Below are 72,089 nucleotides of genomic sequence, written 5' to 3'. Positions count from 1 at the left end.
AATCAGGCAGAAACCCTGTCAGATTCACTACTGCTGTCTATACCATACAGCATGCATACTGGGTCACATTCAATGCCCAGCTTTCTCCCAGGAGTTTATCACATGGGAGGAATTTCTCTTAATTTCGAATGAAAAGAAAGTGGGGCCAGAACGCATTTATGTGAATTCACTAGTTCAGCGAATTTACGGGAATTCGAATTGTGTTAGAACTGACTTCCCATTGACCAAAAATAACTTGCCATTGCCCAAAATTGCATGTGATCACCTCTCACTCAATAATGTGAAACCCATGATTGTGCTCAGACTGACTTCCCATTGCCTGAAATTGCGTGTGGTAGTCTATCACGCAATAATGTTAAACCCCATGATTGCGTTCGGATTGCCATTGGATTATACTTCCAATTTCCCTTGTCTGATAAACTCCCCAGAGTGGAGCCTGGCTTCTGGAATTGGTAAGCATTACTCACTGCAGAGTCTGATATACAAAGGGGTAACTTCTCGGCTTTATGTTACCAAAGCCCTGGCGCTGCTTCCTATTGAGCTAAATCAATTTCCCCATTAAATATAATGTGTGGGTGCCCTCTTGGGATGCCCGGCAATTTAACCAATGTAATGTAATTGGCCCTTACACACTTTATAGAGTGTGGGAATTTGAAAGCACATATCCATTCTAATTGTTTGAAGAAGCATCAGGATCCTGAGGGTTCGGGGTGCTGGGAATCAAATTAAAAATAGTTAAAAGGCTAACCATGAAAAATAAGAACAAAAATTTTAAACAACACAGCACATGAAATCTCTTTTGTCTCCAAGCAGTCAGCCTCCAAAGTTCTGTTAAAACAGAAAGGTTTTCTGCCTACGGAAGGATAGTATGGAGGGTGATAGTCTAACCTCGAGGAAGGAGTTCTAGAGCCCAGAAGCAGTTCCTAAGAAGGTCCTTTCCCATGTTCCCACCAGATGTATCTGTGAGGATGGTGGGACAGAGAGAAGACTACTTCAAAAAGTCGATTCACCTACAGTGAATGTTTTCAGATAGAACTTGAATGACCATGTCTTGGTGGATCTGAGAGTTCATGTATGACAGGGGTTTGAATGATATGGCCCATAGGATTTTCCCTAACCGATGCCTCTATGATTTTAGGAGGAAGAACAAAGCATTCTGGAGCAGGGCTTGCAAATGTTGGTTGAGAAGGGCCACAGAGAAGATGGCCCAGAGGTCCCTTTCCCCTAGTCTATGTAACACATTGCTTTGAGCTGCCAGCCAGAAGGATAAATAATATTCCCCCTGGATTCTAAGAGTGAAAGGCTCATTGATGGCATTGCCCTCCATCATCTCTTCCTCCCATTTCTTCTGACTGGATAATGTCAACTATCTTGAGGAGCACAAAGAGCAAGGGAAAATATAAGAGGATTCATCCTGCCTAGATTCAAAGAAGAGAATAGTGGGTGAGCTCAGCCAATGGCCAATGGCTGTTTTATGATGACATTAAGTATTTAAGACAGGCTGAGTTGATTGATTATTAGTCCTGCATCTTTGGACTCAAAAAAGTATTGTTTCCTCTTATACCAAACAGGCATGCAGCCCTTGAATCAAAAACATTTCACGCTGAAAAAACGGTTGTATGTGACTCATCCACAAAAGCACTGTGCAAGAGGGTGGAGGAGAAGAGGGAAGGAGAATAAGAAGTGACAGCATGTCTGAGAAAATAAATCTTCAGAATCAGCACAGGAAACATTATTCAGAAATGCGATGCAATTTGTGTGCTTAAATGTAGGACGCAGTGGCCAGGGCTTCTGCTTTTACATAGGACAACACCCAATTTGAAGTCTGGTTCAAAGATAAAGAACTCTAAGCAGAGAAAGCAGGAGGGCTGAATTTGCCCATTGACTGCAGGACATGGACAACAAGTGCAGGTCATTTATATGCAGTCCAGTGGAAGACAAATATTGTCTCCATCTTTGGAAAGAGAGAAAAAGAAGACTCGGGGGCTGTGCAGACTGCTCCTAAGGGGTGGCCTGCGCCCGCCTCAAATTTTGCTGGATCGGTGCCATGGCAACCACACGTTGTGCCTGTGATCTGGCCTTTGCATAATGCAAAAATGAGCCCACCTTGTTGATGCAAACGTGAGCATGCAGAATAAACTTGGAAGCCTTGTGTGAAGATAATCAAGTGGCAAACTGCTGGAGCATGCCAGGAAAACAGTAGCCAGATAAAAGGCACACTGACGCCTGGCTTATCTCCGAAGAGGCACTTTGTTTATTTGTTGCAAAGACACATGCGAGAACAATCACCAACACCATCCACCAACTACAAACCCCAAAAACTGTACAAACGGACATCTGGGCTTATATACACATTTGCTATGTGGCCACCTTGTCCAGCCTCTTCCTGTACTAGTTCCTGTGCATCTTGGAATATCTTCCCCCTTGCAAAGATGACACAGTATGTTTACATCTTGCTACATGCTTCTGGCACACACTGTGACCTTGGACATCACCTGGTTTGAGTCCCAGTTGCAGCCAATTCCAGGCTTCTGCAAAGTGAATAACCATTTCCATTATGTTACATGTGAACATTTTCATACACTCTATACTTTAACACTTGAAACAACCTTACATGGAGACGCTATCATTGTGTAGACTGCACAGATGGTAGTAGATCAGAACATAACAAGAACATCCCAAGACAAGATACACCTCGTCTTCTCAAAGGGCCTTTTCTGTCTTGGTCTGTCTCTAGTTTACTTCTTAGGGCTGCAACTTCCAGAATCCCCAATCCAGCATGGGCACTGGCCATACTGGTGTAGGGAAGGGAATGTTTCCAAGGCCTTCCCTATTGCCAATTGAAGGAAACAATTCTGTGCCAGATGAACAGATGGTCTGCTGACTAGAGCTAAAATTGAATTTCTTAGATTACTACTTGAGGGAAACAATAGAGTTTATATGAGCTATCTAGCTTTATAACTTCATGACCTACTTTTTGGAAAGATTTTTTGATGAAGATTCTTAAGAAATACAGTTGGCTACTCTGTCAAATAAACTTCAAACCTCTCTCCTGGGGGCTCTTTGAATGTTTGGTGGACATTTCTTCTTAAGGATATTTTCTTTTGAAACACGTTTCAAACTTTGAATCCTTGGAGACAATGTGATTTGTTGCTGGATTTCCTTTCCCTGAGGATATTTCCCACTCTATGATAAAAATGTCTATTTTTGTGTTTGACATAGATTTATTATGGTGAATTGTTTCCTAAACCACTTGAACATCCAAGGTTAAAAAACAACAACAACCCACAGCAATTTAACAGCCCAGATCCAAAGTGGGAGCTTGTGGAGCTAAGACAGGATGGATGTCATATGGTCAGATACAAAGGGTGCAGTCACCAATGCTAGCCTTAGCATTAGGTAGAGTGAGGCAATTGCTTCAGGCATCAGATGTATTAGAGCAGCAGTGGTGGCTTCACAGCTGTTCCTATTTAGCATTTTTCTTCTGCTGAAGGACAAAGCTCTGTGCTGCCAGTCTGTTCAGCACCTTCTATTTTATCTTCTTGTAAAGAGGGAGCTTGCCCATTGGTACTATTTCAGTAGATTCAACTTGCATTCAAACCAGCTTGGAATGAGAAAGGGATGCTGTAACATTACACAAACCTGTAAAAATGGGTTGTATTTCTCTGTTATTTTGTTATTGTTAACTGCCCTTGGGTTGATCTTGACTCATGGTTGCCCTGTGGATGAGACATCTCCAGTACTCTCTTTGCTTCACTACTGACCCCAATTCTTGAGATTCATGCTCATGGCCTCCCTGATGGACTCCTTCCACCTAGCGTGTGGTCTTTCTCTCTTTCTCTTTCCTTCCATCTTTCCTAGCATTATGGTCTTCTCTAATGATCCGTGTTTTCTCATGACGTGGCCAAAGTATGACGGTCTCAGTTTAATCATCTTGGCTTCCGGGGAGCTCTCAGGCCTAATTTTTTCTATGACCCATTTGTTTGTCTTTTTGTCTGTCCTCGGTATCCTCAGCATTCTTCTCCAGCACCACACATCTATTATAATAGTAAATAAATATGATTAGGAGTGGAGTATAAAGACTGAGGTCCTTATCCCACCATAATGATAATGTCTTAGTGGTACATTGGTGCCACTAGTGCCTCTGCCTCGCTGAATGACGATGGACTCTGCTGTCCAAAACTGTTGTGGAAATATTTCTTTTTATGTTAAAAAATCTATTAATGGCTGCCTTTCATGTAACTCTTCTTTGTGAATTGCAGTGCAAAAGTTAAGGTTCATTGTAATGGTGATTTTGGGGGTGGTCAGGGTGAGTGGCCATGCTATGACTGGGGGAAATATGATTAGGGCAGAAGGATGAGAAAGAGGGTGGACATTTTCTTTTATTTGTTTATTTATTGTCAAATGACCACTAGGGGCTTGTCAGAAGCTGAAACTTTACTACCTCCTCCATGCCTCCATTCCCAGTCCCGTTCTTTTTCTAGATATCTCTGAGTATTCCTTGCCTAAGGACACCCTCTGGAATTCATGGAGTCGCCATAAGTTGACAGAAGACACAAAGGCACATATGCACACACACAACATGTTAAGGTTCTCAATCTCACTGCTATTCCATTACTGCCTTCATGCAATAGTTCCCTTTCATTGCATTTTCTCAGGCAGTCACATGGTATGAATGGGCCTGATTCTGTTCCTATCTCCCTCTTCCCTCTTGCAGCAATCATGACTGACAACACTTTCTTAAAGGTGGTTGTTGTGTGCTCAGCAGTGAACTTTGGGAGGCAGTAGGTAGCTGCAATTGCTCATTCCCAACCTTCCTCCTGGAAGGTGGAGTTTGGTGGTGCATAAAACAGATTACATTACCATGGATCTCCAAAGCACTATTGTAAGGAAAAGTGTGATAAGAAACGAGGCCCCGCTGGTATGCTTCCATTCTAAAATTAGTGTGATTGTGGTGGGACAGCAGGCTGGTGGGATAAAGTCTTTAAGATGACCCCTTATTCTTAGATCCACCACTCCCATGATGATCAGTTATTTCATCTTGTTTGGCTTGTGCTTCATTTTGTTTGCCCACATTTAGGCCTTCTTTGATCTTAGGTCTGCACCAAAGCTATAATGAGACAGAAAATATCTTGGGTTTTTGAAGTAGATAACTGAAAATGCATGGGAAGGTGGAGAGGTCACACCCATCGCTCTCTCTTTGTCTTCTACACAAGGAGAGTCACTTTCTGAAGTAGAGATCCTCCTTTATCTGTGGATTGTTTGGGTCTTTGCTATGTGTCAAATGGCCATGATGGTTGGAAGATCTGAGGAGTTGCAGTTTTACAAAAATAACTTTTTAAAACTTTGGGTGCAGAACATGTACCCTGAGCATGGGGGCAGGAGGAGTTGAAGCCCACCCATGACTAGGCTGGGGCGAGGGGGAGGGCTCAGCTCCCTCCACATATAACCAGGTAAAATTGGACCATCAAGACTCTTAAATATTCCTTTCAGGAATTATCAATGGGAAATGCATTAAATCAGTGCTACTCAGATTGGTGATTCATGAACCGGTGCTGGTTCCTGAGACATCTCCTGCCAGTCTTTGCTGAGCTTCTAGGAGTAAAGAAACAGTCAATGCGCATAAAAATGGTACCAGTCTCTGGCATCTTGTGGGGAAGAACTGCCAGTCTCCTGCATAAAATGGTTTAAGAAGCACTGCCCTGACACTCTATCTGGCAGAAAAATAGACAGATCCCATCATGTTTCCAAGAGGGACCCACAAAGAAACAGGAAGAAAACGTAATGCATTCTACTTTGAATGCTAGCCAGTTCTGATGTTTTTGATCTGATTAATAATAATAATAATAATAATAATAATAATAATAATTTTTATTTATACCCCACCTTTCCATAAATATGATCAAGGCGGCTTACAAAAGATTAAAAACATCACAGTACAGAGTTAAAAACATCCCTACAAAGGAACAGGAATCAATACAATTACATATATCAGGGGCAGGAGATGGGAAGGTCGAATTACAATAGTCCAAGGTCATAAACAAAGGGGCAGAGAAAAAGAATAATTATCTAAGGTGGGAAAGCTAGCCGAAATAAATACGTTTTAAAATTATTTTTAAAAGAAACTAATGACGCGGAAGAGCGGAGCTCTACAGAGAGCCTGTTCCAAAGGGAGGGTGCGACGATGGCAAAAGCCCTCTTTGAGGTCTTCACAAAATGTGACTTAGGGACCTCTAACAGTTTCGTTCCAGATGTTCTGAGTGTGCGGGGCGGATTGTATGGGGAGAGGCGGTCCTCCAAGTACCCTGGGCCCAAGCCATTTAGGGCTTTATAGGTCAATACCAACACCTTGTATTGAGCTCGGAAGCGAATAGGCAGCCAGTGGAGGTCTTTCAAGATAGGTGTTATATGGTCCGACCTGGAGCTACCAGCAACCAATCTTGCTGCCATGTTCTGCACCAATTGCAGCTTCCGGGTTTGGTACAAGGGTTGCCCCATGTAGAGCACGTTGCAGAAATCCAATCGAGAGGTTTTCAAAGCATGTACAACAGTTTCAAGGTCCCTACGGTCCAGGTAGGGACGCAGCTGGCGTATCAGCCGGAGCTGATGACAAGCACTCCTGACCGTCGCATCCACCTGAGATGTCAGCTGGAGCGACGAGTCAAGGAGTACTCCCAAGCTACACACCGAGTCCTTCAAGGGGAGCGTGACCCCGTCCAGGACCGGGTGACAGATCTCACCACCTGGAACCGGGGAACCCATCACCAGTACTTCCATTTTCCCTGGATTCACACTGAGTTTGTTCTCCCTCATCCAGATTGATGCTGCAGGACCTCTTTTCCAGAACTACACTGTACAAACCCACTTAGAAACCCATTCACCCCCCCTTTTCCCCCTAAAAGTATGAATTTAAAGAAAATCGGAGAAGGCAAATTATAGTCAAGGCAAGCATCCATCCATCCACAGTCTCTGTGCACCACCTTATTTTGACCATCATTGCAGGGTAGTAGGAATGTGAAGGAACCAGGCCACTTAATTACTGAGTTTAGCAATCTGATACGGTAAGTGTGGATTTTGGATCTCTTTCATGTGGTGATCAAAAGCCTTGCTCTCCAGACCTCCCTGTCTGTATAATACAAAATGTTCAGAGAATGCTTAGAAGTTTTGTGCTGTGTCCAGTAGGTGGCAGCTACAGACCAGAAGAAGGGAAAGTTTTCTACCAAGATTTTTTTTTTTTTTTTTTTGCTAATAGCAGGTTTTGTAATGCTGTTATTAGACTAATACTTAATGTGGAATAGATGAGTATGGTTTGTACTTATTAAAAGAAAGTATGAATAAGATAGTATGTAGAGAGATTTTGTAGCCCTCTTGAAACTAACTGAAAGAAAGAAGTTGGCAGCATGAGCTTTTTGGCCAAAAGCATCTGTGGAAGTAGACTGAAGTCTATGAAAGTTCATGTCTCAAAGGGGCTACAAAATCTCTCTGGTTCTACAGACTAACATGGCTATATCTATGAATCAAATATTTAGAAATGGGGCAGGAGGAATCACCAGTTACAATCTGAGCCTCTCTTATTCAAAATGTTTGGGACCAGAAATGTTTTGGACTTTGGATTTTTTAAATTTTTAATTTTTTTTTTGGATTTTTGAATATTTTCATATACATAATGAGATATCTTGAAGATGAGACCCAAGTCTGAACACAAAATTCATTTATGCTTTGTATACACCTTATAAACATAGCCTGAAATTAATGTCATGCATGATATCTTAAAAAATTTTATGCATGAAACAAAGTCTGTGTACACTGAACAATCAGAAAGCAAATGTGTCACTATCTCAGCTACCTAAGTGCATACTCTTGGATTCTGGAGTATTTGGAATTTCGGACAAGGGAGACTCAACTTATACTGAGTGGACATAAGTACAGTGTGTTGGTTATTATCTTTAAAGCCCTATATGGCTTGGGCCTGAGTTACTTGCGGGAATGCCTCTCCCTGTATAATCTGCCCCGCACACTCAGAACATCCGGGAAGTATTTATTAGAACCTCAAACAACTAGATTAGTAACAACTTCCCAAAAAACTTTTACAGCTGCTGCTACAAAATTGTGGAATAGCCTCCTGGAGGAGATCTGTCTTATGACCTTGTTGGATGCTTTCAAGAGGGCAATTAAGACAGATCTCTTCCGGCAGTCATACTCACCTGGCCTTATATAAGAGATACTGCTCCACTCCTCTGACGATGATTGTTTTGTAATCTTATTACTGTTGCTATTAATGATAGAGTTGGTTTTCCAGCTAAATTTTTTTATTGTTGTTATGTTTTATTAATTGTTTTGGATGTATTTTAGGCTGTGATCCCACTTCGATCCAACTGGTAGAGGCGGGAAACATAAATAAACTATTTATTATTATTATTATTATTATTATTATTATTATTATTATTATTAAAAGCTTTAGGTTCAGCGCTTCCATTAGGAAAAAGAGAGGCAGGCAGTTGCTTCAGGTGGCCAATGTTGGGGCAGGAGATGCAGTGGCAGCCCCCAACCATTCCTCCTGACTGCTCCTCAGCCTCTCCTGAGCCCCTAAACCAACTCTGCTCAGAGCTAGTCTTAGACACTTTTTTGCCCAAGGCAGAAGAAACAAAATACATCCAAGCTAAGTTGCAAAGTCCTCAAAAGAGACCCAGTTATTTAGCAGCAGGAGGTTGAAAACCTTTTGGCTATATATGGCAGTAAAATATAGTAATAATAACTTCAAAGTAAATAAGAGAATTTGCTGCTCTTTTATAATATTCAGAGTTTGCTGCTTGAGATGCCCATCTCACTTTGCCTTATGGTAAGGCTGGCCCCGCTATACTGGTGGTTTCCATGTCAATGGGGAAGTGAATCCATACCAGGTTTTCATCTGGGCTTTAAAGGAGTTCAGCAACCCTATTCCTAAATAAGATCTGCATCTCAGATAGCTCACTTAAAGGCTTCATTTAAAATCAGGAATGGTTTCACAACGCCACTGATAGCAGAGCCACGGCCAACCACTCATCTTTGGTGGAAGACTGTATCTTGTTATCAGGGTTCAACTGACATTGCAGACAGCTTCTGTATGAGCAGCTGAGGGGAGGAGACATTTTGGACTTTGTTTCAAGCAGCAAAAAATGAGACACTAGAAAAATCTGTGGCACAGATATTTCTGTCCTTTTATGCTGAAAGGAGGAAGGGCTCAAGAGAGGGGAACTTTCTTCCTTGTGATGGTTGACCAAAAAAGCGAATTCAACCCACTCCATCTTGAAAGACAGATAAGATGTAGGCATTGATCGCACTGGGACCTGGTTGAAGGACGGGACATAAACCGCCCTCTTATGGCTGCCAAGAATAATTGTTAATAGTTTGGCAACTTCTTCATTGGTGTTTTCCAGAGAACATCTGCTTCCTTGTCTATCATCTCATTTGCCTCTGTCCTCTCTCCTTACCAATTAAGTAATGTGTCATACGTTACCAGACATACATAAGAAATGGTGCTCAGATCATAGAATCTTTGAATTATCTAGTTGAGATTTCCAGGATTATGTGGTCCTGTGTATATGTGGAGGTGTTGGGGGTTGCAAAGGAAGCTTTCATAGGCCCCATCCCTGATCTAACCAAGCCCCTTGCCAGTGCAGAAAATCCACAGCCAAAGCATCCCACATAGATGACCATCCAGGCTTTGCATAGAAGTCTCCAACCAAGTACACTCCATCTTCTTAGAAAGTAAAACAGGTCTTTATTTCTGGAAGCTCTTCCTAATGTTTAGTCCAACCTCCTTTCTTATCAATTGAATCTGTTGGTTCAAGTCCTACCCTCTGAAGCAGCAGAAACCAAGTTGTTCCATCATCTACATCAGGAATGGATAACTGTCAGAGGTCAGAGGGCAAGCTGCCCCAACAAGAGACGATGGAAGGCTGCATCTCCTGGAAATTTCCCTCTTAAATACCCCCACAACATTTCCATAGGGAATGGGGAGCAATTCTGCCATGCTTTTCACCATCTCTGGATCATTGTAGGCCTAAGAGAGGCCATTGCAAGAGGAACATACCCTGCAACTGTTCTGATTTGTCAGGACAGTCCCAATTAACCATGTGTTGTCCCACTTATCAACTGCATCTAAAATGTCACCATCTCTCTCTCATTCCACTTTTCCCTTTCTTCTGCAGCTGACTTCATTTAGTACAAACTGAGTTCAAAGTGCAAAAATAGTTTGCACTCCACTTAGCAATGGGGGAATAGGAGAAGCAGCAGTGGAATATTGCCATTCCCAATAGGCTCATGCAAAAGCAAACTATTGCAGTCTCTCTTAGCTTGTATGTTCTTCCTAATTAATGATGTTTACCATCTCTACCATGCTCTGGTGTTGTTTGGTGACATGTATCCCAGCTTTTATTTGTGAAGTGTTGCAGGGTATGCTTGCCAAGAAAACCCTGTGATAGGTTTTCCAAAAGTTGGAAATGATTTGAAGGCACACAACAACAACAATAAGCAGAAAGTGACTTGTTGGCTGTAGTTTCCTCAGCCTTGTTCTAAATCATAACCATAAATACTTGATTGATACTCACAGTTTTGAGAATTGCACATGTAAGTGTTGTGCTGTGGATGTTCAAATGTATGGTTGGCTATGGTTCCCCAGTCCAGGGCTATAGATTGACAATCCTGAGTATACTATTAGGAAAGATCAGAATTTAGATACAGGCTTTGAACTAATTTCTGTACGAAAGGTATAGTTAGAGCACTCCTATTTTTCTTTCCAAAGCACCACTTTTTAAAGAGACAGATTTAAAACTATTTGGGAGATTCAATCAATGTAACATTTATATACAATTAGTGAAAGTACCCTGCACAACACAGGTTGAAATAACATTCAGTTTGAAACACCAAAGAATTCAAGCAAAATTACACAGCTGTCAGAGCTGAAAACATCATGCCTACCCTGTCTAAGTAAATGAGTAAAATCATGCATGATAACACCTCTAGTTACACTTCTGATCATGATATGTCCCTATAGTTGTGTGTGGGAGGGGGTTGGCCACCCTTAAACTGAGGGGAGGATTAGGCTCACAGCAACAGAGGGAACAGCTCTATAACACTGTCTGTTGGAGTGCTCTCAACAGCTTCCAGTTATGGTCTCTTTCACACTACACAATAGCATTTTGATACCAACATTTACTTGCAAAGATTGCATCCCTGGAAATCCTGGGATTTGTAGTTTGATGAAGCATGAGAGCATCCTAACAGAGAATTTTAATTCATGAAACCATAAATCTCAGTATCAAAGTGTATTGTGAAAGAGATTATATCAAATGTAAACCTATCAGTTGATTAGAGAAGTTTGCCACCTAGTGACTTAATGTGGTACATCAGGCTTGAAACATACAGACAATTAAAGTTCATGGTCATGTTTAAGAAACCACATAGCCTCCTGGTGCCCACCCCTAGGATCCCCTTACAACGTATGTCAAACTTCAGAGCTCTGGTTTTGATGCTTCTGGAGCTATGGCTCTGACAGACACACAGACGTCAACTAGGTACTTGGCAGTATTACACATTCTTTACATCATAGCTTATCAAATCCCAGAGTATTATTTTAGCCCACAATGCATTTTTATTTATTGACCTCAAGGTGAGTGGACATGGGTGAGTTAGTTCAGGTGTTCTTGGGTAGTACTGATTTCTACCCCTTTAGTAGGTTTCACCAATTATATAATGTTCAAACAACTTTCCCATAATTATTTAAGAAGGCACTAAAGACAGATCTCTTCCGGTGGGCTTACCCACCCGATCTTCTATGAAGAAACTAAAGAAAATCCTACTTTTGGCTGTAATACTGCATGTTAGATGATGTTTTTATTGTCTTGAATTGTACTTTTAAATGATGCTATTTTATTGTAATTTAGATGTTATTGTGGTTTTATGCTTAATATTTGCACACAGAGGGGTAACCGTATTAGATCACAATCCTAAATGACAAAAGGGCTAAGGGGATAGCTAAACTATCCTTAGTCCAGATGATGTTGCACTGAATCTAAACCTTTTCCAGCCTGGAGAAGTTAGAAATTATGTAGGACCACTCTTTTCCTGGTCTATTTATGCTGCTCTTGTGGCTGTGATTCTACGCTGGAGGAAGTTTGAAATCTAGTGTAACAGCAACTTCCTTGCCCCATCCCTTCTTCTGTTGCTTTTTTATTTTATTTAACTCTTCTGCATGCAGAGCTAAGCCAGCAGAGCAGTTATGCCTGCAAATTGCTCTGTTTTCAGGTCACTGAGATTTGTGCATAACCCCAGACACATATTTGATTCAGGACTGCACTGTTAATCTCTAGTCCGCTTCATCAGATGTATGAAGTTATGTCAGATAATTATTATACAGTAACTGGCAGTATTTTCTGCATGCATTTCATTTTCCTCTTGCCTCACTATATGGAATTACCCCCCTCTCTCAGCCACCATATGCCCTGTATATATAAATTTAGAATTCTGGATAACACTTTAGACTTCTGAAGTTCAGGTCTCTTTATCCACCTAGTCTAGTATTATTTACTTTGATTAGCTGCAGTTTCCCAGGTCCTCAGGCAGAAAAGAATCTTTGCCATGATCACCTGCAACATGGTACTTTTTGGATAGACAGATGACAGGGATTGAACCTGGGGCTTTCTGCATTCAGTAGGTGTGCTTGGTCATTTAATGCAACAATTAAAAGAACATACAAAGCACCAGGCTGGGCCCTAGCTAGCTAGCATTCTGTTGGCTCAGTGGTCAACCAGACACCTTTGGGAAGACCATAGGGAAAATATGAACACAAAAGAACACTCCAACTCATGTTTCCCAGTAACTGGTTCTCAGTACTCTAAAGCCTCCATCATCAGTAATAACCCTAATGACTGGAAGCCATTGAGAGCATTATCTTCCACTTAGATCATGATGAGGTTCTGTGCCCCTAGCTCTTTGTATCAATTTGTATGTTCACAATAAATTGTTCTGCCAAAATTGCTATTAAAATGCCAGTGAACTGGCAGGACCTGTAACTGAGCAAGAAGAATGAGAATGGTAAAGTGGAGGAAGCCACTGAACTATTCAAGTCTCATTGCCCATATTTTGAGAGAACTTGAGAATTTCTTAAAGCTCTTCAGAGCACCAGTGAGTTACTAGTCCACATAAATTCATTCATGAGCCAGGGTTTAAAACAATGCTGCTGGGCAATTCTGTGAGACAGAGAAGGTTGTTTATCTGTGTTACTTCTGGAGTCATTTTGTCACGAAGCCAGAAATATCTGACAACAGCTTCAGGTGTAGAGGTCAGATACAAGCTATGTTTCTTCATTATCATTGTGTTGGAAAACAGGGCTGTGGTTTGGCATTTCCTTTGTGGCTTTGTGTACACCAGCTGGGACCTCAGTTGCTTTGCCATTTCGTCTCCTTCCCACTGACTTCTTGTGAGCTGTGAAGGGAAAAATAAACACAGGCATTAGCATTCTGGGATAATAGTGCCATGGCACTCCATTCTTGGAACCTCAGATACTTACTGGCATACAGTTGGGCAGCTATGAATATGTAAACTAGACTTATGCCTTTGCAACTCTTTGGTATATGTGTTTATGATCATAGCACTATTGCCATGATCACTAATGGCCCCGCAAAACTATTAACTATAGAGTGTTCCATCCAGTAAGGTAGAATTGGTCCTCAGCTTGCTTCACTTGCTGCAAGGTGAATGCAAGAGTAGTTTGCACTAAGTAAACTTAACAAGGAGTAGAGGAGCAGAGTCTTGCCCTTCCTGTAGGCTCAGGCAAAACCAAGCTGCTGCAGCCTTTCCTACCTTGTGTGTTCTTCTTCATTAATAACTTTAGCCATCTTGACCACACTCTGATGTTGCTATTTGTTAATGTTAGACAAAAGTTGGGTATGGGAAGATACAACAGAAACATCTAAAGTTATACACAAGAAAGTAGGTAGGAAGAAACTTTTCACACGTGTAATACTAAAACCTGAGGTCATCCACAGAAGCAGTAGGATGGGAGATTGAAGACAGATAAAAAGAACTGCCTCACACATTGCATCATTAAATTGTGGAACTCACAGCCACAATATATTTGTATGGCTCCAGGGTAACCAGATCCTAATTGCAAAGGAGGACAAGGCACAGCAAAATGTTATGACATTCAGGAAAAATGTAGGATATTACCAAATAATAGCTAAAAACATTAATATAAATGTAAAGTCATGCTTCTTAGTCATGCCCAAAATGGAGAACATTTTGAAATTCCTCCGGAACAAAAGGTTGAAATATAGGGCATGTTCTGGAAAAGGTGGACTCTGGTCTCCCTGGATGGCTCTCAATCAAGTTGGATGGCTTTAAAGGGGGATTGTGTCCTGTGATGAAGTCATTGGGCAGACTTGGGTTCCTGACAGTCAATCCTGGTTCTGGATGACTGTGAAGGCAGAATGAGAGACTGGGAAGTCAGTTGAGTTGAGTTAAGTCCAGTGGAGGTCTGTTCAGGGGAGTTCAGTGCAGTTAAGCTGAGTGCAGTGGAGAGTGTCAGTTGAGGGGGAAGGTTAAGAGAGTTTAAAAGAGTTGAAAGGAGGTGAAGGGAACTGAGTTGAGAGAAGGATACTGATGAGCTTATCGCTCGTACATTTAACCCACCTGTATCCTAATGGGGTGCAGCCAGGATGTGGGATGAAGGCGGGAATTATTGCCACCAATTCCGCTGGGCGAGTACAGCCCGGTTGCACCCTGGCTCCCAGGCGCACTTTGGAAGCCGCTTTTCAAAGCCAGGAGCTTTCTGACATTGAACAGCAGCTTCTGAGGTGCGCCTGGGAACTGGGGTGCACTCGGCTGGCAGAACTGGCAGTGAATTGTGTGCAATAATTCCCTCCTACATCCTGTGTTCTGGCTGCATCCCATTAAAAACAAGCTTCATTTATATACTGCTTCTTACTGCCTAAGCAGGGTCTAAGCAGTTTACAACTGTAAGCTAAAAGCACCTCAGAAAGATGCAAGCCTGAGTCAAGCTTGAGTCCTTTTGCTGGTCTTGAACTAGCAACCTTGTGAGTTTGAGTGAGTGGCTGCAGTACAGGCATTTAACCACTGCACCACTAGGGCAGGGTACAGTTGGGTTAAATTATAGAATCCTAGAGTTGGAAGAGACCACAAGGACCATCCAGTCCAACCCCCTTCTGACATGCAGGAACTTACAATCAAAGCTTCCCCAACAGATGTCCATCTAGCCTTTGTTTAAAGACTTCCAAAGAAGGAGATTCCACTACTATCTGAGGGTGTGTTCTACTGCTCTTACTGTCAGGGAGTTCCTCCTAATGTTGAGCTGGAATCTCTTTTCCTAGAGTTTGCACCCATTGTTCTGTGTTCTAGTCTCTGGGGTAGCAGAAAACAAGCTTGTTCCATCTTGAATGTGGTACCCCTTCAAATACTTAAACAGCGCTATTGTATCACCCTTTAACTGTCTCTTCTCCAGGCTAAACATACCCAGCTCCCTAAGTCTGTGTGATAAGCTCCTGAGTGGGAGAGAAAGAGTATTGGAGATTGTAAAGAGGAAACTGTGAAAGGCTTGCAACTGTAATATTTCTGTAACATACTAACTGGGAACTGTTCTACCTAAGTGACATTCTTGCTACATATTGTTCAATAAAGTCAATGTTTATTTGTTACAGCAGAAGCCTCTGCCTATGTGAATTCTAAACCATATAGGCACATAAAAACATACTACAGAAAATATTAACCTTATAAGAGGAAGACACTTGGGACCCTAGCTCTTATACATTTAGTGAAAGTATATAAGGGGTGGATGCTGGGCAGGTGTCATTGACAAGGGGCCTCCTAATAAGGAAGAGGTAAAAGATAACTGAAGGCATGGACAGAAGGTTGAACGTCATGTGTACATTCATGGATGATGGGCCCATCAATAGCTAGGAGTGAAGAAGGCTATATGATACCTCAGGTATCAAAGGCAGTATGACTATATATCATGATGGTTTGTATCAGTGGGGGACTAAGAAGATTGCTCAGGCCTTCTCTGAGTAATCTACTTAGTCCCCCACTGATACAGACCATCATACAGAATACCCAAGATACCCGTCTCTCTCTGTCTCTGACTGTTTTTAACAATTTAAATGGCATTTTATTTGTTTTATGTTGTTATGTTAGAATTAATATGATGTTGTTTTAGGAGGGAGGGAATAATGGGATTTAATTTTATATTGTATGTATTTTATCACTGTTGTAAGCTGCCTTGATCCTGTTGGAGAGACAGGATATTATTGTTGTTGTTGTTGTTGTTGGGAAATGTGACATAGAGAGTGCAGCTGTAACCATGTCTCAGCTTGTAGACTTTCCATAGGCACTTGATTGACCATAGTTCGAACAGAATGCTGGATTGGATAGACTTCTAGTCTGATTTAGCATGACTGTTCTTATCAGGAGTCAAAAAAGTCCCCAACAGTAACTTTTCCAAGCTCTGTTGACATGAACAGGAGCTGGTTAAAGAAGCCATCCTCTTAAGCATTAGCAACAGTATTTTCCATCACACACGTATTGCAGTTGGTCAACATGGCCTCTCGTTTATTTTTTTTGGCTACACAAATAGAGCCAGGCGTAGTGCTTTGGAGACAGAGAAGTGTTTAAACTGTTAACAAGCAAGGGTGCTTTTAATGCCCAACCTTATCAATTTCCTGCTTAGTCACACCTGTAGGAAATACCAGTACAACTCATTCCATTGTTAGGGGATTGCCACCTCTACAGGGCCTAACTTAAAAAATAAACACTGCGTGTGTGAAAATGCTTTCCCTGCAAGTGAATAGCACTAGCAGAGAGTATTTGGACTGTTCTGTCAGTCAACATTTCTTAGGCAAGGCTAAGCAAACATGGAGTTGTGTATCTACTACACCTACTCACCTTAAGTGTTGTGAAGTCCCTCCTCTTCCCAAATGGTTGGCTCTGGCTAACCATTTGCAGAATGCCCAACCAGACCTAAGGTGCAGGTACGTGCCTTATCGTGTCCAAACTATATCACTCTGGACAAACATTTACGCAGTGGAATTGAGTTCGCAGGAGCGAGTATGTCTGAATCGTGCAAGGTAAAATAGACCTAATCCCACTCATTGTTTCTTTTTCAAATGAACCAACTCCTTGTCAATTTGTCAAAGTTTGGCAGACAGGAAGAAGGGTTAATAAAGTACCATAAGAGCTTTTTAAAAAGTATCAAAAGAGCTAAGCAGAAAATATTTGGAAAGCAATTTTTACTAATCAAGTTGATGGCCAGCTTAGATCATCTGCATTCACCGATATTAATAGTTGGGGCCCCTGTCACCAGGCAAATGGGTACTAGAATTTTTATCAGCATCATGTCGAATGTTAACAGCTGTCCAGTGGCATAAGATGGTTTATTTTGTGTTTGATAGGCCTTACTAGACAATTTATGATCTAGCCTGGCCATTCAAGGATATACTTGCAGCTAGGAACAGATCTGAGAAGTAAACTTTCCATTTAGCGAATGGCTTATACAGGCTGAGTCTCCCTTATCCAAAATGCTTGGGACCAGACATATTTTGGAATACAGTACCTGTATTTGCATATATGTACATAATGAGTTGTCTTGCAGATGGGACTGAAGCCTAAACACAACATTCATTTAAGTTTTATATATGCCTGGAAGAAATTTTATAGATAATCTTTTAAATATTTTTTTTGCATGAAACAAAGTTGTGTGTGTTGAACCATCAAAGAGCAAAGGTGTCAATACCCATATAAATGTTTGGGTTTTGGAATATTTCAGATTTTGGAATTCTGGATAGAAGAGGCTCAAACCTGTACTATTCTAATATATATTAGGATAAAAGAAGGGTCACACCTGTGCAGTTCAATTTCCTTTGTTTGATTCTTCCCAACAGAACTACAGAAGAACATCATCATCAAGTGGTCTTGCCCTCGGGGAAGGAGTGTGCTCTGGCCCAGGGGACTCATTAACTAGCCAGAGGAGTTTGCAGGATTAACTCTGGGATACTCAATCTAGTATTTACTAAACTTCAATTCCACCACTTGCAGTAAGACAATGATTTCCTCTAATGATAGAATTCAAAGATATAGTTGTGTTAGTCTGTAGAATCGGTATGTAGAGAAATCCTGTAACATCTTTGAGATTAACTAAAGAAAGAAATTGGTAGCATGAGCTTTTGTCTACTTCCTCAGATGCATTTGGTGGAGTGGTAAACCAGGGACAGACATATATGCCCTTGGTGTCTTGCTCAGCTGAGATATCTGTCAATAGAGCAATCTGTAGGCAGAACCGCATCTGATAAAGCAGAGTAGAGATTCACAGTACAGTCCGAACTCAAAGATGTGTTAAGAGATTATTGTTAAGGATTATGGGATTATGCATAAACCAGCATGGTAAAGTGGTCTGAGCACTGGACTACAACTCTGGAGAGCAGGATTTGAGTCCCTGCTTGACCTTGGCGATCCACTGGGTGACCTAGGAAAAGTCACACTCCTTCAGCCAGATCACCTTTTAGTTTGGGCACTCAGCCCCTAAAAGGTTTGCCATCACTGTACTAGGGCCTGGAATTCAATCCATAAGTACTGGGGGAGCAACATCTTTAAAAACAAAACAAAACTGCAACCTTCCATTGGGTTTTATTAGGATTTACAGGCATCCAGGCTCAGTAAGCAGGCACAATATTTCCTAATTCATTTCAAATATTTTCTGGTTACAAAAGTCTGCTCTCCTGAACTTTGAGCTTATACCTTTTGTCCATGATTCTGGTCCCCTTTTCCTCTTCCTTTGTGACCTCTGGTTGTCTTCAGTTATGCAGCAGTGTTCTTCTTTAATGGAAGCTCCTTGGAGGCTTTCATCTTCACAAGCACCTGTCATCTATGCAAATTAGGGAAAGTTCGTTCAGACAGGATTCTGAAAATAGGCAAGATAAGTGCCCTGTAATGTTTGCATACATCCCAACCTCAGTAAAATCAGTGCTCACCTTCTACACTCAAATCAGTTTTTATTAGACAAATCACATCTGCTCAGAAAATGTTATTTTCATCTTTCTGTATTCTCCATGCAAAAAGAAGAGGTACTTTCAGGATGTCATGAGCCAGTTGTAGCATCAGCATTGCCGATGGGCCATATACAGCTCCTGGACTCCACTTCTGTGGTTCCCGAAGTCCACACCCGTCCCTCAAAGCCCTTAAATGCCCCCCACTTTTTAATTTAAAAAAATGGTGAGAGTCATGGGCTAACAACCCCCCCCCCCAAAAAAAAAAACCCAAGCAGAAAGCCCTCCAAATTTGTGAAAATGAGCAAAATAACCATGGCCAAAGTATCCCAAAACCCTGTATGATCTCCAAAATACAGGATCTCCCAAAGCCCTATGTGATCACTAAAATACTACTACTTCCCTCTTAAGTTTCTCTCAAATTGATAGTGGGAAGTGGTGTAACTCAGAATTTATCCCCAAACCCTGTATGATCTCCAAAATACTACTACTTTCCTCTTTTATATGTCATTACTATTATCTTTGAAATTCACTACTTATACACTGGACATCAAAACCAATAGGCAAATAATGATATTGTCAAGAAATATAAAAACACATGCAACATAGGCCCACTTCTAGACCCCTGATGATCTGTATTTGGTTTCCTCTTCTTTTGGCACTGGAAGGAATTATTCAGAAAAGGAAACAGACCTCACTTTCTGATATGTCGGACTCTGATTCCTCCTTCACTGACTCATAGTCTCCATCAACTAAAGAAAACAAAGGCAGGCAATACATAAGATGAATGCAGAACATTAGCTTGCACCACAATTGTCCTTGAGAATTCAGGAGCTAGTCCACTGTGCAAAAAACAAAGCCAGACCCACTGGACCCATGCAGTGGTTCCTAACCTTTGGTTCTCCAGATGTTTTGGACTTCAGCTCCCATAATTCATCACTGTTGGCCAAATTTGGGAGCTGAAGTTCAAAACAAATGGAGGACCAGTGTTGGGGACCACTGCATTAGAGGATCCACAGGTATCTTGAACGGCTTTGAGCAGAATGTCTCTAACATCAACCTCACATGATGGTTTTGATTCTGTGGCAAATTATATGCTCTCGTATATCAGTTGCTGGGGAACAAGATAAACAGGGTGAAGTTCCTCTTGTGTTCTGCTGAGGAGCTTTCCATAGACCACTTTCCATTGACCACTGTATGAACAGAATGCTGGACCAGCCCTTTGGTCTGATCTTTTCTGTCAACTTGCAGTCAGGGTCAACTTCCTTGATTAAATCAGTCAGTTGAAGAATTTGGAAAAGGTACTTTTAAAGACTTCATTGTTGTTGTTAGCTGCCCTCCTGTTGATCTCAACTCATGGCAACCCTGTGTGTGAAACATTTCCAACCCCCCAGTTTTCCACTGTTCTGCTTAGTTCTTGTAGATTCAAGGCCAATGACTTCCCTAACTGATGGCCCATCTGGCCTGCGGTCCTCCTCTCCTTCTGCCTTTCTTAGCATTATTGTCTTTTCTAATGAGTTGTGCTTTCTGATGATGTGACCAAAGTACAGCAGCCTCAATTTGATCGTGGTGGCTTCCAGAGAGAGTTCAGCCTTGATCTATTCAAGGACCCATTTGTTTGTCTTTTTGACTGTCCAAGGTATCCTCAGCACTCTTCTCCAGCATCAGTGCTGGGATCTTGGGTTACAACTCTCAGAATCATCCAGTCAGAATGGCCACTGACTTGGTTGGCTAGAGGATTCTGGGAATCACAGTCCTAACTAAGTCCTGGTCTATTGATGATAACTTTGATCATGGTGTGAATTTAGCTGTTACCAATGTCAAAAACACACTCCAGAAATAATCTAGTTTGAGACTGCTTTAACTGCCCTGGCTCAATATTAGGGGATTCTGGGAACTGTAGTTGTGTGAGACATTTAGCCTTCTCTGGCAGAGAGTTCTGGTGCCATAATAAACTACAATTCCCAGGATTCCCTAACATTGAGCCAGGGCAATTAAAAGCAGTCTTAAACTGGATTATTTCTGAAGTCTGCTTTGAACCTAAATGTTTTTGGAACAACTTTCCAATTATTTTCTTTGGTTATGGACTGAAGGTAGAGGCATCTGTCCTGGAGTTTTCATGGCACCAGGTATCCCAAATAAAAAAATCTGATGAGAATGTATTGGGGAGCACTACTGGCATTGGGTCTAGTTATAGTGCTAAGCAAAATGACAGAACAGTTTCTTTCTTGTCATTGAGAAGGGCTATAGCTGTATGAATACAGTCTGTATGTAAACCAACTAGGCATGGGGATCAGAAAAGTTAGTGCACTCACATATTCAGTGGGCTTTGGTGTTAAGTGCAGATAGGCCCAAATGTTAGATCATGACAGTGAAACTGAGGTGTGTGAGAGTGAGAGAGAAACATCTACTGGTAATATGCTGTCCCCTAGCTTAGGTGAGAGTGATAGTGGTAGGCTGAGATTAATATTGATGATTAAAAAAATGGGAAAAATCATAGTAATTTTCATTATCTCTGGCCAAGACAGAAAGCAGAAGCAAAGCTGAAGATAATTCTTATCCAATGGCCAACTAAGGCTATACCTTTAGCATCTGTTTAGAAGAGCTTCCAAATTGCGCTTTCCTCCCAAGACTGGGACCCAAAGGGTTTTCTCATTTATGCATTTCCTCATTTATTCTTTTTGTATTTAGCATATGGTACTTTGTTATGTGATTGGTCATTGCAAAAGAACCCTGGGTTTAAGTTTGGTGGCTGCAGCACATCTCTGAGTAAATCTCATTTGTTGTATGAAAAACAGGTTTATCCTAAACTTATTCCTTATAAATATCTAGTTTCAGCTTGAAAGGAGAGTTGGCAAGAGGGATGGCATAGATCCTGGCACTTTTCAGTATTAGGGAGGGACCTTTCCAGCCTGAGGCAAAGGCTGAGACCAGTTTATCCAGCAAAGAAGTTCCAGGAAGGAATTCTTTGAATAGGACTTGGAACTAAGTGCTGCATATTACAGAAACCAGCATGGACAAGAAAGTTGCCATGAATGCAATTAGAATATAGACTCAGGAAGTGGAATAGGGTCTGAGTATACCTGGATCTGGTCTACATAAGAGGCCTTCCATTTTTTACATGTGGAGCCATCTGGAAGTCAGAAAGTGCCTAATGGACCAAAGTGCACCAGGAAATTCAAGGCTATTTTCTGAGCTTTGTCAATATTACAAGGAAACAGCTACATAAAATCTTCATGTTTCCCCTCCACACACACCCAGAGAGTAACCAGTGGAAAGATACTTCTGCCTTGATTAAATCTCCTCATATGCAAATCAAAATACGAACGGTACCTTTTTAAAAAAGCATCTCCCAGCAATGCAAAATCTTAATTCTTTGATCTAGACTAGGTGTTCCCAAAATGTTCTAATGCATAAAATTATCAACTCAGCAATACTAGCTCTCCTTTCCAGCTCAGCCAGTAAAACTAGTATAATGAAGTGACTTTTCTATTTATAGAGGAAACATATTTTTCTCCATATGTGAAAAAAGCCATTTTGCTAAAGAGCTCAAAACAAAAAGTGTGTAGGGGAAAGGTTTCTAGTTCTTATAAGAAAAACAGGAATTTAAAGTAAAGAAGTTAGAAAAGTATGTGGTTTCTAGCTGGATCATTCACACTGTACAACTCTGTATTAAGCATATTTAGCTGAGTAATACAGCATATGCTTCTGATGCAGAAAGTCTCAAGTTAAATCCGTGGCACCTTTAGTGATAACTTGAGATACTTCAGAACTATGGCCAGTCAAAGTAGATAGCACTGGTCTAGATGGGCAAATAATCTATGGCTCACTGTATCTGACAAGATACTACATTAGGATTGTGTAGTGGAGTTCTATACTGATGGTACTAGGCAATGCTTATGTTGAATGGCAATGCTGTGCAATTGAATAAAGTCACAAAGGCTGCAGTCCTGCTTAGCTCAGTGTAGCCTAGTAGTTCCACATGCAGAACTATGCTATGCTGAGCCATTGACCAACCCCTATCATATTGCTGCTGAAGCCCATACCCTTGGCCCAGGGGTAGGCAACCTTTTTGATCCGGGGGCCGGGTTGCTGTCCCTCAAGACAACTGGGGGGCCGAAGCTGGGGGGTGGAGCTTCCACCCTCCGGGGGTGGGGCCGTGTGCCAGGGGTGGAGCTTCCACCCTCTGGGGGCGGAGCTACATGTCGGGAGCGGAGCTTCCACCGAAGCCCCACGGGGAGGAGGAAGCGTGTGCCCGCCCTCTCCTCCTCTGTCCCTTTCATCGGCCGAACGGGCTCCAAGGGGCCCTTTCGGCCAAAGGGAAGGGCTTGGGCACCTGTCCCAGGCCCTTCCCTTTGGCCGAAAGGGCTCCAAGCGGTCCTTTCGGCCAAAGGGGAGGGAGGCCGAAGGGAAGGGCTTGGGCACCCGTCCCAGGCCCTTCCCTTTGGCTCTTCCCTTCGGCCGAAAGGGCTCCAAGGGCCGTGGAGGAGCCCAGCAGGCAGCAGGCCACTTCCGCAGGCCCCTTCGCGGCCCATGTGGCCCCAGGCCTCCCTCTGGAGAGAGAGGCCTGGGGCCGCAAGGGCCGTGGGGGAAGCCTGCGGAGGCGGCAGGCCGCTTCTATGGGCCCCATCTTGGCCTGGGGCCGCAAGGGCACTGAGGGGAGCCCACGGAGATGGCAGGCTGCTTGACCAACCCACTTCTCAGCCTGTGCGGCCCCAGGCCTCCCTCCGGAGGGAGAGGCCTGGGGCTGCATAGGCCGAGAAGGAGCCTGCGGAAATCTTCCTCCTCCTCCTCCTACTCTCGGGCAGTGCACTCAAGAGGAGCCCATCCCCTTTGGCCAGCTGGCCAATGGCTGGCTGGCCAAAGGGGATGAGCTCCTCCATCCTAGCCCCGCGCGCTGCCCAGGAGGAGGAGGAGGAGGAGGAGGAGGAGGAGGAGGCGGCGGCGGCCTTGGCGGCGGCGGCAGTGGCAGGACCAGGCTGGGGCCAGTCCTGCCGCCTCCGTGGGCTGCATACGGCCCGCAAGCCAGGGGTTGCAGTCCCTTGCCTTGGCCATTTGTGCCACATGCAAAGTGATCACATCATAGCCACATGCAAAGTGATCACATCATCTGCTGAGGTCCCCAGGATCTTTCAAATGTCTCAGAGGCTGAATTAATAATTTCACACCTGGCCATGGGGATATATCCAGATGCTTCTGTGATCCCTTCCATCTAAACTTCTCCAGGAATGAATGATTCTGGGTGCAGGGCCTTCAGCAGCAATATGACAGGTATGGGGGTACTTTCATTACTGTGGAGGGAAGACGTGAATACCAACTTCTGCAGTGGTCAAAAACAAACATATGCAAGTGTAGAGTTAACTTATGCACACATATGTTGCTAACAGGATGCCAGCTCAAGTGTGCAATTGAATGTATGATTAAACGTGCATGAACATTCATGCTTGAATTCCCAAAGAACTTCAACAAAGAGCTGAATGCAGATGTTTAGCACCAGAAAAAAAAATATCCAAATGTTTTGGGAAATTACACATGACTGAGAGATTGACAGGATTCCAACCTATGGCCACAGGCTGATGTCAGAAATTTCTAGTTTTCCACCTGAATGGCTTGTACTAGAGATAGGCAAAGTGGCTCAGGGGCCACAGGAGACCTTCCCCGGGGACTTTTTGAGTCTGCCAGACCTCCCCAAAGCCCCCAATCAAATTTCTTGTTTTTCTCAAAACCTCTGATTTTCTACTTTACTGCAGTCCTGTTATCCATTCTCCAGCTCCCTCACCAAACTCAAGAAACAACAGGAAGGGGACATCTAATTCTGTTTATTTTTTCAGATTTTTTTTGTTTTGTTTTGTTTTTGTTTTTTGCATTTTGGGGTGATGGTGGCGTAGTTTATGGTGGGTTTGTTAAGTACAAAAGATCTCGTGTCTGCTCTAATTAAAGTCTGTTTAAATTGGAGACATTGGCCCATTACAGACCGCCCCTTGGGGCAGCCTGTAGGCGCACCTTTCCCTGCCGGATCGGGGCCTCAGTGGCCAGAGCGGCAGCCGCTGAGGCCTCGATCCGCCGCTTTCCAGGCTGCGGGGAAGCGGCAAAAGGCCCCTTCTCTGCACCCTGCGGTGGCGGGGAGAAGGAGAAAGGGGCCGTTTGGCCCCTTTCTCCTTTGGTCCGCTGGGCGCAGCCATCTGAAAGCTGCACCCAGTGGACCAAACGAGGAAGGAGCTCCGAAATGGAGCTCCTTCTGGGGTCGCGGAAAGGGCGCCCTAGGCGCCCAGCCACGACCCCAATATGTCACAACCGCGTGCGCCTCGTTTGGAGGCGGCGCGGCCATGACGTATCGACGGCAGCAGCCGTGTGGAACGGCCGCTGCCATTTTGTGCGCACGCAGCGCGCACTAGGGTTAGGGCAGTGCAGAAGCACCGCCCTGCCTTAACCCTAGTACGCGCTCTGTGCGTACTTTTAAGCCCATATGTAACGGGCCATAATTTCTTCAAGGGATTTATGGCGTACAGTTGTCCTGGTATGAGGGCTGAAAGAGTTGGATAACAGAGACTTCTCCTGGGAAGCTACAACAGCTGTTTGGATTAGTCAGGATTGTGTGGAAATGTACTGCTTGGATTCTGAAATGTGATTTGGTTTAAAAGAGGTTTATTCAACTTACTGCTTTATCACATTAGGGGGCAAACAGGATTTAAATGAGAGTTAAACTAGAGAAAACCAGGAAATGCCTGATGTTTATCACACAACATTTGTGTGCTGTGTACTGTTCTTGCTGGGTCAGTCTGTTACAGCAGCAAATATAAAAGAGAGTCCTATCCCCGTGACATCTTGGACTAACAAATTTATTGTGATGTAAGATGTTCAGGGGCAGGCATCCTGTTAAAGTCTTTTAGTATTTAAACTGCCACAAAGTCTCATGTTGGTACAAACTGATCCAGAGAATATGTTAATCACTAACCTCTTAGTTAAAGAGCTGTGAGTTCTTTTTGCAAACTTGCCAGTCTAATACCTAACTGGAGAAGTGCCTAGAATTGAATTGGGACCAATGAATTCTTCCAAATTCATTTCCTCCCTCCCTCATCCTAAAACTGTTAGTGGCCTAGCAGAAGAGATATTTGCTGTTATTTGCCATCAAGTCAGCTAACTTACAGTCACCTTATCCATGACATAAGCTCTAGTCATCAATAGACTTACTCAAGTTTCGCAAACTCAGTATATGGCTTAATTCACTGAGTCAACCCACTTGAAATGAAGTCTCCTACTTTTCCTACTATCTCCCACTTTTCTCACCATTATTTTCCAATAAGCCATGTTATTTCATGATGTGTCCAAATGTTGATAGCCTCTAGGAAGAGTTAAGGCTGGATTTGTTCTCTGATCCATTTATCTGCATGTTTGCTAGTCCATGGTATCCATCAAACTCTCCTCCAGCATCACCTTTCAAATGGTTGGATTATCTCCCCCCCCCCCCCCCGTGTCAACTACCTTTACTGACCAGCTTTCACAACCACACATGGAAATCGGAAATACTGTCGCATGGATGATTACATGATTCTGGCTTTGTTATTTAATGTTATATGGGGAAAAGTACAGGGATCCATTTGATTCCTTTTTTCCCTATAGAAAAGATTTGAGGGAAACCATAATTCAGCTGGAAAAAACAAAATGGCTTAAAGGATTAAACTCCATTTCCCCACACGCCATTCCCCCTTCTGTTGTTATTAACTGATACCAGAAGGTCTATGTTTGGGATACCTCTTGTGTTACATCTGGTTTGTTATCTTCTTGATACCTTTATATCTCACATTTCTTCCAATGAACTCAAAGCAGCTTGCAACATCTGTGCTTTCATCCTCACAACAGTCATCCTGTGTGTAGGTTAGACTGAGAAAATAATGATTTTTATGGATCTGCAATGATTTGAAGCTGCAGCTCCCAAGTCATAGTTCAACACTCTAATCTCTACATAACAGTGGCTGCCTTAATATATGCTTAATCTGACCTACCCAGCACAGAACTGCTATCCAAAAGCAGTCCTATAGTTCGCAAAGTTCAAAGCCACTCTTTACCTAGCATTGTTTTTCTGGCAGCTCTAGCTCTTATTCCATTTTACCTGGTTGGTCTGTTTCTTCGTTCCCTGCTCCAAAAGGCATCTCTGTCTCTGAATTGGCCTGGACATCACAAGAGTCTGACTTGCAAATAGGAAGTTCTTGAGGTAAAGAGTTCTGCAAAAATTACAAATTGATGATGTGAATGAAAATGCTTGTATAAGCAGTGGATTTACGCTACACAATTATATCAGTTTGATACTACTCTCATGCCTCCAAGCAACAGAATCTTAGGGTTGTTATTGACATACCCTCTAACTTTTCACAGATGAAAACCAGGATACGTGTGCCCAAGCCACACCAGAAGCGTGGTCATGATAGCAGAGGTTATTATCAGGAAAAATACACAGGCTAGCAGAGGCTGCAGCAGTTTACTTTTGCTTGAGCTGGAAAGGCTAAGATTCCAAACACCTTCTCTTCTGTCCAACCTGCTGTGTTAACTGGTAAAAACTGCTTTTGCACTTTGAATTCAGTTTGCAGCAGTTGAAGTCAGTCAAGGACAAAAGGGGAAATAGAAACTAGGACATTTTAAAAGCAGCTGAAAAAAAGCAAGAAAGCAGAGGATCAATTGGACTGTCCCTGCCAAACTGGGGCAGCTGGAGGATTGACCCCAGTGATGTTCAACTGCCATGCGATACCTCACACTGTGATGTTTATCACACTATACTCTTAAAGTGCTACTATTCCACTTTGACTCCTCTAGCTGCCTCCTGTTGCATTCTGGTATTGGCAGTTTTAAGGAGGGGTATTTAGAATTCTCAGGCAGAGAACTCAGGCCTGAGAATTCTAAATACCCCTCCTTAAAACTGCCAATCCCAGAATGCAACAGGAGGCAGCTAGAGGAGTCAAAGTGGAATAGTAGCACTTTAAGAGTATAGTGTGATAAACATCTGAGAGTCCATTCCTATTTTACAGAAGAGCTGGAGGGAGACAGTAATTGATGTGATGGAGCATATATTTTTTTGCGTGAGAAGTTCTGAGTTCATTTTTTACTTAAATGTTATATCACTACTAGACACTGAGAGTGGTCATAGTTCCATTGGACTGTGGTGGGACATAAACATCCACCAATAATTTTATTTTGATGCTCAGAGGGAAAAGGCTGCTGCTTATTCTTCCCTGGTTGCTCATGAGCAGCAAGAGATCCATTCCTGGGGAAGTTGTATCCTTGGCCACTTATTGGCTGCAGGGCTGTGCCCGAGCTTGTCCTTATACACATCTGTGGAAGATATAGCAGCTTTTACACCACCCCTCAGAAGAGGGAGATGCTTTCTTCTCTTTCCACAGGTACTCAGGAGCAGCTGGAATGCATCCAGGCACTCCTACTACCTTCACAGGTGTGGTTAGTGAAGACTTGGGGGAGAGCCTTTGCCTTGGCTGCTCCCAAGTTGTGGAATTCCCTTCCACAGAAGGTCTGGTTGGCCCTCTCTCTGCTCTTTTGTGTTTGTAAATTACAGTGGACCCTTGTTATATGCTGGGATTTGGTTCCAAGATCCCTCATATATAACAAAATCCATGTATACTCAAGTCCCATTAAATATAATGACATAGCTAAATGGTGTCCCTTATAAAAATAGAAAATCAAGGTTTGATATTTGAAATGTATACTTTTTTTAACATTTTCAAACTGTGTATGCTTGAATCCATGTATAAAAAAATCTCTGTATAAGAAGGGCCAACTGTAGTTAGTTTAAATATATTTTAACTTGTCTTTCAAGAGTTTTAAAAATTGTATCATGTCTTTTAAGGTGTTGTGCATCACCTTGGGTCCCACACCAGGAGAAAAGTGGGATACTAATTGATTAATTAATTAAAAATAAATTCTAGCCCAAACTCCCCAGATGTGTTGAGCTGAAGCTCTCAGTATTTACTCTATCCTTCCCAGCCAGTACAACCATCATTTACTATTAAAAAGACATACTGTATATATTCATGTATACGTCTAGAAATTTTAGTCAAATAATTGACCCAAAAGACCTGAGTTGACTTATCCACAGGCCAATATAGGTACAGTACTTAAACACTTATTCTTAAAAAGGAACCATCCCCTGGGGTAAGGCAAAAATATAATCTGTCCTGGAGTCACTTTTCCTTTGTTACATGCCCCTAGATTTTATCCTCGACTAATCCATGAGTCATCTCAAAATCCAAAATTTTGACCCCAAAACTTGCCCTTGATTTATACATGAGATCGATTTACAGTCAAGTATATAAGGTAATACATATTGTGGCAGTATTTGCTGGGCCAACCAAAGAGATAAAAAAAAATCTGAGCAAGGTTTGAGTTCTTTATATCTCTTCATCAAGCAAAATGTTAAAAAAAAAAAAAAGGGGGGGGAGCAGAAGATGGGGAGATATTATGCCTGAAGTCATGACCTCTGTATGTTGTCTCTGAGATATAATGAAGAGAAAGATGTGACTTTATTGACTCTCAAATAGGGCTCACCATATTAAACGATGATATTAACTTTTACCTCAATGAGTCCCTAGGCTTGCTGGGAGAAAGAAAAAAAGATTAATGATATTTCTCTATTTAAATAAATGCATGTTTAATTATTTAACATGAAGATTAAAAATGACCTTCTATATTATTTTAAAGTGCCCTTTTGAAGTTATTCCCCCAGTGAAAATTCCTTTTGAAAAGCTCTACCTCAATCTGATTTTGGACAATTTCCCTCTCCCATTACAGCCTCATATAACACAGACTCCAGTGGTGAATATGTTTGCTCAACTCTTTAGAAATACCGTTTGAAGGGGAAAAAGCTGCCTTGAGTCCCAAAATTGGAAGAAATGTGGGATATTACTACTACTTCTACTACTACTACTTCATTGGTAGCAAATGGAAAAAAATTGTACAAGCCATTTGTAGCTAATGTACAGGTGGGGAATATTGAGACCACCTAATATTTTAGACTGCAATTTATACAATCCCTTATCATCTGTCATGCTGAATGGGCTACTACTTGTAGGCCATACTGTCTAGTGCAGTCCCCTAGATGTTTTGTACTTCACCTCCCAGAATTTCTGACTGTTGGCCAAGCTGGCTGGGATTTCTGAGAACTGAAGTCCAAAACACATGTGAGACCAAAGTTTGGGAATTACTGTAGTGACCAAAGGCTTGTAGTGGACCTTGTTTGCACAGATATGGCCATTGATAGAGTCTAATAAAAAGGAGCCCAGACTGCCTGGTAAGGGTACGTTTGCTGGCAAACAGCCATGTAAATGGTGCAAAGTCATTAAATTAATTCTGAATAGAGTTGTCAGGCAGGCCAACACACTAGCAGACATAACTGAAGTGTCATTTAAAAACATAAGAAAGCAATCTCTCTCTCTCTCTCTCTCTCTCTCTCTCTCTCTGTGTGTGTGTGTGTGTGTGTGTGTGTGTGTGTATATATATATATATATATATATATATATATATATATAGGAAGGTGCTGGAAAAGAAACACAAGAACTTCTGGGGACAGATAGCTAGACAAACAGACAGAAAGAGATTTTCTTACTGGAGAGGCCACAATGTCCTGGGCTTTCGTGGTGCATTGCTCTGACTCTTTGCTTCCATGGAGCTGTTTAGCCTCCTGAAGCCAGCTGGACACACAAGATTTCTGGAGAAAAGACTCTTCATTCCGGCCTTTGCTTCCAGCCTCATGATCTGTGAATTTCTGTTGCAAACTGGTCAGCTTGAGGTTCTCTCTTCCTCTCCTAGAATCGGATAGGTCCAGAGGTGCTTCAGTGAGATATTCCCTCATGGCCTCTGCCTTTTCTGCATGCTCCAGTTCTTCCCTATTGATCAAGAGGAATTTCCCAAGTGTCCCATTAGTAGAATCTTCCAAATAGGGTCTCTCCTTTTTTAATTCTTTGCCAACTCTTGGCAATGGGGAAGATAATCGACATTGGGTGCTCTCTAAACTATTCTCCATTTTAACTTTACATTCTTGCTGCTGCTGTTGGGCCAATAAATAGTGGAGTTTCTCTTGATGATTAAGGAACTGGAGTCTGTTCTCCAAATGACGGTCCTTCATGTACACTACAGCACCAGGGAGTTCCAAGATGGTGGCCTGGTCCTCCCATTCATCTTGAGAACTTGTTTTGCCTCCTACATCCCTGGCCATTAGTAAGTGGTGTGGGAAACCACCCTCTTTGCTGGTGGAATTATTCCGGAGTCCAAGATGGCGCAGGGCAAAATGTTGGTTGAGGAGGCAGAGTTGCTCTTTTCTGCTAGCAAACTTCAGAGTCTCATAAGAGGAAGCAATTTCATGGTAGTCTGGTTTGCTGGCTCTTAAATAACTAAAAAGAAAAAAAAAACTATTATCTCCGTCATTCAAATATCTATCAAAAGTCACAGTATCAAATGGCTTAGTATGTATTCCATTTGGGGGACCCTTTCCCCATCTTTGTCAACATTTCTTATTTAGGCCAAGAAACGCAGAGGTGGTGATGCTACTACCTAAGTGCTCCACCACAACCTCCAATCTTGATTCTGTGTTTTATTTAGTAGCACAGTGTGAAGCAACTATGCATTATCCCTTGCAGGCCAAATTTTCTCCAGACTTTGCTCTTCTTCTCAGGCACTAAAAGAAATCTTACTGCAGGTCTATTAGGAGACCTGTCAGAGAGCTATATGTTTGTTGTTGTGTTCCTTCAAGTCATTTCTGACTTACGGTGATCCTAAGGCAGCCCTATAATGGGATTTTCTTGGCAAAATTTGGTCAGAGGAGGTTTGCCTTTGCCTTCCTTTGAGGCTGAGAGAGAGTAACTTCTCCAAGGTCAACCAGTGGGTTTATGTGGCCAAATATGGATTCTAACCCTGGTCTTTAGAGACCTAGTACAATGCTCAAATCACACTGGCTCTGAGAGCCAATAAAGGATGGAGGTGGTCCAAATTACTATGGCTTGGAGGCCTGGAAGAGGGCCCAGGGCTCAGGTATGTTGTATATACCTTTGTCTTTGGGCTGTTGCAACCCCACATCCTGTATTTTATGTTCTACTAAGAGCAGAAAAAGCAGGTACTGGTTGTGCCCAAAACAGATTGCAACCACTCTCCTGCCATCTTTGATACGTAGAAACATGGCCTCAAATTACATAATGAATGCTGCAGGGAGAGGGAACTAGGACATTTCATAAACATTTGAAAAGTGGGATAATGAGGATTGATCCTATCAAACTGGGCCAAAATCAAAGGGTCTCAAAATTTTGTATACCTGCTTTTAAACAAAAGTTGATGAATCAAGGAAGAGACAGCACTTGTTCCTGAAGGTGGCAATCCCTTGCAGCCTATCTATTCTTGGGATTACATTAGCTGATCTCCCGTTATGCCCAAATACTGTCTGATTCTGTTTCCAGATGTGTCTTTTGAGGAAATCAGTCAGACAACCAGGCTGTTCCTGAGATGTTCTCACTCACGCTTCAAAGCTGGGACTTTGATCAGGCTGAGGGGATGGTGGGGTTTCATTCGCATGGGGTGGGGTGGTATATCCTGGTCCATCTCTTTCCTGCAGGCAGGATCTTGAGCCAGGTTTCACTAATGCAATTGTTCCATGCAACTGATTTGCTATCTTCTGAGAACTCTAATAAGAGAGGAGAGATAGGAAGAAGAGAATGCTCCATTTCATTATTTCATGCTACATGTGGATTCATTCATTCAAGCAAGCCATGGCCCTGAGTTTGCAAGCACCTGAGCAACTCAGTTGATGACCAGGACTCGTGGAGGTTTCCTATTCCTAGGATTCCCATAAGATGAAGTCAACTTGACAGAAAATAATACCAACAAGTCTGCCAGGACTATTAGCATGTTTTGGACTCTGATTAGAGATTCCTCACATATCTGATCAGAGATTTCACAGACATTTGACATGGAAATCTTACACAGAGGTGGAGACCCTTAGCCTTGTGAATGGGTTTGGCCTGCAATTCTTATCTGACCAAGTCATCATATTATCCAATGGGGAGATTATGGGAATAGTAGTTCAAAATCCTTTCAGTTGAGTATCAGTGGAAAAGATCCGGCAAAGGCACCTAAACCAGCTCTCTGAACATTTATAGATTTTTTTGTAGCACTTAGAAGTCTAGTGCAACTAAGGCGCGTTACAGACGCACCAAAGGGGCATGCTAGGGTTAGGAAGGGGCGTGGTAGGGTTGTAAAGGGGCATCACTTCCTGATGCCCCTCAACCCTAGTACAGACCGAGTCCGTACAAAATAGTGGCGCCCGTCCACATGGGGGGCGCCATTTTGATGTCATGGACGCGTAGCGTCCGGATGTCGCGCGGCAGAAGTGACGCTGCGAGTGCGTGACTAGCGCCTCGCGGTGCCACTTCCGGGGTCCAGAAAGAAGCACCGTTTCGGCGCTTCTTTCTGGCTGCACCCGGGAACCGCACAGTTTGGCTGCTGCGGTTCCCGGATGCAGCAACTGGCAGCGGTGCGAGACCGCCCGTTTTGGGCGGTCTGTAATGCGCCTAATTCTCTTCCACACTACATATTTATAGTGATCTGAATCCATTTTAACTGCCATGGCTTTATCCTATGAAATCATGTGAGTTTTGTGAGTTATTTAGAATTCTCAACCAGTGAGCTGTAGTGCCCCATTATTGTTATTTATGCCTTCAAGTCATTTCTGACTTATGACAACCCTAAGGTGAACCTATCACAGTGTTTTCTTGCCCAGATCTGTTCAGTGGGGTTTGCCTTTGCCTTACTCTGAAGATGAGGGAGTGTGACTTGCCCAAGATCACCCAGTGAGTTTCCATGGCTGAGCAGGGATTCAAACCCTGGTCTGCAGAATAATAGTCCAGTGCTTAAATCATTATATCACACCTTACAAAACTACAGACCCCAGGAATCATTAGGATGCACCATGACAGTTAAAGTGGTATCTAAGTGCTATAATTCTATAGAGTGAAAGAGGATGAAGAGTAATACTAAAAGAAAAAAAAAAGATTGTGTGATGTAAAAAGCAGAAATACACTTGTCTCTTCCCATTCGCTGGGGTTAGGGGCACAGGACCACTGTGAATGTGGAAAAACCGCAAATAACAAAAACATTACGTTTTTACCTAGAACAACTCTCTAGGAATCTCTAGCTCCTCCAGTGCAACTTTGTAGTCAACATCTGCCAGACATTGACCATAGAATTGTGCTGGAGGAGCTACAAATGCCTTGTGGAGTGTTCTCTCTAGGAATCTCTAGGTCCTTCATTGTGACTTTTGGTAGAGAGTTGTGTTGGAGGATCTAGATATTCCTAGAGAGAACATGTTAATAAAATCTGTGAATAATCAAAGCCACAAAAGGCAAAGCTGCAAATGTGGAGTGACGAGTGTAGAAATATTTGCACATATTTGCTTATTGCATGTTCATGTTTCTAAAAGGCTAGTGTCCATGACAGATCATGGATTGAGACCTAGTCCTAAACTCTAGCCATTTGACAACAGGGATTCTACTTGTTTATTGCCCTTCTAGATGTCTTTGATTTCAATTCCTTTCAGTCCCACCCAGCTTGGCCAATGCAAAGGGATTGTGGGAGCTGAAACCCAAAGGCAGGGAAAGCCAAAGGTTCCCCACTCCTGATTTAGAGAAATTGTCCAAAGTATATTGGAAAGTGTGACCATAGTACAATTAATTGGGGTCTTTATTCTTGCACGTTTCTTTCTGATACCTACCTATTTACCTCTTATCCAGGATTAGGCAAGCTCTCAACATAAGGTCAAGAATAAATTTTGATAGGAAAGACAGATATTAAATGTAACTCATCTACACAGATATAGAAATGTGATGGAATTTTAATGCTCATGGGTCTGTACAGACAGGCCAAAATAAAGTTGCTTTGGGTCACTTTGAAGGTATGCTGTCTAAATGGTGCATGTGTCCTAAGAGGCCAGAAGCTATTCCAAATGTGTGGTCCAGTCCTTAGGACTGGAGCATGGCTTTGGCATGGATTCTGGCATCTTAGGGTGTACACATCATTTAAATAGCACACCTCCAAAGTGACCTGAAGCAGCTTTATTTTGGCCTGTCTGTACGGGCCCCATGGCTCCTTTCTACGGACTGCTAGGATTTTCAGTTTGGTGACGTTTTTAGACTCATTTCCTATAGGGCAATATTGTTTTAATCCAAGGGAGGGCAGTAGTGCTCTCTAGCAGAGTAGTCACTCTATGCATATCATACAAATAGTAAAATTCTGTAGGATGGAGATTTGGTAGTTAAAGTGGTAGCATACTGCTATTAACCATACAGTTAAGATAAATCCAAGAATGAACCAAATAGGGTTAGCTTACCATCTCAAAAACATGATCTCCATGGAGAATCGTGTTAGGAGAGATCCTCATACCTGGAGAACTTCTCTGTCCAAGGGACTGATCTAGAAACAGGAATGATAGGTGCCACTGTCATATATTTAAGGTGATGCATGTTCAGATTTCTATACTTCATACTCATCTAAACTTTTTCCTAGGTATAAAGGATTTGAGACAGTCAAGGATTTCAGTCTTAACACCTGCAAACCACAAAAGTGCACATGTTGGATAATTGTAGTCCAAAAAGTAACTTTTCCAAGCTCTATAAGTGACACAGAAGATCTGTGTACACATTTAGATGACCTGACACATTAAAAAATAAAATAAAAGTAGCCACAGGGAGAATATAAAGAATTAGATTATGACTCTGGAAGGTGAGATGGGATGATAATCCTTTTCTACTTACATCACTTTTCAACTGAAATTCCCACAACAGAGGCTTTTGACTACAACTCTCACCTTTCTTTTCATTTTTTCCAATCCCCAATGTTATTTGGGACTGATGGGAGTTGTTGACCAAGACACCTGCAGTGACCCAGCTCAAAGAATGCTGTTTTGGAATAATAACATCAGAGGATCTTTGTAGGATGAGTCCAAAAGTCTAATTCTAACATCGTCCTGACATATCTTTTGGAATAGTTGAAGTATGAGCCCTAGCCAAATTACTATGCTGGACTGTAGATCTGAGTAACCCATGGGACTTGTAGTCCAACCCCCCCCCCCCCCACTTGCCAACCCTCACCTAAGAGAAGCAGACCTCTTTCCCACCCACACCAAGTGGCATTTTTCTGTATAAACATGAGAGATGTCCATAGTTTCTCTGGAGGACTTTTAAATTATAGGTTGGGTCTGCTGTGGCCAGATATGTAAATCTACATCCTCTCTTGGTAACACATATGTCAGTTTAGACATTTGCATAAATGTATGTTAATAGATTCAAAGTGAGAAATATTATTGGGTCTGAAACAGAAATGTCATGCATCTTGAAATAATAGGGAAAACTGTATCTAGGAGCCTTTCACACCATGTAATGATAACACTATGGTTCCACTCTAATTGCCATAATGACATCCAAATTCTCAGCCACAGAGCTATTCTAATGCCTCACCAAAACTACAAAACCCAGGATTTCATAGCCATGGCAGTTCAAATGTAGTCATTATAATTGTGTAGTGTGAAAGAGATCAATTTTTTTTTAAAAAAGCCAAACAATCTTGGGGAACTAATTAAAAACAAGGACCACCACCCTAAAACTGTGATTTGCAGAACCAAAGGCCTTGTGGAACAATAGTCTTGGCCACCTGACCAAAGCTCAGTAAGGATGGAGACAGACTTAACTCTCCTTAGGAGTGAGTTTGACAACTAAGATGCTGCTACAGAGAAGGCCCTGTCTCATATTGCTGCCAAGCTAGCCTCTCAGGGTGGTAGGACATGTGACAGGGTGGCACCCAAACTGCAGATCCCAGAATTTCACAGGATGTAGCCATGGCAGTTAAAGTGGAATACTAGCTCTACAACTGTGTAGTCCAAAAGGGTCCCAAGTGACTTGTGTGTCCATCAGGTTGGACTGCAGAATTAATTTAGTTTGACAACATTTTAACTGCCATGGCTCAGTGCTATGGAATTCTAGGATTTGTAGTTCTGTGAAATATTTAGCCTTCTCTGTCAGAGAGCTCAGGTGCTCCAACAAACTACAAATTGCAAGATTCCATAGCAGCTCAATGCAATTTGTAGTTTGTTGGCACACCAGAATTCTCTGACGGAGAAGGCTAAATGTCTCACAAAACTTCAACTAGTTTTTTTGTGGGTTTTTCAGGCTATGTGGCTGTGTTCTGGAAGAATTTATTCCTGCTGTTTCGCCTGCATCTGTGGCTGGCATCTTCAGACTACTGCTACAGTGAGCCTGCGCCATACGCGGGCTCATTATAGGCGGCTTCCAGCTTACACAGAAACTGCTGGGGGATCAGGAAAATGGCACCGCATGGCGTGCATGAGCCCCATTATACCTAATGGGGCTTGAGCATACACACTTTTTGCCTTAAGCGGGGAATGGATCCCCTGCATAAGGCAAGGGCAGTGTACTACTATTACTACTAGTTTGCACTCAGGGTGAATCTGCTCTGCAGAAATCATGCAGTTTGATGCTGCTCAACTGCATGATTTCTGTTACTTTTACACTTTGAGCTCAGTTTGCAGCAAATGAAATAAGCTGAATACAAAAGGGGAAAGTGGGAGGGAGGAAATAGAAACTAGGACATTTTGGAAGCAGTTTGAGAAAAGGGACACAGAGGATCAATCAGGAGTAGACTGCTCCTGCCAAATCAGGGAGTTTGGAAGCTATGGAATTCTGGTCAGGTCCCAATCAGAGAGTGTTTTCCTGTTGTCCTGGAGATTCTGATGGGAAAACTATAGATCTATAGATCAAACTGGATCTAGTGTCAGAACAAGCCTCCTCTCAGTGGACAGCTGAGTGGCTCACCATACTTGTCTTCTGCTTCTTGGTTCGGTGTTTTCTCAGTGCTGGATTTTCTGGTCCGCATGGACAGCAAAGGAAGAGGTGATTCTGGGGTGGAGTTTCCCTCTCTGAGTAGCCCTTTGAGAGCTTTTGGTCTGTCCCTGTTGCAACACAAAGGAAAAGAATAAATAGAAAGAAGAAATGAGAAGTGGAGGAGTAAGTAGCAAAAGTTGATCATTAAAAAGTAACAGCACCTTTCCATTGCAGTAACAATGGCCCCAAAGAATAAACAGTAAAACATAATATAAATCCTAAATAAAGACTCCTAAAAATAAATACAGTAAAAATGCTGGCTGATTAATTTTTAATTGGGATTAAGAGAGTAATGTAGGATAATAATGTAGTGAAGAAAGCTAACAGGGGGCGATATGTAATGTGATGCTACAGAAACCATAGCCTGCTAAAAAGACAAATCAGTGGGTCCAAGAGCTAATTAAGCCTGAAATCACAATGGCTTAACTGAGACTTGTGTATTTTGGACATATCATGAGAAGACATCACTCACTTGAAAAGACCACGATGCTTGGTAAAGTAACAGTAGCAAAAGAAGAGGAGAGTACTACAGGTGGATAAACTCAAATAGGGATACTATGGGCCTGAGTTTACAAGACCTGAGCAGGGCTGTAGATACCAGGGTGACTGGGAAGTCTCTCATTCATAAGGCTACCCTGAGTCAAAATTGACTTGATGGCAAATAACAACAGCAAATATAGGAATCTGAAATATTTCCTTTGTTATTGTTGCTGTTGTTGTGTGCCTTCATGTCTTTTCTGACTGATAGCAACGCTAAGGTAACCCTATCATAGGGTTTTCTTGGCAGAATTTGTTCAGAGGGGATTTGCCCTTACCATCCTTAGAGGCTGTGAGAGTGTGACTTGTCCAAGGTCACCCAGTGGGTTTCCATAGTCGAGTGTGGATTTGAACCCTGGTCTCCCAGCATCCTAGTCCAACGCTCAAACCATTACACCACACTGGCTCTCTACTGTGTTATAACTGAGCAGCTGTTGATCTTCAGGCCAGATGCAAACCAAAGGAGGGCCCCTGCCTTTTTAATTGTTGTTTAGAAGAAGAAAATGAAGCAGGCAGAGCTTGCATGCCAAGTTAAACCTGTTGGATTTCCCTCTTTTATATAGGCAGACTGAGCTTTCCCTTCCCATGCTGCTGGGCTTGTTTTGATGCTTTATATGTTGCTCAGTTTCTTCTTCTTTTCCCCCTGAATTTAAAAAGGCAAAGTCTTTTATAATTCTCAGCACTCTTTTGCAATCTATGAAATAAGATTAAAAAAAGCTACATCTCTATTCTCCCTTTACTAGCAGGTAAAGACCCTTTTTATTTATACAAGCATTTGATTATTAATTGCTTGCATAAGGGTCTTGTTATGGAGGGCATGGCTTGCTGTATTTTTATATTTTATATTTTTGAATGATTTTATACTTTTTAAATTGCTGGTGTTTTAAAGTGATAGCTTGTTTTGTGTGTGAGGCTCTCAGTTTTAAGATCCTCAGTGAATGGTTTTCTCAAAAGGACATTTTCACATGGGATGCAACAAGTGTCATTAAAACATGATTAAAATGTGGTAATAGCATGATTGGGGGAAAGATTATCACACCACTGTGCACTTCTTCTGTTTGTGTCCCATGTGTAAACTGTAATGGACGCATCATTGGGTAATAACGGGAATTTCTGTTATTAACCAGTGATGTGTCTATTACAGTTTACACTAGGATGTGAATGGGAGAAGCACATGGGGGTGTGATAATCTTGCTCCCAACCATGCTATTACCACATTTTAATCGTGTTTTATTGATGCTTGCGTCCTCTGTGTGATAGTCTTGTAAGTCCCATCACTGCCACAGGTTTGGTTGGGGAAGACATGGGAGGCAGCCTTCAGGATTGCCTCCTCCCATATAATCTGCCCCATACAATCAGGTCCTCTGGCGGACATTTACTCCAATTAGACAGGACTAGGTTGGCAACAGTCTGCCAGAGGGCTTTTTCTTCAGCCACCACAAGACTATGGAATGACCTGCTAGAAGAGATTCAACAGCTGAATACACTGTCCAAATTTAAAACAGCACTGAAGACTAATCTCCTCTGGCAGGCCTATCTAGAGGATTTCTAAATTGTGCGTTTTAAATGATGAATTTTAAATGTGGATAGTTTTAACAAGTGCATATCTTATTTGTCCTTATTTGATGTGCGTTTTTATTGATAGCACTTTTTAATTGTTGTTCCCCACCTTGATCCATGGAGACAGATGGGTAATAATAATAATAATAATAATAATAATAATAATAATAATATGCTGCCTCCCACTGAAGGCTGGCCCCTCTCTCCTCTCTTTCTGCAGGTAGGTAAAGACTTTATTTACCCAGGCCTTTGACTGTGAACTGTACATTGCAGAAGATCTTTTAATTGGGGTGTGCTGTATTTATTGTTGTTATGTTTTAACTGCCTTTTAATCTATGTTTGCGCTTTTAATATGGTTGCAGAACATCTTTTAATTGCTGTATTGCTTATCACTGTTATGTTTTAACTGCTTTTAAAACTGTGTTAATGTTTTTAATATGATTGTTTATTTAAATTGCTTTTGAACTTTTGTATTATCTATTGCTTTTACTGCACATGGTTTTAACTTGTAATGCTAGCCTTCCCTGGGTCCCATAAATAAATAAATAAATAAATAAATAAATAAATAAATAAATAAATAATATGCTTTAACTTTTTTTTTCATCAGGTTGTAATCTATCTTGGAAAATGAATGTATGTAATTATGAAAGAGACCTCAGCTACATGAGCTCAGGCATGTATTCTGAAATGATGCAGCTGAGATATCTGGTGTTGTCCAGTGAGACGCAGGTCTCACTTCTCTTGAAATTAATTGTGAAGAAATTTAGCAGTTCTCTGGCTTTCTTGAACTGATCTTAGCTTGAACTGGCAGGACTGCAACTCTTTTTTGAGGGCTTTTATCTGAAGATGTAGGCCCCATAGAGACAGGCCAAAATAAAGCTGCTTTGGGTCACTTTGGAGGTATGCTGTTTAAATGATGCATGCATCCTAAGAGGCCAGAAGTTGCACCAAAGCTGCACTCCAGTTCTTAGTACTGGATCGTGGCTTTGGCGCAGCATCTGGACTCTTAGTACGTATGCCTCATTTAAACAGCATACCTCCAAAGTGACCCGAAGCAGCTTTATTTTGGCCTGTCTCTATGGGGCCGTAGTTTCCTGGAACAAAGCTGAGGGGATGAGGTAATGCCTTTCCCTTTTGTCTACCAAGTGCCAAAGTACCAAATCCATCAAGAAAAGGAATTTGGTGGTGGCCCATCTGATATTTCCTACCCTCCAACATTTCACAGATGCAATGTGGTACACTTGTGACTAAGCAACATCAGAGTGTGGTGAAGATGTCAAAAGATATAAATGGGGAAAAACACACAAGCTAGGAGAAGCTGCAGCAGTTTGCTTTTGCCTGAGTCTACAAGGAAGGACAAGAGTCTACCATTTCCTCTCTATTTTTGCAGTTTGACCTCAGTTTGCAGCAACAGAAATAAGCTGAGGATAAAGGAGGAAAGTGGGAGAAATGGAGAGAAACTGGGACATTTTAAAAGCAGCCGGAAAAGTGGGATGATAGAAGATTAATTGGAATTAATTTAACTCTGCTAAATTGGGACTGTTGGGGGATATGCTGTTTTCAAAAGGTCTGTCATATTGGATTCGACTAGGAAAAATTGGAAACACCAAGCAATAAATAAAAGTTAGAAGAACATACTCAGTTCCACCGAGCATCTTCAGTTCTTCCTTCAGGCTCTTGTTCTCCTCTCTCAGCTTATTCATTTCATTAGCTGTGACAGAGAAGAAAGCACATGCTTAGTTAAATGACAGATACAGTATAGGTGGTGATGAAAATGTGTGTTTCATACATCATAGACTAAATACCAGGCTGACCCTCATTAAAGCCAGCTCAAAAGAATTTCAGGTTATTTCTTTTATTTTTTCAGTTTATACACTGTTTTAATCCCAAGTGAGATCTAAGTTACCAAAGGTGCAATGATTGTGTAGTATGATCAGAGGAAAAGTCTACTTCAGAGGGCAATCTTGTATATAAGGAGCTTTTATTCCTTAAATGGGCATATCTTCTGCCAGAAACTGACCAAACCTGTATTGTAAGGCTCCTGTGTTTCCTTGGACTATACCTGTGGTAGGCAATTATGGCCTGCCAATGATTCTGGGCTACAGCTCCCGTAAACTCTCACTCCTGGTTATGCTGGTTATCCTGTTTGGGCTGCTGAGATTGGTAAGGCAAAACATCAGGAACACCATCATTGTCTACCCTTGGTAATGACTGTCTTCTACATGTTAAGTCTCCTTATCTGAAATGCTTGGGACCAGAAGTATTTTAGATTACAGCCAGCCCTTCTTATACACGGATTTTTTATACACGGATTCAAGCATCCACGGTTTGAAGATTTTTTAAAAAAGTATAAATTTCAAATATCAAACCTTGATTTTCCATTTTTTATAAGGGACACCATTTTGCTATGTCATTATATTTAATGGGACTTGAGCATCCATGGATTTTGTTATTCACGGGGGATCTTGGAACTAAACCCCAGTGTATAACAAAGGGTCCACTGTATTTCAGATTTTGGAATACTTGGATATGCATAATGAGACATGAACTGGGGATGACTCACGACCAATTAACAATAAACAACAAATGAGATATATTGGATATGGGACCCGAGTCTTTTTTTTTCCATTTGTTGAAAATGAACATTTATTAATGGTCTTATCTGCTCTGCAGAAATACAGTCAGCCTTCCTTATCCATGGATTTTTTTATCCATAGATTCAAGCATCCACAGCTTGAAAATATTCAAAACTAAACAAAACAAAAGGTATACATTCCAAATAGAAAGCCTTGATTTTCCATTTTATATAAGGGAAAACATTTTGCTATGCCATTGTATTTAGTGGGACTTGAGCATCCACGGATTTTGTTATCCATGGGGGTCCTGGAACCAAACCCCAGTGGATAACAAGGACCCACTGTAATACAGTTTGACACCACTTTAGCTGTCATGGCTCAGTGCTATGGAATTCTGGGATTTGTATTTTTGTGAGATGTTTAGCCTTCTCTGTCAGAGAGCTCTGGTGCCAAAACACACTACAGATCCCAGGAGGAGTGTCAAACTGCATTAGTTCTGAAGTGCAGACATAGCCTATATTTCATATTCACCTTATACACATTGTCTGAAGATAATTTGATACACAATATTTTTAATAATTTTGTGTATGAAATAAAGTTTGTGTACACTGAACCATCAGAAAGCAAAGGTGTTACTGTCTCAGCCACCCATGTGGACAACTTTGGAGTATTTTAGATTTTGGAATTCTGGATAAAGGAATACACAGCCAGAATGGAAAATTTGCCTAAAGAGAGGAAGACTGCGACTAATGAAACTCATCTGCTCAGTCTGCTGTCTAAGTATTAAATGCTGATGGACAGGAAAGTCAAGCTTCCCGCTGCTCTCTCTTCTTGCAGTTAATTTTAAACTGGATTTGGACAGACCTTAAAATGGAAGATAGGGGTTTTTTTTTATAACGCAGGGGACATGTGGCTATGGTGGAAGTCAGTAGGTATCCATTTTGGTGAAAATCACCTGGTTTGAAAGCTTCTGTATTCCCCTCCTCAGAGTTTGGATAATTTCCTTTATTTAGACCATAACCCCCAGAATCTCCCAGCCAGCATGGCCAGTAAGTCCAAGGAAACAATTATTTGCAAGCTCTCTGCTCTCTCCCTCAGACCTTCCTCTCTCCAGTTTCTCTATGTTTTAATCCATTTCATTCCTTTCCTTTATCTTTCTTATTATTAGTCTCCTGTTTACTATGTTCCGTGAACATGCCAGTTTGAGACAAGAGGAAAGGAAAACAAATACTGAATGTTTGGTATCATAACATTTCATAATTCTTGCTAAATTCAAGCTTTTTTTCAAGCATAAAATTTCTCACTTTTTAAAATGATCACTGTGAGCATCAATGTCTGGCTGCTAGAGGCTTGAAAAGAGTCTGTTGTACTCACTGAGGATGAAGATGTGTTGAAGACTTTGGAAATGGGCTTTTCCAAACTCATGTTGCTTTTTCTTGGCAAGTTCTTGGGTCACTTGACACCTGTCGCAGAGGCCAGCTCGCAACCTTAAAAGTAGATCAAGACGAACGGAATATGTTTAGCCCAATGGGGCCATACAGAAACACCCTCACAGAGTCCTTCCATCTATATCTGATGTTTAGGTTGTGAGTATTATTGCCTATGTTGTCAAAAGAGCAACATTCATGCTATACTCCCCAAATGTCTCAGTTTGGCAATGACAGTCCCAATTAATCAGGAGAAACCCAAGGTCTGTGACAGGTTTCAGAAGCCAGCTTGGCATATTTTGTCAGATTGTCAAGGGTTAAAGTCAGCACACTGACATATATCTCAGTTCCGATCCACCCATTACACATCAGGAGGTACAGATCAGGTTGGTCTGTACTGGAATTCTCAAAGATTTTCATTTCTCCAGCATCCCTGATAGCGATCAGGAATAGGCGAGGGTGGACCTGATGGGAAGAAGAAAAGGTTTAGTAGGACTAGCTGGGGAGCATAGAAATCCATTTACCTGTTTTCCAACACTTTCACATTTTCTTTAAGGGCCTTCTGCTGTTCTCGGAGTTGGTGGTTTTTAGCAAACAGCTCTTCAATTCTCTGGGTCTCTCTAATTTAGAGTGAGAACAAGAGGCAGAATGAGAAGGTTGGTCAAATACTGCTACCTCCAACCAGAGACCTTACTTCTCATATACACTATTATTAACTTAGGCAAAGAATAGAGTAGGCTAAATTCTACTTTACAGAGGGCAATTCTTTACTTGCAGATGTTCATGGGCCCCAATACAGGGAGAGCAAAGAGGGAGTCAATTCCCTGTAGACGGGGGGTGGGTGGGGGCTGAGCCTATTCTGAAATGATCAGGCAAACTGTACCATGGAAATTGCAATGCTGTTGAATCTCATTAGGAACTGATAACATACCCTCCAAATGTCCATATTTAGCAGCAGTCCTAATTAATACTCTTATCATCCCAGTTTTTCCCTCTCCTACTATCTCACTTGGTCTTTAGCTTACTTCAGTTGTTGCAAATTGAGTTCAAAGTGCAATAGCAGTTTGCATCCAGTTAAGTCAGCTGGGGGGAAAGGAGAGGTGGGATGGAAGCTTCCCTTTCCTGGTAGGTTCAGGCAAAAGCCAACTGCTGCAGTCCTTCCCAGCCTGTGTGCTGTTCTTTATTCATTACTTTTGCCATCTTGGGACAGTCTGATGTTGCTTGGCCACATGTGTCCTGGTTTCCATATGTTGGAGGGCATGTAATAAGTACTAAATGATCAAGTGCACACACGCACACACGCACACTCAAAATTAATGCACTGATTGTAGTTGAAGCTTTCTAGGTGACATACATCTATCCTTTGCACACTTGCTTGGGAGTAAGTTATGACGAACATTTGAAAGGGACTTCTAAGCAGACATTGTGCTTGGAACAATCTTTCAATGACAGAATGAAAATGAATGGTAAAAGTAATTTGCCCTTCTCCCGACGTTTGAAGCAAGATACCTCCTTACCTGATTCTCTACACCTCAAGCTTAGTGGAGATACATGTTTTTGTATTTTCTTTGAGAACATTAAGTGGTTGTTTCTATATCATCGGACATATATCTCCACAGATTTTGCTTTTAAAATAGTGTAGTGGAGGATGGATGTGATAGGGGACCTCATAGGCACTTTTGCATCCTCTTAACAGGCTCTTACCGATTTTTCAGTTTTTTATCTACATTTTGAAATATTTCATTTATTTTCTCATTGCTTTTTTGGTTTTTTTGCCTCAGTTCATTGCTGTTATTTTAATGTCACGCATCCTGGTTTTTTGTTTTGTTTTGTTTTGTTTTTTAAATGTACCCTGAAGTAGGTAAAATGAATCAATGACTTTCCTGGCAATTTCCAGCCCCCTTCCTACATCTTAAAAACAGTTCCAGCATCCCTGAAGGTGTCCTCTGTTTCAAGGGCTACCAAGCACAAGTCTGGCTTTATGATAAAGGACTATGAGGAGGAAGAATTGGGACTTTCAAGTTGGTCATGCACAGTTGGCACCCCAGTCATGCTCGTTAATTATGGTGAAATGTATTACATTTCTATCTGAGCATTGTTACAATTACTAAGCATATAAGTTAGCACATACACTTTTACATACATGCAAATATTATATAAACTGGTGTCCTTTTTTTTGACCATGCGTAGGTAGTTACTCTTAACAGACAGCCTAGTAAAGGTTGACAGGACATCTAGGCTGGAAAAAAAATGCTTAGAAAAGAGTCACTGGAAAAGCGTGTCTTACAGTGAAAGGAATAGTAGGAACTAATTTGAATCCAGTCAGGATTGTAGGTTTGGTGGCAGTTTCAGTATGAGCCACATCAGTGAGGCATATGCTACATGTCAAAGAGGGTGGGTTGCAAAAGTTGTATGACAGAGATTTCTGGTTCATGTGTTGTCTCCTGTGCCCCCTGGGCTAGCCCTCTGCCAAGTCCTGTGAGAAAGTAAATTTCAGCTGCTAGTCAGGTCATCTTCTATAAAGAGAATTGAAAGAAGGTACCATCTTTGCCTCAGGTAGGGTTGCCATAAGTCAGGACCTCCAAACCAGGACAAATGTAGGACAAATGTAGGACTTTTTTTTTTACATGGAGGACACGTGAAAAAATTGGATGGTTTTTAAAAAATGTTAATATAAATGCATGTTTCTTAGGCATGATCAAAATGGAGGACATTTTGGCTTTATTCCTACGCAGATGACAGAAATGTACTTCCCTTTCTGGCCAACCCCCCCCCCCCCATTCCAAACAGCACATTTGGGCATTGAACATGGCTTTATTTTAACATTGCCTCTTGCATATTTCAGAGGCTTATTGCATAACCAAACTCTTTGAGTTTCACACTGACCATGGGTTCACATGGCTATGCATATTGAACATGTCAAGGTGGTTTAACAAGAAGTGGATTTGCCCTCGGTTTCAGGTGTCTTGCACCAACTATACTTCTCAGAAGTGTGTACTTGGTCAAGGTACTTTGGTTTTCTTTCACTGCGCATGAGTTTGTAAAAATCACAGCAACTTACATTGGCCATGCCTCTGAAGCTGGCTGATATCAATATCACCATCATCATTATCATCATCATCATTGTTAAAGCAGACCTTTTAGCATTAAAAGCACCGAAAATACACAGAAATGCACTTTGGAAAGTCACACTGTCTCACCTTCAGAAAAAGTGAGTGCATGCCTCAGAAACTGACTGATAGCATCATCATCATCATCACCACTATCATTGTTAAAACAAAGCAGACCTGTACAAATGGAATGGAAATCCTCCTCCTCCTGCTGCTGCTACTCCTCCTCCTCCTCCTCCTCCTGCTACTCTTCCTCCCTCTTCTTCTTCCTACTCCTGCTACTCTTCCTCCCTCTTCCTCCTCCTGCTACTCTTCCTCCTCCTCCGCCTCCTGCTACTCTTCTTCTTCCTCCTCTTCCTCCTCCTCCTGCTACACTTCTCCTTCCTCCTCCTGCTACCTCCTCCTCCTCCTCCTCTTCCCTCCTCCTCTTTCTCCCCCTCCTTCCTCCTCCTTCCTTCCTCGCTCTTCCTCCTCCTTCCTCCTCCTGCTACCTCTTCCTCCTCCTCCCGCTACTCTTCTTCTTCTTCCTCCTCCTCCTCCTCTTCCTCCTCCTGCTACTCTTCTTCCTCCTCCTTCCTCCTCCTCTTCCTTCCTCTTCTCCCTCCCTCCTCCTCCTTCCTCCTCCTCCTCCTCATTCCTCCCTCCCTCCTCCTCCTCCTTCCTCCTCCTGCTACCTCCTCCTCTTCCTCCTCCTCCTCCCCCGCTGGTTGCTGCTGCCTCACCGGGCCTGGGTTGGCCCACGTGGGACCAGAGGAGGAGCTCCTCCTCTTGAGGCTGGTTGGCCAATGGGGACAGACTGGAGCTCTAACAGCCCGCCCCCTGCCAGCAGACATTGGCCAGACAGCCCCAGGAGGAGAAACTCCTCCTATTTAGCCCTGCGTGCGGCCCTGCAAGCGTGCACAGGGTAACAGGCGGCAGCGGCGGCGTGCTGCGTACAACACAGCACAAAGGCCGCAGGAGCGGCCGTGCACAACGGCCAGCGCAGCTGCCGCCACCGCCAGTGGAGGCAGTGGACCCAGGGCAATCCCGAGTCCAGGAAGAAACTGGCACGGGGCGCCCCCACCTGGTAAAAAAGCGGGATTGTCTCGCCGGGGGGGGGGGGGCGGGACATGGCAACTCTAGCCTCTGGTAGCAAAATGTCTTAATTCAACCTCGGGCAGCCTCTGTCCTCCCATGTCAATTGTCCTGGCACTTTATGAATGAATAGACCAGCCCTCATTTTCTAAAACAATCTAAGTTCAACCAGCATGTGATAAAATAATATCTGCTTTACTCACCGAGATCTTTCACTGGTTAGTTCATTCAGCTGGGTTTGCAGAGCTGAAAGAATTTTTTAAAAAATGTTTCAGTTTAGAGATTGTGGATCATTTCCCCATGTTGCCTGATTCCAAAACAGGTAAGTGATACTTCCAAAGAGCCTTATCGCATTAGAAAAAAAAGCTGAATCAGAGCCGGAGAGTAATGGCTTTTTCCTTGCCTCTCTACATGCTATCGAACCACTTCAGTTCTGTTCTCAGAGGAGATCGTTGTAGAAGCATTCCTTTTGCTATGCTGGAAAAGTCAGTTTAAGAAAAGGCATGCTTTTACGATCGTCTCTCTTGGGAAGGAGAACGGAAGTGCTACAACAGCGCATGAAGAGGCAAGAAGAAAGCTGCTTCTCTCTGGTTCCTTTTTGGCTTTCTTTTCTCATAATTTAAGATAAAGTGGCTTTAATTGAGGTTGCCAAATGGTATTTTCAGTTGAAAATCATAACTGCAAAATGACTTACTAATACAAACTGAGCTACACTTCTGCAATGTAACTCTACAGCCATACAGCTACATGGCGCAGGCGATACACCGCCTGTCTGCTGATTACCAGGATTGAGAAACCAAATGTGTATCTACCATTGTGTCTGCTTATTGTCCCATTGTGCAATGGGAAGACACAGTGGCTATTTCTGCAATCTTTGTGAATCAAGTGGAATACTGAAGACACTAAGAATTAGTTATGCACCAAGAATGCAGAAAGCCTGATAGATAACTTTGTACCAATCAGTCTCAGCCTAAATCTGTTTTATAAGGCTGTAATGATACTAAAATGTTAAGGGATGTACATTATACCTATTTGGAGAGATGGGAGATCAAAATTGTGATAATTTAATATTTCTTTATTTAAAATATCTTGTTTCTGACAATGGACTCTGGGGTGTTTCAGTGCAGAGTCTTCCCCAGTCTGGTGCCCTTGAGATGTTTTGGCTTACAATTCCCCTGATTATCAGTTACAAAAGATAAGCCTGATGGGAATTGTAGACAGAGGTGGTGTCTCCATGGACCAGAATATTCTGGGAGAAGCCTGGAATATTCTGTCCCTTAAGATGCTCCAATATTCCTAGGGTTATCCGGGCACTCCAGAGCAATGGCGGGTAGCTGTTCACACATACATCCCACTGTGCTGCCTGCTACCACCACCATGGGTTGTTCCTTCTGAGGCTAAAAACAATATGCCCAGCCATGATCACATGGCTGAGCACCTCGTTCTGACCTCAGAAGGAGCAACCCGTGGTGGTGGTGGCAAGTGGCAAAGTGGGACATGTTGTAAACAGCTGCCCGCCAGTGCTTTGGAAGGCTCTGGAAGAACCAAAGTTAAAGATGAGTTTTAAAAAATCAGTGTAAGGTGGTGGTGGGGGGATATATGATGGGTTTGCTGCTGAACTGGTGCAATATATCATCTGGATATATCGCACCAGAACTTGGCATGAGGATGGGAGGAGGATGTGGCATTTCGCCTATGTGGACATGGCCTAATAGTTCTGGAGGGCACCAGATTGGGAAAGGGTGAATCCTATACGGCTGTCATGTTAGCTTTGAGCATGTCAATTTCCTGGACTGAGCTTCAGTTCTTATGGTCAGTTGTTATTCTTGAAAAGTCTGTTAATGGAAGCCAGCATTTAAACATTGCAGATTTCAGATTTGGTCTTACCATGTACTTCTTTCTCGTGGATTTCCCTGAGTTTGTTCAAGAATTCTGCAAAATTTTCTGCAGCCATATTCGGTCTGTTTTCACATGGGGCTGTGTGAGATAAACCGCCTTGGTCAGTTTTTCCCTCCACTGTTTAGTCTGTAGTATAAAAGTGGAATGATAGGTGTAGTGAGTAATATTGGTCTAGGAAGTGTGTACTGTTTTTAACACTGTGATACCCTCATACATGAGGGCCAGAATGATTTAGTAGTCTGAGTGTTCGACTCTGGTAGATCAGGGTTCAAATATCCTCTCAGTCATGGAAACCCATTTGTGGCAGACATAGGGACACTTTTGCTTTCTCATGGTTCAATGAACATAAACTTTGGACTTTGTCACATGGGGGGACGGAATTGGGGAAAAATCGGCGGGTTTAAACAGTGATTATTCTGTGAAAATTGCATGATTGTGATTAAGATTTTCACACACATCACGATTAAAGCATCATTATCCAGTGAGTAACCCAGGCAATAATATTGCTTAAACTCCAATAAAGTTCTGTTTTGCAAAATGAAAATGGAATGAAATAAAAATTTTCAGCCAGCAAGCCCTAAATTTTAAAAACAACTTTACAGTTGTCTCAAGATCAAAAGAATAGCTGGGCTGTTTTGTTTTGTTTTTCCTACATAGTTAACAATCCTAGTGTACAGTTCCTTGGTCTTGCTATCCATAGCATTATAGAAACAATTTACAATGCATATTTTAAGTGACCTTCTTTTATGACTATTTAAAATTTTTTAATGTATAGGATCATTGATAGCCCATGTTCCTGTTTTGACAAAACCATTCAAATGAGTAAAGAATCAGACTAAAATTAAAATCAGAAAATGTATGGTCTTAATCCAATCCAAACGTATGCACATCCAAATTCTTTACAATCAAAGAGTGATCGATAGGGGGATAAAATATTTTCCATGGACAAAATTCAGGTATCGATTTTACTAAAAAAAGACTTATTGACTGGTTTCCTCAAGAAAGATTTTTGTTCACCAAAAATGAATAGGAAAAGGGATCTTTACAAGCCTGACATATATTGTTCGGGGCTAGTGGAGGAAGAAGGATTATGTTTTAAGCCACCCACTTGTCATAAGCCATTATTGCATTTGCACAAATGCCCTTTAAACACACCTGCCTTAATCATGACCCTTCAGTGGTGTTTTATTTCCTTGGTGATTTTCCAAAGGTGTCATTAATCGGATGCTTTGCCAGTTCTATTCTGAACCAGTGGCAGAGTTCAATGGGAAAGGTTTTTATGAGGACATAGCTTTCCAGGAAGCTCAAATTGCATTAATACCTGTGGCTGTAACCCCTCCTTCAAAATACTGCTGGTTCTCTAAAGGTGAGACATGCGTCACTAGGTCCAGTATGTTTCTTAATCCCCACCCCCTTCAGAATTATTCAAAATTTTGCAAAACTCAGAGATGTATTGATCTTGCTGAAGGGCTCATCTTTGTGATATTTTGGGCAGGTATTTCCCTGAGCTTCTTCACTTCTGAATTAAATTGCTGTGTAACATTAGACAGAGAAGTAATTTGATAGCTGGTTGCTACACAGATACAATGACTCTCATGAGCTGGGACATATTCAAGCCAAAAAACTGAAAGAACAAACATTGGGCCTGGTCAGCGCTTCCAATAGTTACTTTTTGGAACACAGTTCCCAGAATCCTCTAGCCAGTATAACCATTGTTCTGGGAATTGTAGTTCAAAAATAAACTTTGCCGAGCTCTGACCGTGGATCAAATATTGATCAGAACAGAGACTGCAGAAGAAGAAATCTGAAGATTAGAAATGGGGAAGGCAGCTATGAAAGAACCAGAAAAGATCGTAAGGAGTAAAGATATACAACTAAGCACTAAAATTATAATCATACAAACCACTTATTCCCCATCACCATTTATGGATGCGAGAGCTGGACAGTGAAGAAAGCAGATAAGAAAATCAATGCATTTGAGATGTGGTGCTGGAGAAAAGTGCTGAGGATACCATGGACAGCCAAAAAGACAAACAAATGGGCCCTTGAACAGATCAACAGATCCCTGGAACCAAGATGACCAAACTGAGGCTGTCATACTTTGGCCACATCATGAAAAAACATGACTCATTAGAAAAGACAATAATGGCAGGAATGGTAGAGGGCAGAAGAAAGAAAGGCTGCATGCTAGATGTATGGAGAAGTCAATTGGAGAGGTCACAGGCATGCATTTGCAAGACCTGAGCAGAGCAGTGGAGGACAGGTGATCTATCTTGGAGATATTTCATCCACAGAGTCACCATGAGTCAGGGTTGACTCAAGTGGAGTTAACAACAAAGCTTAAATACCTTAAAGGCCTAGCTGATCTTAAAAGTTAACAGGGTCAGTCCTGGTTAATACTTGCATGGGTGACAGCCTATGAATACCAGGTGCCGTAGACTACATTTCAGAGGAAGGAACTTCATGGGGTTGCCATACGTTGACAGGCAACTTGAAGACACATGCACACAAACTGAAAAATGATAGTATTTGAAAAGGAAATCTGGTAAGCTTGTGAACAAAAAGGGGATCACTGTTTTTATAAAACACCAAGGAAACAAACAGGCAAGTGTTTTCTTTAATGATACCAAGAAATTCTCAAATGCAGTTCCTTTTATTCATTCTTTCTATTTTCCGTGATGCATATCCTTTTCTCTAAACCAGGATAACAGGATCATAAGATGGAAGAGAAACAAATTATCTCTGGAAATGAATTGCACTGATGAGATCAGTGCATACTTTCAACCTCTCCTGAGCGATAATGGGTCAACTCTCTTCCACTTTATAGAATGATCATGCAAATAAAGAGAATTTATGAGTTCTGGGCATGAGGCAAATAATAAGGTTCTTAATTGAGTTGGCCTTTGTCTTAAGCATTATTTAGAAGGAGGGTGTCAGAAGGGTGCAATATGACACTTCAGGAAAAAAAGCCAGGCTCTTGTCTTGCTAACTGTCTAACTTCAAATGGATCTTCCCCTCTAATGGAGACTATTAAAAAGCAAACTGTTTTAAAAAGAAATCCTGTGCCAACTCCTGTTTTTGTAGAGAATAAGTGAAAACCTAAAGTGACAGAGCCTGAGCCCTCTCTTTTGTTATACTGGAGTCACATTAAGAAAAAAGAACCCAACATAAGCATATGGAGATGAAGATATATTTTGAGTATGTATCCACATTGCATAGTTATAGCACTTTGATACCACTTTAACTGTCACAGCTCCATCTTTTGGATTCCTGTAATTTGTAGTTCCATAAAGGTTCTTAGAATTCCCTACAAGAAAGCTTTATTGCTCAAGGGATACAATAGAAAGTTTTCAACATCTTTCTTGTGTTGTTTTGTTGTTGTTGTTGTTGTTGTTGTTGTTGTTGTGTGCCTTCAAGTTGTTTCCAACTTATGGTGACCCTAGGGGTTTCATGGGGTTTTCTTGGTAAGATTTGTTCAGAGGTTTGCCATTGCCTTCCCCCAAGGCTGAGGGGATGTGATTTGTCTTACAAAACTACAAATCCAAGAATGGAGATTTGGTATATAAAGTGCTATTAAACTGTTATAACTATGAAGTGTGGATGCACTGAGCCATCTTGTAATATGTAATCAGTGCCAGTTAGGGGTCATTCACATGTTGTTGTTTTTAGTGTGACTATGCAAATAATCTTACTCACACATTGTGGGTTTGTTGCTCACACTAAGGAACTGCATTTATGTGCATCTCTGTGAGTTCGGTTGCTCACACTTGTCAGCACTCAAATAAAGATAGAGACGATGATGTGAATGAAACAGGTTCAAGGTGTGCAGAGTTTTATCCTGGGTCTATTTGCATTGGTTATTCACACAGCCAAGAATATGAATCTTTTAGAAAAACTCAGGAAAAAAACCTGACATCAATTATCCCAGTTAAGTTGGGGGGGGGGGGTTGGTAGCCCTCCCAAATACTTAATCAAATGCATTCAAAATATATGTGATCAAGAAAGATTCAACCCAGACTCTACCTGGATTATTTTTACTGTCTGAATAACTTCTGACATCCCTGGAGTCTCTTTGTAAGTTTCAGCAACAAATCAATCACATCTTGCATATTGTAGCAAGCTGGTATTTTCTTAGTTGAACTGGAGATCTGCACACATCCCATTCATCTTGCTTGGAGCTGAGCCCACTAACACTGGAGAATATGAAGGAATTTATCTTCTCATAGGAGCCTGCCCAAACTTTAAGATCAGCATGGAAGGCAGTTCTGTCTCTCTCCAGATTCATTCACAGGCATGGTTGGTGGCAACATTGGAGAAGGACTTCTCTGTGGTTGCTCCCATACTTTGGAACTCCCGCCTAGGGAAGTTAGGAAGGGTCTTTGTTTCCTTTTGGTAGAAGGTTAAGACCTTTCTTTTCCAGCAAGCCTTTGGAAAAAGTGAGATGGCAAGGAATAAATTGGGATTGTCCCTGCCAAATCAGGATAGTTGAAGAATATGCTGTTCTCTTGTCCTCATTGTTGTTGATGTTGTGTGCTTTCAAGTCATTTCCAATTTATGGCGACTCTAAAGCAACCCTATCACAGAGTTTTCTTGGCAAGATTTGTTCAGAGGGAGTTTGCCATTGCCCAAGGTCACCCAGTGGGTTTATGTGGCCAAGATGGGATTTGAACACTCCTTGTGGTCTGTCAAAAGAGCTCCCTGGGATGGCAGCTTTCAAGCTCTGAAAGGGGTGGCTTCTTCTTCTTCTTAACAGATGGAAAGGGAAGAGATGGGAAGTGTTTCAGACCATGAAGATCTAACTGCTCAAAGCTCCTGGGGGAAGGAAAAGAACCCCCCTCCCACCTGTGATCAGATACTTCTTTATGAATCACATCACCCCCTTTTCACTCGCTTTCCAGTATGCAACACCAGTATGCAACTAGGACTTGATAGCTGCTGAGCTGTGGGAAGGTGGAACTGTGCGTGCAGAGATCCATGTGTTTGTAGGATCTTGGCTTCCATTTGTCAGTGTAATGAGGTCAGCTCATTTCAGCTCTAATTACAGAAGAGCTTCAGTGAAATTCATTGGCCACTTCTATGGCATGTGCATCTCTCTTCCCCCTCCTTTCCTGTAAGGTCTACATGCAATGCATGAGATAAATAAATCCAAATGGAATATTTATGAAGCATCTCTAGACTGAAAGCCCAGAGTCCATAACTGGTGTGCATTTTTCAAAACATGACAAAACTGTTTCTCACGCTTCAGCATGGTGCCCCTATTATCACGGTGCTCTCAGATTCTTGTCTGATTTTTCACATGCACAGTTAGGGTCAGGCCAGGACAGCTTTGGGCTGGGATATATCCCAAGAATGCTCAGATGATGCTGGCGGATGTTAGCCTTCCTAATCTTTTGTGTGGCGCCTATGTCTCAGAGTCACTCATAAACTAGATCATGGTTGCAGGGTGCTGCATTCCGTCCAGCATTTCACAAATGTAAACTCTGATAGATGTGGCTACACAACATCAGAGGGTGGTCAAGACTGCAAAAGTTATTAATGAGGAAGAACAGACAAGCTGCAGCTATTTGCTTTTGCCTGAACCTACTGGGAAAGGCAAGATTTCATACTCTCTTCTCCTCTTTGTTGAGCTGAGTGCAAACTACTTTTGAAATGTTTGCAGCAATGGAAGTAAGTGGAGCACAAAGGAGGAAAATGAAAAGAGGATAGAGAAACTGGGACATTCTAAAAGCAACTGAAAATATGGAATTATAGAGGATTAACTGGAACTGTCCCTGTTGAAACAGAAGAGTTGGAGGATATGGTGCTGGCACTACTGGATTCCTATTTTCATGTAGACTGAGGATGCTGGGCTGGATTGATCATAACCCGTTATATTCTGAAGAGCACGAGTGGGAATTCTATAACCCTCCAGAATTTGTTAAACTGCAACTCCTAGAAGTCCTAGCTAGTATTGCCAATGCTGATGCATGCTAGGAGCTGCTGTTCAACAACTTCTGGTGGGCAATGCAATTCTCTGCCTTGCCACCTTGGGATTTGTAGTTTTACAAGGTCTTTAGCCTTCCTTACTAGAGAATGCTGGGCCTCACAACACTATGGTCCAAAACACACTGCAGAAATAATCCTTTTTGTGACCTCTTTAACTGCCCTGGTTCGATACTATAGAATTCTGGGAACTGTAGTTTTGTGAGACATTTAGCCTTCTCTGATACAGAGCTCTGGTGCCACAATAAACTACAATTCCAAGAATTCCCTAGCACTGAACAGTTAAAGCAGTCTCAGACTGGATTATCTCTGCAGTGTGTTTGAGACCTATATAACTTTTCCTTGTTTAATCATCTGATGCATGTAACAAAATTTGAGTTGATAGAAGTCTAATGGGGCAAAATACAGAGTGAGATTACATGATTTTGGGGGCAGCTACACAATGTGTTGGACTATGATTCTGGTGACTAGGGTTCAATTCTCCACTTGGCCATGAAACCCGCTGGATGACTTTGGGCATGTTACATGCTCTCAACCTCAGTGGAAGGCAATGGCAGCATATAAAGCAGGAGGGCATGATCTCCTCAGGGCTGCTTAGCCTCCCACAGTTGTCTATCCCTGCTATATATGCTGGCTCCACAGACATCCTTCCCAAATAGTTTTAAAAACGACACCACACTATATTAAATTATCTCCATTCAGTTTACAAACCGCATGTTAATCATCAATAGAAGAGATAAACAGAAGAAGATAACATCCAAAAATGCATTTCTAACAAGCCATAACAAAGTGGGTGATGCAAAGCTTAAACAGATTATACACATGGTTATAACTGTGCTCTATTGTGATCCTGCTTCTAATTTTCTGGTGCTTGTTTGTGTGCTCCAAGTTGCTTCCTCGTATCTATGGAACTTGGATCATGGCCAGAGCACAAGATATTGCCAAGGGCATCTGAATCTAACTTGTTCCCCACCAGCTTTTTTTGCTGTAGATTTTTGATTCTTCACAATTTCTTTTTTTGTCAGCACTTGGAGCATTTAATTTTTTTAATGACAACTCCCAACATTCCCTTTGTTTGAAGGGGCATCTGACAAAGTGCACTCTGTCCACAAAAGCTTATGCTAAAAATGTTTTGTTCCCATTTAGTCTCAAAGATGCTACAGAATTCCTTTATGCCTTTTGATGCCTTCATATAAATGTCAGGATTGTATATAGCAGAGAAGCTTCCATTGTTGAACCACTTGGATGAGAAATGGACACTCAGTTACAATTGCTAAAAAACCCCAACCAATAAAAAATAGTTTTCCAAGGCAGAGTTGTGGCACATAAATTCACACTCTCCAAGATTTCACAGATGAAAACAGGACATATAAAACCAAGCATGGTCAAGATGGCAAAAGTGATTAATGAGGAAGAACAGGCAAGCTAGAAGAGGCTGGAGCAGGTTGCTTTTGCCTGAGCCTACTGGGAAGGCAAATTAGCAAAGGCTGCCTTCTATTACCCTGTTTGTTCAATTTGTATGCAGAAAATATAATACAAAACACAGGTTTAGATTCAGAAGAAGGAGGAGTGAAGCTAGGGGGAACACACGACAAAAAGAAGACTAATCAGAAGAGCAGTATGAGTAGAACTAGAAAAGATCCTAAAGAGTAAAGATTTACAAGTGAACACTAAAGTTAGAATAGTCCAAGCCATTGTATTCCCCACCACGATGTACAGATGTAAGAGTTGGACAGTGAAAAAAGCGGATAAGAAGAAAATCAACCCATTTGAGATATGGTGCTGGAGTAGAGTGCTGAGGATGCCATAGCTGGCAAAAAGACAAAAAAACAAAACAAAACAAAAAGACAAAAAAAGACAAACAAATGGATCCTAGAACAGATCAAGCTGGAAAACTCCTTGGAAGCCAAGATGCTGAAACTGAGGCTGTTGTACTTTGGCTACATCATGAGAAGGCATGACTCACTAGAAAAGGCAATAATGCTAGGGAAGATAGAAGGTAGTAGAAAGAGAGGAAGACTGCACACCAGATAGGTGGACTCAATCAGGGAGGCCATAGGTTGGGACCGACTCAAGGGTAGTTAACAAACAAACAAACAAACAAACAAACAACAGCAACAACATAACCGGGGAGGGCAAAATTCCATCCCTCCTCTCATTTGCTGAGTTCATGGAGTGCAAACGACTTTTGAATGTAGGTCCAAAACACACTGCAGAAATCATCCAGTTTGAGACTTCTTTAACTGCCCTGGTTCAGGTCTTGGGAATTCTGAGAACTATCAGAAACCTTTGGTGCCACAATAAAGGACAACTCCCAGGGTTCCCTAGCACTGAACCAGGGCAGTTAAAGCAGTCTCAAACTGGATTGTTTTCTGCAGTGTGTTTTGGACCTTTGAAAGACTTTGAACTCTGCTGCAATCAAAGTGAACTGAGGACAAAGGGAGAAAGTGGAAAGCAGCATCAAGAAAAATTGGGACATTTAAAAAGTAGTTGAAAAAGTAGAATGAGGATTAATTTGGATTGTCCCTGCCAAATTGGTTGGCGTGCATGGTGCACAGTTGGTGTGCATGGTAAACCTGGTCCCATGGATAAGCTGTGATAGTCCAACCCTGCCTTCCCAGGAATTGCTGGGTATGTCTCCATAAGCCAAGTGGTGCATCTAGAAATGCAGTACATGCTCATGCCTTCTGGCATGTCTTGAATGCATGCAGCTACAGTTCAGGAGAACTGGAGCAAAGAAGCAGTTTTCCCGTCAGTACCACCACCATCCTTGCCCTACCGCACTTTGCCTTGAGGGCAGAGCCGGCTGAGGTGTGGTTTAATCAAGTGAACACAGAACTGTGAGTTCCAGTTCCAGTTTGACACAGGATCCTTTTATTGCCCCAGACAAATAAAGGCTGTATAAATATATATTAATTTGCAAACTGGTTAGGCTTGCCAACTGACAAGTGACATAGGAAAATCTCACATATACCAGCCTGGCTTGCTCTTTTGCCTTTGCAAGCAACTCAGTGAACAGAAATAAACTGGCAAATGTTTCCCTTTTGTCATTCTCCTGCAGCATGGAGACAACTGGAGCTTGGAAAGGCTTCTTTTTTCTAGACTACAGTGTTCTGCCCCATGAGTGCCAAGATGCTGCAATCTCTGTATTCCACCTTTTGTCAAAGGAACTCAAAGTAGCATACATTGTTTGTCCTCTCCTCTCTTTTATACTCACAACAAATGTGCCAGGTAGGTGCCCAAATGTGCCCAAGAGCACCCAGTGAGTTTTATACATGAGCTGGGATTTGAAAGCATGAATGAATTTCCTCATCCTAAACAGTTTGACACCGCTTTAGCTTATGGCACTGTCCTATGGAATTCTGGGATTTGTATTTTGTTTTGGCACCAGAGCTCTCTGACAGAGAAAGCTAAGTATCTCATAAAACAAATCCCAGAATTCCATAGCAGTTAAAGCGGCAATGAACTGCATTAATTCTGCAGGGTAGATCCACCCATAGTCTACCACTGTGGCTTCTGTACCTAACTGCTTCTCATTTACACAAAGACTTAAGGAGCAATGGAGAGAAATTGATTTCACATAGATAAACATTTTCCCTCCTCCCTATATCTTAATACTAGAACCTAGGGCCACTCAAAGAATTGTGGAAAGGCCCTAAGTAATAATAATAATAATAATAATAATAATAATAATATACAATTATTATGATTATATTATACAACACAGTTAAAACATACAAAAGTGGGCATTAAAATATAATTAAATTAAAACAAACCACTATTTAAAAGAATAAAATGCAATTTAAAAGATAAAAGTGTTTAAAAACAGGGAGATACAGTCCTTCAAACAGTCGGGACCCAAACTGTATAAGGACTATGATTCCACTTTAATTCCTATGGCTGCATCTCATTGAACCCTGGGATTTGCAGTTTGATGGGGCACCAGAGGTCTGTGGCTGAGAATTTTAAGTATCTCTCCCTAAACTGCAAATCCTAGGATTCTATACAGTGAGCCCTTCATCTCCACTGAGATTTCGTTCCAGGATCCCCCGGTGGATACCAAAATCCATGGATGCTCAATTCTCATTAAATACAATGGGAATGGTGTAATGGCACACCTTATATATGATGGCAAAATCAAGGTTTGTGTTTGGAATTTATGGACTGTATTTTTAAAATATTTTCAAACCGTGGATGGTTGAATCCATAGATAAAATTCCATCCATAAGGAGGCCAACTGTATTATGAAACCATTGTAGTTAATATGGAGTCACAGTGCAATGTGATAGTGCCTTAAGGTTCAGGACACACAAAAAGTAGTACTTTTTCACGCAATGCATAGTTCAGCTATGGTATTTTCTAACACAAGATGGAGCTGCCATTAGCTAACAGCCATGATAGATATATAGTCCCTCTAGTACTTAAAGTACTATATGCCTCTGTATATCAGCTGCTGCAAAATATGAAATGGTGAGTTCAGTTTCATTCATGTCTTGTTTGCAGGCTTCCAATAGGGAACTGCCTGGATAATTTGTGAACAGAATTTGGACTAGATAAAGTGGCTCTTTGCATGTTCTTAATTTTCATTAAGTGTATTCAATAAGATTGATGTTGTGTTGTGATGTTGTTGTGCTGTGATGTTTTTGTACTTTTACACTTGCTCAAATACTTCCCTGAAGTTTGCAGAGATGTAGCCATGCTGGTTTTGTTTTCCTGATATAATTTACGCTGTAGATGTACATGTATGTTGTATATGTAAATGGTATCCTCTTATGGACATCTTAACACTTGTTATGCAAAGGGAACTTGTAGCACTCTTGAGACTCAGGGGCTGTGCAGACCAGCATCTTTGACCAGTCTGGGGTGGAGTCAGGGCATGGCATCTACACCATGCGCACCCCGACTCTGCCCCCAGACTGGCAAGATGATGCGCACCACTTTACACAGTGTGCAGCATCACAGTACTCCTCTGGCACTGTGTCTAGATCATGCAGCACCAAAGGAGTGCAATAAAGCTGAGGTGCCACTGGCTATGGTGCCCTTTCCATGGTGCAAAAAGGAGCCGTGGAAAGGCCAGATCAGGGCCACACCTCGAATCTGGCGAAGTCAGTGGTGGTCTGTACAGCCCCCTAATTGAGAGGAAAAGCCTGTAGCATAAGTTGAGTCTACTTGCATCTGATGAAGTAGACCCAGTCTGCAAAAATTTATGCTACAAACTTCTTTCTCTCAGTCTTAAAGGTGCTACAAGATCCATTTGCTCCTTGAAGTTCCACTCATGTCTGTATAAAGAGCCAGCATAGTTTAGTGGTTTGAGTGTTGTACGCCAACTTTAGAAACCAGGTTTCGATTCCCTGCTTGGCCATGGGAACCCACTGGGTGGCCTTGGGCGAGTCACACATTCTCAGGTCCAGACAACCCCATGATAGGTTCATTTTAGGGATACCATAAACTGGAAATTACTTGAAGGTGCACAACAACAACAACAACAACATATTTGTGTGTTTGTGCATGCCTTCAAGTCATCTGCCAACTTATGGTGAGCCCATGAATTTCACAGGGGTTTCTTAGGCTAGGAATACTCAGAGGTGATTTTGCCAGTTCCTTCCTCTGATATATAGCTGGCAGCACCTGGCATTTGATGGTGGTCTCCCATCAAAGTGCTAACCAGGGCTGATCATGCTTAGATTGCAAGATCAGATGGGATCTAGTGCCTTTAGAGTATTTAGGCACTAATGCCACCATATCTCTGGCTATAGGTTCCTGGATATGGGAAGTGGGGGAACCCCAGGAGAGCATAAGTCATTACTATTGCTATCTTCTTCTGCTTCCTCATATATATGTTCATGTGTGTGTGTGTGTGTGTGTGTGTATATATATATATATATATATATATATAATATATTCTGCCTTTGCAATTTTAAAAAAGTTTATAGGCAGGTTCTTTGCTAGCATTATGGTCAACCCTCACAGGCAAAACTGTTCCTGACAGAGCTGGCAGCATACCTGATGTGAGTGTATGTGTGGGAGGAATTACACATGAACATGTATTCATCCAACTTCGACTTATCATAAACATACTTTGGACCAATGGTCATCTCATATTAATATATATGCCTACCCCATACTCCTACCATGTGTATTTTTCTTCTTCTTCCCACTATGTATTTTCCCCTTTTCGTCTGTATTTATATTTAAAAATCTAGTTTTATACATACACGCACATGCACCCGCAGAGACACCATTACTTTTTTGGCTTTAAAAAGCCATGCTTTTTAGCCATATTGTCTGGTGGATTCTGGAAGATGTAGTCCAAAAAAAAAATCACTACTGTGATTCTGAGTCCTTGATGCACAATCGATCCCTGTAGTGAGGGCTGCTAAACCAACCTCATCCCATCTTCACTGGGTGATTGTAGCATCTCTACTTGCCTAGCCAGAGAAAAATCAGATTGATCCAGTGTGAGTACATCTTTCTTGATTAAAATGAGATGCAGCCCAACTTGCTATTCTTCTCCTCTTTGCATCTAAGGCATGGGAACAGAAGGAATGCAGAGGATCTCATTTCATCTTGCTATGGAAACACGGACTTTATCATTTTGTCCTTTCTTAAACCATCTTTGTTCTTGGATGGGATCATGTTGCCTCCTCACCCTGACCTGTTGTTCCTTCTCCTTCTGTCCCCTTTCTCAGAGGAATCAGTTTTCAGTGATTATGTTGTGTTTCAAGCTCAGGAAGAACAATATGGGCAGATGTAGTGTCTACATCCCCAGTGATTGTTGTGTTTGGGCATAAGCAAAGAAGCAGTGTGGTGCTGGCTTGGACTGGTGGCTTGGGACTTGAGAGATCAACTTTCCAGTCCTCATGGAGGCACTGGGTGACCTTTAGCCACTTTCAGAGTGATCTACTTCCCAGGGTTGTTGTGAGAATGAAATTGGGAGGTGGAAAGCCATGTATGCCACCTGGAGTTCACTGGAGGAAAAATGCAATATAAATACTTCAAATAAAGAAGTAAAATTCAATGATAAAATTCTCTACCAGTTTAAGATTTCATGTTCATCTGGAGTAAAAATAAATAAATAATAATTCAAAGATATAGCCATGTTAGTCTACAGAATCAGTATGTACACAGATCTTGTAGCACCTAGAAAGAAAGAAAAAAGTTGGCAGCATTAGCTTTTGTAGACTTCTGAGGAAGAAGGCTTAAGTCTATGAAAGCTCATGCTGCCAACATCTTTCTTTCAGTGAGTCTCAAAGGTGCTACAAGATCTCTCTACTTACTGGAGCAAAAAAGGTGACTGCTGTTTTAGCCTGCATTAGTCAGTGTGGTGTAGTGGTTTCAACACTGGACTATGACTCTGGCGACCATGGTTTGAATCCCCACTGAGTCATAAAACCCACAAGTTCATTTTATTCAAGAGAAGACCGAAAGATGACACAATCACACTATTTAAATACCTCAAGGGTTGCCACAAAGAGAGCAGACAGGCTCTGCTGTCTCAGAGGGTAGAATTAGGTTTAACGGTTTTAAAGTACAGGGGAGTAGATTTCAATTGAACATTAGAAGGAATATCTTGACCATTAGAGCAGTTCGGCAATGGAACCAATTGCCTGGAAGGGTGTTGGGGTCTCCTTCTCTTGATGTCTTTAGAAAGAGTCTGGACAGCTACCTGCTGGGGATGTTCTCAGTGATTCCCCACAGGGGAGAATGGAAGGGACTACACATACAGAAAAGTTTGTTCCTGAAAAGGAAATTGTTCCAAATCAATTCAGGACTTTATGAGTTTAAGGAACTTCAGTGTAAATCACTTTGCACTACAGTAGTATTGGAAATTTATAATCGAATGTCATTTTCTGTTTCTGTTTCAATATGAAAAATCTTTTAAGTATTTTCATAGTAAATGGAGACTCCAGGTCCAAAACACACTGCAGAAATAATCCAGTTTGAGACAGCTTTAACTGCCCTAGCTCAAGGCTAGGGAATTCTGGGAACTGTAGTCTAGTGAGATATTTAGCCTTGTCTATCAGAGAGCTTTGGTGCCACAATTCCCAGAATTCCCTAGCACTGAGCCAGGGCAGTTAAAGAAGTCTCCAAATGGTTTATTTCTGCAGTATGTTTCTGTTCAAGAAATCAGAAGACTGAGGTCTAATCTGCACTACAGAAATAATGCAGTTTTGACACTGTTTTAACTGCCATGGCTCAATGCTATAGAATTCTGAGATGTGTAGTTTTGTGAGATATTTAGCCTTCTCTGTTAGAGAGCTCTGGTACCATAACAAACTACAAATCATAGGATTCTGTAGCATTGAGCTATGGCAGTTAAAGGGGTATAAAATGGCATTCTTTCTGCAGTGCAGATCAGACCCACGGCTTGGAAAGGGAGCAATGAAGGAACTAGATAAGATCATCAAGTGTAAAGGAGTATCATTAAATACCAAAGTCAGAGTCATCCAGGCCATAGTATTTCTGATTTCTATGTGTGGTTGTGAAAGCTGGATAGTGAAGAAAGCTGACAGGAAGAAAGTCAACTCATTTGAAATGTGGTCCTGTAAGAGAGGTCTGTCATGGGTTGCTAAAAAGACAAAGGCATGGGTCTTAGAGCAAATCAAGCCTGAACTAGCCCTAGGAGTGAAGATGATTAAACTGATGCTTTCATACTCACTGGAAAAGGCAATAATGCTTGATAGAGTAAAAGGCGGTAGGAAAAGGAGACCATACTATAAGTGGATTGATTCAATCAAGGAACCTATAGCCCTGAGTTTGTAAGACCTGAGCAGGGCCTTTGATGACCAGGGTTCTTGGAGGTCTCTCATTCATAGAGTCACCATAAGGCAAAGGTGACTTGATGGCAAATAGAAACATCTTCCATGGTCTAAACCTACTATGATAAGGAAAATAATTCTAGAAATACAGAACCCCAAAAGTGCTTTGTGGACTCTAACTCCCAGAACCTCCATGCTGGCTGGGGATTCTGGGAATTTTAGTCTCAAAATCCAACATTTCCAACCATGGCACAGAACGAACAGTGCCTACCACCATTATGTTGTTGGCATCCACTCTATTTATGTAAAGGAGGTGCAGATTACCCTAAGTGTATGCAACCTGACATGCCAGTTAGCTGCCTCACGTTTAGCCACCCATCTCTGGCTAGCTGGATATGGACATACGTCACAGAGGCAGTTGATAAAGCCAGCTTCCACCAAGTCACCAAGCAGGTAGAGCAGAGACTAGATGAACCTCATTTCATGGGTCCCCACCCAGTGTATTTGCTATTGCTCGGCACTGCCTATAGCATTTAGGGTGATCTTTCGCCTTAACAATATACAAGCAAGCAGGTTGGGGGAAAAAGTTGTATGGCTTGTCTTAAATCCAGAGTAAGCACAAGTGTTCTAACAAAAACTCCTTTTCCTCCTTCTCTCCTCTCCAAACTCCCCCCAGGTACACAGTGTAGAATACACAATGTGGAATGGCCAGTTGCTTCTGAATCCAAGCTCTGGTGAACAGCCAAAGTGATGACGTTGTCAATCGAACTCAGTCATCCGTCATGAATCCTAACACTTTCAAAAGCTCATCTTAGGAATTACACTGTCCAGATTCTTGAATGGCTCCCAGAATGGTGGAAGTTTATGGGAGCTATAGTCCAAAAAGGAACTTTTCAAGCTTGGGTTTTTCAAGTGAATGGATAGTGACAGAATTTGGTAGACAATAAAATTTCCATGGCCATGAGCATCATTTTGGGATGATTTGTGCTGTTCTGTGTTTAATTCTGGAATGCCACTTGCTTTAAAATAAAGGGAATTCATTACAACATCATGTTTATAGTAGCTCAGTAGAACCTCAGTGTCCAGCAGCAATGTACCTCTGAATATCAGTTGCCAGGGCCAAATCAAAGGAGAAAGAAGTTGTTTTTAGCTGCAATCCTCTTCAACAGTCACATAGCAAAAAATCGAAGCCACCATAGGTATGCTGGAGTTGTATTGGTTCACACCATTTTGCAATTAACAGACAGCAATATCTCACTCCCTCATTACACAGTGGTTGCTAGTGAAACCCTGATTACAATCCCACCCTTGTGTAACCGTCTAGAAAGTGCAACAGCTTTCCTAACGGTATTTACACCAGCGTAAATCATTGGCAGCCTTCTGGCCCATATGCTCTCATTTTGGGGCTTCCTGGTTAGCTGAGGGGGGGGGGGGGATTAGCATGGATGAAAACATAGATTGTAGAAAAGTTACTTTTTTGGATTACAGCTCCCAGAATGCCCCAGTCAGCATGGCTCCTGGCTGGGTGGCTGTGGGATTCCAAGTGATGTAGGCTGCATCTACATTGCAGAAACAATGCAGTTTGATTTCCATGGATCAATGCAGTAGAGTTCTAGCTTTTGTAGTTTTGCAGAATATTTAGCTTTCTCTGTCAGAGAGCTCTGGTGCATCAGAAACTACAAATCCCAGAATTTCATAGCACTGAGCCATGGCAGTTAAAGTGGTGTCAAACGGCATATTTCTGTAGTGCGGCTGCAGTCCCTCAAAAGTAATTTCTCCAAGGTCTGTTAGTTTTTTTTTGTTTTTTTTTAACATGAGTCCTGGGTTTAAAATGTTCTCAGGGAGATGAGTGGAATCCATGTCAGAATTTATGGAGAACTGCTGTCAGCTTCTGTAGTCAATTTTCATGGCTATATTAAATTCTGATTTTAAAAATACAGTGGACTGTTGATATCCACTGGGGTTTGGTTCCAGGACCCCTGTGGATTCAAAAATCCATGGATACTAAAGTCACATTAAATGTAACAGTGTAGCAAAATGGTATCCCTTATATGCAATGGCAAAATCAAGGTTTGCTTTTTTTGATTTTTTTTCGGGGGGGCAGCAGATATTTTCAAGTCATGGATGATTTAATCTGTGGATGCAGAATCTGTGGATGTTGTGGGTAGACTGTACTAAATTCCCCATCTGCTTAACCAAACTCTGGTGGCGCAGTGGTTAAATGCCTGTACTACAGCCATTCACTTAAAACCACAAGGTTGTGAGTTCAAGACCAGCAAAAGGGCCCAAGCTCAACTCAGGCTTGCATCCTTCTGAGGTCGCTAAAATGAGTACCCAGACTGTTGGGGGCAAATTAGCTTACTTGCTAATTAGCTTACTTGCTGTTCACCGCTATGATCTTTGGAATAGCGGTATATAAATAAAAAAAACAAAAAACAAAACAAAAATATGACAGCCAAATTAAATGAAATCGATAGCCACCATGTAGGAACTCTGAGGTCCAAAACATACTGCAGAAATAATCCAGTTTGAGACTGCATTAACTGCCGTGGCTCAGTTCTAGGGAATCCTGGGAATTGTAGTTTGTTGTGGCACCAGAGCTCTGTGACAGAGAAGGCTAAACATCTCACAAAACCACAGTTCCCTGAATTCCCTCGCACAGAGCCAGAGCAATTAAAGCAGTCTCAAATGAGATTATTTCTGCAGTGTATTTTGGACCTTAGAGAGTCTTTTCAATAGTGGCACCCTGACAGGTATCCTACAAAGTTATGAACTGCTCTTTTTTTAAAAAAAAAATAGTCACCCAGGACCTTTAAAATTATTCCGTTTTATAGTCTCGACCTCTCTGTTTGTAAACTGCTGTCTTAAAAGTTTTAATAGTTTTTTATAAATTTCTCAGTGTTGCATTTGTTTTGTGAACTGCTCAGATAAATTGGGTTATGGTGCTGGCTGTCTCAGTCTAATATATGTTATTTAAAAAACATCAAAGACATCATGAAAGAATTCAAGATTGGTTTGGGCTGGAGCACAGTGTTCATGTTAATATGCACATGTGAACTTCGGGGAGAGGAAAGTTGGGAGGGAGGGGGAAAGATTTTTGATGTGGTTGTTATGTATCTTATTTGTTGCAGACCAATGCCCAACAGTAACAATAAGGGTGGCCAGCTTTTGCTGCAGCAGCAATGGTCTGCGGACGTAAGATAGTCTTAAAATTTTATCATACTTATTAGTCTGTTAAAATTTTATAATGATTTCATGCATTTATAATTATCTTATCTTATTTTATTTTACTTTTCTCTCTTTGTCTTTTTAATATAATTTTATAAGTGAAAATTTAATTATTAACTATTGTATATGATTGCTGTTTGTTGATGTTTGATCAGTTGATCGTAATAAATAAAATGAAATGGTTTATGGCCATTTTGGTTATTAGTACAGCCAAATGGAACCTCCATGTTCATGAGGTCAGATAACAATTGTTTGGAGGCAATAATGGAAAAAGACAATTGCTTTCATGCTTGGCTTTGTGGACTGTCTGGAAACATCTGGATAGTTGGCTGTTCAAGAAAGGAGAACAAAAGAGGAGATGGATGCTTTGTCTTCACCTTGCAGGGCTCTTCCCTATGTTCCTATTTTGCATTATTAACCAACAGTAAAGTAGATTGGGTAATATGGTTCTTGGGGAAGGGAGCTTAGAAAAGTTACTTTTTTGAATTATCATGTTCAGAGTCCACCAGTCCTTATGGCAAGTGCTCATGCAGGGATTCTGCGACATGTCATTTGAAAGCAAAGTATATGTCCCAAGCTCTCTTTTTGGCACTACCTTCTCGTATGCAACCTTTTCCATCTGACAGATTTCATTTCCCAGCAGCCTGGAAAACGCTGCCAACTCTTCTGTCTGCACAGGGGCATGATGGCTTTAAAACGCAGCTATCTGAAGTCACTTCAGGCTAGTAGTGGCACAAGCAGGAAATATTTAGCTTTCCAAACATACATAAAAGATAAGAGTGGAAGAATTGACTTGCAGGTTGAAAGCAAAGCCCACCTGGTCTAGTGTCTTTCCCCCCCAATAGAGGTTAACCAGGCAATAAATAATCAATTCATTTATAAACCAATGAGCAATAGATTTCAACTGGGCAGTGTGCTAAGATTGCTCACAATTGGGTCTAGAACCAAGCAAACAAATTGTACAAATAGGAATCTCCAAGCACCTCCTGATAATGAATTTTTATTTTGAAGGCCAACCTATATGGCATGTGCACAGGTCCTTCTTTCCTGAGTGCAATTTCATTGTACAGCCCCAATCCCCAAACCATTCCTCTTCTTCCAAGGCATATGCTATGCTGTTACAAAAGCCAACAGATTGGGAAAGAAGTCCATCTAAATACTCACATCAGGTTGGTGTGTCTTTTTTCTCGGTCCCCCTCTTTCTTTCTTATCCCCTTCCTCGGTTCCTGAAACTTTCCTCGCTCTATCAAGTCATGATACAGAAACAAAAAAGTCAGTGAACACAGCAGAGATAGGAAAGAGCAGTGTGGGTAAATTTGCACAGACAATAAGCCATTTTTTTTTCTTTTTGCATTTCTGTCAAACTTGCTGTACCAGTTTGCATTTCTTTAACCCAGCAGCAGAAAGGTGGCTCATCGGAGTCAAAGCTGTCAAACCAGTCCTGCTAAAATACAAAGAAGTGGTCAGACAAGTTTGCCACAAACTCTACATAGAGATTTGATTGTTTTCCCATAATTGCAGCTCAACATAGTTGGTCAAAGTCAGTCAATCACATTAACAAAACAGTGCTCTTCCTCTCCCCTCTCCAGTGAATCATAAGTCTTCTGCCACCAAGAAGGGAAACTATATTTCCTTCTGCCCCATGCAGCATTTATAATTATGGGACTATATATAATATTCATGTATATGTACTTAACCACTAAGTTCAATTGTTAAATTCTCACATTCCCTCAGTTTGTTTTAAAGGAAGGCCACTGTTTACATAGCTCAGTATTTCTCAGCTATTGTTCTCAAAAACAGTTGACAAGAGATACTATGTCATTATTTCTTAACTGGTACAGCCACCAATTTGGGGGGAAATGTTTGTGGATGTATGTGCTTTCAGTTCACCTGTCAACTTAGGGTGACCGCATGGATTTCATAGGCAAATTTTCTTAAGCAAGGAATCCTCAGATGTGGCATTGCCAGTTCTTAACTCTGAAATATACCTTAGAGGATTTGGGTGTTTGTTGGTAGTCTCCCATCCAAGTATTAACCGGGACCTACTCTGCTTAGCTTCCAAGAGCAGACATTATCTGGTGCCTTTAGGGTATTTGGACCCCTTGGGAGAAAAATACTCAAGGAAAAATATTAGCCCAGATTCTACAACATGATCTAAGTTTTGTAGCTTTACAAATATGTAGCTGCATTGAAGAAATGCAACTCAGTTCTATTAGTGAACTGTGAAGATGTGCATTCTGGCATGGACAAGAGTGTTCCAGTGTGAATTTGGTTCTTCTAATGTTCATTGTGCACTTCTGATGCACACCAGGCATTCCTGTTGTGCATTGGGCTCTTCTCATGCTCACTGGACAATTCTGATACACATCAAGCACTTCCTGATGTGCATTGGGTTCTTCTCATACTCATTGGGCACTTGTGATGTGCACTGGGCACTTTTGAGGCATTATTGGGCACTTCTGAGGCACAATGGGGCACCACGTTGTCTCTGGCACTTCTTAACTGGTATCTGGATGTGCATTGGGATTGGCCTGACATGCATAGGTGCCCACTGTACATCAGGGCTGTGGTGCATCAGTCACTCCACTGGCTACCATTATTCAACAGATACCTGTATATTGTAGCCTCATAGCAGCCATTGCAAAAACAACTCACTTCTGTTCTCTCTCACACAAGTTCACTTATGAAGAAGTAAGTCCCAGATTAAATGCAAGCCATTCTCCCTTGTAAATATGGGAATGTTAATCTAGAAGACTGATGTTTTCTTTTCTTTTCTTTTCTTTTAAAAAAAAGAAACAGATTATTTTAAAATAAACTTCAAACTTCACCTTTTGAATCCTGAATTTTTGTCTGGTTCTGAAGCAGCGTAACATCCCCTCCCCACCTGTGGCACAGGAGCTACAATTTGTCAAACCCCATTCCATCCATATTTTCATTCCATCCAATGACCAGCAATCCTTTTTCTCTCAGTAGTCAGAGTGTAGATCACACTTCCCAAATGGTCCCTCTGGTTTAGAGAGCTAAACTCTCACAAAATTGTTCATTTTAAAGCCTGCACATCAGGGCAGAGCAGATGGGGCATGATATTTTTATTACTTTATTTATATCTTGCTTCCCCTCCTAGATTGGGATTCAGGGTAGTTTACAAATTAAAATGATAGCAACATAATTAAAAACTTACAGAAGTCAGCCCTAAAATAGAATTAAACTGTTAAAACCATTAAATACATATACTGGAAACAGTTAAAAGCAGTTAAAAGAATACAGCCAAAAACAATACATCACCTTCTTACAGCCCTTTTCTTAAAAGCCTTCTCTAAAAGACTATCTGAATAAAAAAGTCTTTATCTGTCAATACAAGAAAAGCAAGGAGCTGTTCTAGCCTCCCTAGACAAGGAATTCCAAAATCTAGGGGCAGCCACTGAGAAGGCCTTGCCTCATTTTCCCACTATCCTTGCCTGTGAAGGTTGTGGGACTGAAAGAGGGATCTTTCTTGCACATTTCAAGGTCCAGGCAAGGGGAAATACATTCTGTCAGATCAGATACCCAGAAAATATATATATATATATATATATATATATATATATATATATATCTCAAGCATCTCCTTGTTTTTAACTGCAGTGGTGTTGGTGATGAGTGGACACCTTTCCATATCAGTGAATTGGTGAATCTACTCTGGGATTTACTCCCAAAGGAGCTATCCAAGGTACCAAAATGCTTCCAGGGATAGGATTCAAAATCTTGGATAGCTCTTTTAACATTTCATTGTCCCACTGCTATGGCAGGCATAACCAGTTACCAATGTTTATTATCTTTCATGGATTGCTACAAGAGGAGGGAGGTATGTATCTCTTTATGAAGAACGACAATGTGCCACTCTAGAAGGTTTTACCACTATTTTCCTTCAGCTTAGCTTCCCCTCTGTGATATCAGCATCTGACTATATATTGCTATAATACCATTAC

General features: G+C 41.7%; 1 protein-coding gene and 1 long non-coding RNA gene across 2 annotated transcripts; one reads left to right on the top strand and one right to left on the bottom strand.

The window, feature by feature from the left end:
* Positions 1 to 13,270: 13,270 nt before the first annotated feature.
* On the bottom strand, positions 13,271 to 50,272 carry RBBP8NL (RBBP8 N-terminal like). Its single transcript, XM_089518473.1, has 13 exons — positions 50,141 to 50,272; positions 48,457 to 48,499; positions 44,594 to 44,689; positions 44,017 to 44,129; positions 41,705 to 41,777; positions 37,901 to 38,037; positions 35,404 to 35,486; positions 32,540 to 32,703; positions 30,640 to 31,423; positions 27,142 to 27,253; positions 19,725 to 19,783; positions 18,784 to 18,910; positions 13,271 to 13,464 (listed from the first exon to the last, which is right to left on the bottom strand). Exons 1-13 carry the CDS (start codon positions 50,205 to 50,207, stop codon positions 13,334 to 13,336), a joined length of 1,989 nt encoding a protein of 662 aa, XP_089374599.1. The 5' UTR covers positions 50,208 to 50,272; the 3' UTR covers positions 13,271 to 13,333.
* On the top strand, positions 17,038 to 40,405 carry LOC149315562 (uncharacterized). Its single transcript, XR_016280674.1, has 3 exons — positions 17,038 to 17,117; positions 17,931 to 18,083; positions 40,287 to 40,405. It is a non-coding gene; the product is annotated as an uncharacterized LOC149315562 (long non-coding RNA).
* Positions 50,273 to 72,089: the final 21,817 nt, after the last annotated feature.

Source organism: Sceloporus occidentalis, unplaced genomic scaffold, assembly GCF_023333645.1.
Source record: "Sceloporus occidentalis isolate IW3139 unplaced genomic scaffold, rSceOcc1.0.p SCAF_3, whole genome shotgun sequence".
NCBI lineage: Eukaryota > Metazoa > Chordata > Lepidosauria > Squamata > Phrynosomatidae > Sceloporus > Sceloporus occidentalis.
Note: the sequence above shows the minus strand (reverse complement) of the source record. Positions and strands in the feature narration are given on the sequence as shown.

What these genes read in the sequence shown, in the direction of transcription:
- RBBP8NL (XM_089518473.1), bottom strand. Translation starts at nt 50,207, where the DNA reads ATGGCTGCAGAAAATTTTGCAGAATTCTTGAACAAACTCAGGGAAATC. An exon ending in AGGACATTGTGGCCTCTCCA is followed by an intron (nt 27,254 to 30,639) that starts GTAAGAAAATCT and finishes TAATTTTTGCAG; the next exon opens with AACTCTTTACCTCAAGAACT. An exon ending in CCGACATATCAGAAAGTGAG is followed by an intron (nt 18,911 to 19,724) that starts GTCTGTTTCCTT and finishes TAATTTGCATAG; the next exon opens with ATGACAGGTGCTTGTGAAGA.